Here is a 72,089-nt window from a genome sequence, read left to right as displayed (position 1 = left end):
ATTAGGACTTCCCTGGTGGCTCAGATGGTAAAGCGTCTGTCTACAATGAGGGAAACCTGGGTTTGATCCCTGGGTTGGGAAGATTCCCTGGAGAAGGAAATGGCAACCCACTCCAGTATTCTTGCCTAGAAAATCCTGTGGATGGAGGAGCCTGGTACAGGTTACTGTCCATGGGGTTGCAAAGAGTTGGATATGATTGAGCCATTTCACTTTAACATAAATAAGTTACTATATCTGTTACAAATTTGTCAGCCAAAATATACCTCAATGTGGAAAAAACTTTAAGAAAACGAAGACACATGTTTTCAGTAGAAGGTGTGAGAAATAAAAAAAAAAAAATACTTAAGAGTTATGCATAGTGAAAGTGAAGTCGCTCAGTCCTGTCCTACTCTTTGCAACCCTGTGGACTGTAGCCCAACATGCTCCTCTGTCCATGGGATTTTCCAGGCAAGAGTACTGGAGTGGGTTGCCATTAAGAGTTATGCATGGATTCCTAAAACCAGATTGAATTTGGTTGGGTGAGTAAATCTTGGTGAATGGATCTTGTGTGGGAGTAAGCTAGGACATGGACTTGTCTTTTCTTTCTGTTCAGAGAAAAGCTCTCTTGGAATGTCATTTTGATGGTGGAGTAAATGAGCTTTTTTGCCTTTAAGTGATGTGTATTCGCTTTGAGATCTCTGGTTACTTTAGTTAAGAAATAAGTGTTATCCAAGCCCTTTGTCAACAGATCAGATGTTTAACCATGACTTTCCAGTCTTTTGTCATTTATAGATACTTTTGTATTCTGATGCTGAACAAAAAGGGCTTCATTATCAAGGAGATATACAGGAAGGCAGTGGAAGCAGTTCCACATCAACATGATGACTGTGTGAGAATTCCAGCCCACACAGATTAAAACAAGGCTGTCCTGCCCCTGGGCCCCTAGACCAGGTATCCTGAGATTTTTGCTCCTTGACATCAGGGTCGACACCCCACTCAGTCTTAAAGCAATTACAGAAGGCAGACCTTTACCCCTCTGCTTCCCGTAAGAATATAGGAGTAAAATCTGAGGAGGGAAATGAAACAGGAAATGGGGCAGGACACAAGCTCTGAAAGAATGATATTACCCAAGGACATTACACAGGCTGAATATAAGCAAATATGTCCAGGATGGTGGAGTGGTCAATTTCCACTAGACCTTAAGCCTCAATATACGCTGTTTGTAACATATCAGCAAGCTAAGTGATACACCCACAAGTGGGTGGAGGCCCAATTAAATGTAAAGAAACTTTTAGAAATACATGTTTTAGGATCTCTCCAGATAGTCTACAACTTAAAAGTTAAAATTATGTTAAATTAAGTGATAAAAGGGTTTTTGTACATGATCAGTTAGGATTAACTATGGTTTAAAACAAGTCTAATTGAATAAATGAAACTTTAAGCTAATGTAAAACATAAATTTGACTTTTCTCTCTCTCAAAACAGACACATTTTCTGAAGATGCTAAACTGCCTCTTGATACAGAGTTCAAGTGTATTTAATCTGTATTTGCCTTCAAAGTCTTTTATTGTCATTTTGGCTAAGTTTCACAGTGACCCATGGTAAAACATTACTTGGTGCTCCTTTGACAAGATTTCCCAAATCAAATTATAATAAAGTTCCTTTGACCTCCAGCTAACTTTGGAGTCTTTCAAAGGGGCCCCTAAGGTACCCCAAAGGGAGATATTAAACTAATCAGGTTCATTTGATATATTAAACTACAAGGGAAGAGATGTCAAATGAATAATAAACTTTATGTGGAAAATGGTACATATATTCTAGAGAGTATATGGAGTTCCTAAGAATCTAATGTGTCCTGATAGAATATTATCAGTCATAATTTTAGTTATGAAGGTTTTTTTTTCATTTATTTATTTATTTATTTTACTTTACAATATTGTATTGGTTTTGCCATACATTGACTTGAATCCACCATGAGTGTACAAGTGTTCCCCATTCTGAACCCCACTCCCGCCTCCCTCCCTATCCCATCCCTCTGGGTCATCCCAGTGCACCAGCCCTGAGCACCCTGTATTATGCATCGAATCTGGACTGGCGATTCGTTTCACATGTGATAATTTACATGTTTCAGTGCCATTCTCCCATATCATCCCACCCTTACCCTCTCCCACAGAGTCCAAAAGACTGTTCTATACATCCGTGTCTCTTGCTGTCTCGCATACAGGGTTATTGTTACCATCTTTCTAAATTCCATATATATGCGTTAGTATACTGTATTGGTGTTTTTCTCTCTGGCTTGAAGGTTTTGTATATTATAGCAGTAAGCAGATTTAAACTTGCCTTCTTTAAGTCTTTGTTAATATACACAGTTATGGTTTCACTTTGATACCTTTGTAAAAATGCTTCCTCTTCAAGAAAATTTATGAAAAAGACTTTCAGATACATACAAGTTTCTGACTTTTAGAAAATAACACTGAACTGAGTTTAAAAAAAAAAAAAACTGAATTCAAATGAGAAACCTCAAGATTTCATAAAGCTGTTAACAAAAGGGATTAGTTACATAGAACTGAGGAAACTGGTAAATATGGTTGTAATTTTTATGGTCTCTATTTCAAAGGATTACTGGTTTAAATCTGTGTTTTCTAGATGTAAGAAAAAAACTTCTTCAATTAATTATGACTTGCAATAAATTGGTAGATTATGCCTTTTGGAATATTAATCTTTTTCTCTCTACCTGGTTGATTCTGCCAGTAACATATGGTTGTCTCAAAGATTAAGCTGTGCATGGCCAGTACAATGAAACTGCAGATAGCTCATTAAATCAGTTATGGTTCCTTTGGTCACTCGATTATTAAAACTTGGCTATAACTAGTTATACTAATCATTAGCTAAATTTGTTCTTTGTTTACAAACTGGCTTTGTAGCTCTGCATTGCATTATGTCATTGTCTGTGTTACTTATATACTGTTTAATTTGTAAGATTGTTGTTCTTACAGTAACCAGTGTGTCAATCAGGCCTCCAACAATACTTCTATGATTAAACATTCAGAGGAAATAATTGTAATAGTGTGATTCTAGATATGGGAAGAAGCAACAAAGGAAACTGTCTGATGGATTCAAGTTATAAAGAATCCAGAGAATTTTAATTATTGATGAGGCCTGGTCCCAAACTTAACAGCTGTAGTGACATATCAATAATTTTTTAACTGAACTGGGATGAGCCTCCCAGTGGATTGGGACAAATGTTGATCATGAAATGTTTCCCAGTAATGGTCATTCATGACCGGGAGCAGAAGACCAGAGAAATGGAATCAGCGAATGGAGCCCTTCAGTGTGAGCCAGTGAACCCCGAGAAAGGAAATGCCTGCCACCTAGCAGTCCTTAGACTTCAGCCACTCCAACCACTCCCTATGGTTAACCTTGAGGAAACTGAGAAGCAGGATTACAGGCCCCAGTTAGATAAGATAAATAAATTGGATTTAATGAACCCTGACTCTTGCATCTTCCCATGCATAGAAAAGTGCTAAAATTTTAAACTTGAGATGCTTGCTGCCTCTTATATTTGAAGTTCAATATTTCTAAATCTACAGGTGTAAAGTAGGCACTTTCCCAAGAGTAAAACAAGGAAGAGAAGTACTCCTTCCTAAGGCCCACTTGACTTCACACTCCAAAATGTCTGGCTCTAGGTGAGTGACCATACATGGTTGTCTAGTTGTTAAGACATTTCTGTTCAATTCTTCTGTGTATTCTTGCCACCTCTTCTTAATATCTTCTGCTTCTGTTAGGTCGATACCATTTTGGTTCTTTATTGTGCCCATCTTTGCATGAAATACTCCCTTGTTATCTCTAATTTTCTTCAAGAGACATATTTAAATGCATATTTATTTACCTACTTATTCTGCCTTAAAATTGTTTTATATTTAATACTTTGTTTACATGTATTGAGCTGTGTTAGTCCGTTGGTTCATGAGTTCACAAAGGGTACCACACATCTTTTTATTTCACTTAATCTCCATCACAACTATGTTACCTCCTATGAGTCTCAGAATAGTTAAATAACACAAGTACTAAAGAGCTCTGCTCTAATCTATGAGCTTCTAGAACATGACAGAACATAGGGAAGTGCTGAGGAAAGGACACATGATGGGCATAAGTTTCACGTAATTTTTTTAAATTGGTTTATCTTACAGAATTAAGTAATTAATTTTAAATAAATAAATGTATTAACCATTTTCTTAGTATATTTTAAATACATTTCAGTTTTTAAATGGTTTTTACAAAAAAATTGCAAAGACAGTACAGAAAGTTCCCAAATGTTCAAAAACCAGTTTCCCCTTTTATTAACATACTATATAAGTATGGTATATTGGATACAATTAATGAATCTATGCAGATAGATTATTATTAATGAAAGTGTATTTTATTCACATTTCCTTAGTATTTACTTACTGTCCCTTTTCTGTTCCAGGATCCTGTGCAGCATAATGCATTACATTTATTCTTTGTCTTTCCCTGAAATTCTGAAAGAGATGGGAATACCAGACCACCTGACCTGTCTCTTGAGAAATGTGTATGCAGATCAGGAAGCAACAGTTAGAACTGGACGTGGAACAACAGACTGGTTCCAAATAGGAAAAGGAGTGTGTCAAGGCTGTATATTGTCACCCTGCTTATTTAACTTATATGCAGAGTACATCATGAGAAATGCTGGGCTGGAAGAAGCACACGCTGGAATCAAGATTGCTGGGAGAAATATCAATAACCTCAGATATGCAGATGACACCACCCTTATGGCAGAAAGTGAAGAGGAACTCAAAAGCCTCTTGATGAAGGTGAAAGAAGAGAGTGAAAAAGTTGGCTTAAAACTCAACATTTGGAAAACAAAGACCATGGCATCTGGTCCCATCACTTCATGGGAAATAGATGGGGAAACAGTGGAAACAGTATCAGACTTTATTTTTTGGGCTCAAAAATCACTGCAGATGGGGACTGCAGCCATGAAATTAAAAGACGCTTACTCCTTGGAAGGAAAGTTATGACCAACCTAGATGGCATATTGAAAAGCAGAGACATTACTTTGCCAACAAAGTTTCATCTAGTCAAGGCTATGGTTTTTCCAGTGGTCATGTATGGATGTGAGAGTTGGACTGTGAAAAAAGCTGAACGCTGAAGAATTGATGCTTTTGAACTGTGGTGTTGGAGAAGACTCTTGAGAGTCCTTGGACTGCAAGGAGATCCAACCAGTCCATTCTGAAGGAGATCAGCCCTGGGATTTCTTTGGAAGGAATGATGCTAAAGCTGAAACTCCAGTACTTTGGCCACCTCATGCAAAGAGTTGACTCACTGGAAAAGACTCTGATGCTGGGAGGGATTGGGGTCAGGAGGAGAAGGGGATGACAGAGGATGAGATGGCTGGATGGCATCACCGACTCGATGGATGTGAGTCTGAATGAACTCTGGGAGTTGGTGATGGACAGGGAGGCCTGGCGTGCTGCAGTTCATGGGGTTGCAAAGAGCCGGACATGACTGAGCGACTGAACTGAAGCTGAATATCAGCTTAGGGATGATCAAGTCCATCCCCAAAAAAAAGAAATGCAAAAAGGCAAAGTGGTTTTCTAAAGAGGTCTTACAAATAGTTGAGAAAAGAAGAGAAGCTGAAGACAAAGGAGAAAGGGAAAGATATACCCATTTGAATGCAGAGCTCCAAAGAACAGCAAGGGAAGATAAGAAAGCCTTCCTCAGTGATCGATACAAAGAAATAGAGGAAAACAATAGAAAGGGAAAGACTAGAGATCTCTTTGAGAAAATTAGAGATACCAAGGTAATATTTCATGCAAAGATGGGCACAATAAAGGACAGAAATGGTATGGACCTAACAGAAGCAGAAGATATTAAGAAGAGGTGGCAAGAATACATAGAAGAACTATACAAAAAAGATTTTCATGACCCAGATAACCATGATGGTGTGATCACTCACCTAGAACCAGACATCCTGGAATGCAAAGTTAAGTGGGTCTTAGGAAGCATCACTATGAAGAAAGCTAGTGAAGGTGATGGAACTCCAGTGAGCTATTTCAGCCTTAAAATGATGCTGTTCAAGTGCTGCATTCAGTATGCCAGCAAATTTGGAAAACTCAGCAATGGCTACAGGACTGGAAAAGGTCAGTTTTCATTCCAATCTCAAAGAAAGGCAATGCCAAAGAATGCTCAAACCACTTTTGAGAATTGAGAATGTGTTGGGAATGCTCAAACACAATTGCACTCATCTCACATGCCAGCAAAGTAATGCTCAAAATTCTCCAAGACAGATTTCAACAGGATGTGAACCATGAACTTCCAGGTGTTCAAGCTGGAAGGCAGAAAATGCAGAGGAACCATAGGTCAAATTGCCAACATGTGTTGGATCATCAAAAAAGCAAGAGAGTTCCAGAAAAACATCTACTTCTGCTTTATTGACTACGCCAAAACCTTTGACTGTGTGGATCACAACAAACTCTGGACAATTCTTAAAGAGGTGGGAATACCACACCACTTGACCTGACTCCTGAGAAATCTGTATGCAGGTCAAGAAGCAAAAGTTAGAACTGGATATGGAACAACAGACTGGTTCCAAATTGGGAAAGGAGTATGTCACAGCTGTATATTGTTACCCTGCTTATTTAACTTATATGCCGAGTACATAATGAGAAATGCTGGAGTGGATAAAGAACATGCTGAAATCAAGATTGCTGGGAAAAGTGTCAGTAACCTCAGATATGCAGATGACACCACCTTTATGGCAGAAAGCAAAGAACTAAAGAGTCTCTTGATGAAAGTGAAAGTGGAGAGTGAAAAAGTTGGCTTACAACTCAGCATTCAGAAAACTTTTAAGATCATGGCATCTAGTCCCATCACTTCATGGCAAATACATGGGGAAACAATGGAAACAGTGACAGACTTTATTTTTCTGGGCTCCCAAATCACTGCAGATGATAGGTGCAGCCATGAAATTAAAGGATGTTTGCTCCTTGGAAGCAAAGCTATGAACAACCTAGATACCATATTAAAAGGCAGAGACATTACTTTGCCAACAAAGGTTCATCTAGTCAAAGCTATTGTATTTCCAGCTGTGATGTATGTATGTATGTGAGAGTTGGACTATAAAGAAAGCTAAGTGCCAAAGAATTGATGCTTTTGAACTGTGGTATTGTAGAAGACTCTTGAGAATCCCTTGGACTGCAAGGAGATCCAACCAGTCCATCCTAAAGGAAATCAGTCCTGAATAGTCACTGAAAAGACTTATGCTGAAGCTGAAACTACAATACCATGGCCACCTGATGCGAAGAACTAACTCATTGGAAAAGACCCTGATGCTAGGAGAGATTGAAGGCGGGAGGAGATGGAGACAACAGAGGATGACTCAATGGGTATGAGTTTGAGTAAGTTCCCTGAGTTGGTGATGGACAGGGAAGCCTGGCATGTTGCAGTCCATGGGATCACAGACAACTGAGCTGGACAGCTGAGCAACTGAACTGAACTGATCCCTAAGCTGCTCTTGGCTGTGACTAATTCTCAGATTTTCTATGTTTTTGATGACTCTGGTAGTTTTAAGGGATACTAGTCAGATGGGGCATTTGTAGAATGCCCCTCTATTGTCATGTCTGATATTTTCTCATGATAAAACTGAGTTCAGAAGTTTTGGGGAGAAAGATCACAGAGATAAAAATGCAATTCTTATTACATAATACATCATTTTTATTACACACATACTATGGACATGATTTATGTCTGTTGATGCAGACCTTGATATTGTGTGGCTGAAAGAGTTATTGTCAGGTTTTCATTGCAAAATTACCATTTATCCCCTTTTCTGTGTTGTACTTTTTGGAAAGAAGTCTTTCTTATACACAGTCCATATAGAAGGGGAAAAAATCACCTCTCTGAGGGAAGAGCATCTACATGAATTATTTGAAGTTCTTTCACTTAGGAGATTTGTCTTTCCTCTGTCATTTATTTATTTATTCATTTAGTTAATTACAGTTCTTTGAGAATAAACTCTCTTTTTCCCCCTCTAGTCCTGGGAATGCAGGCTGTTATTTTCACAACTACCACTGAGCAGGGGATGGGAATGAAACTGGAGTTAGTTGAAATTTCACAAAATTCTGTTCTTACTGAAAATTGGTCTGAATATGATCAAACTGGCACCAAGAAAGCAAGTGATGGAAGTATGAAATCAGTGTCATTACTATATCTGGAAATGTGTGTAGTATTCTGAAAAGATATAAAGAAGGTTTCTTGATTGGATAATATTTTTTTCCTTCACAATTAAGCTTTACACCTTATTTTATTGTTCATGTGAAAATATATCTAAACAATAAGTATGAATTGTATTCTTAAAAGTACCACAGAATCCTCGCAGTACATTTAAATTCAGGGATTATAACAGCAAATGATATAAGATACAGCAGAAGTAAAAGATAACAATGAAAAACAATTTGGACAAGAAATGCAGATTGAAAAGCAATAGAACAATGTTACTAGAACACCTCAATGCCAAACTATTTTCTTCCTTCCCTTGTCACTCACTAGCTTAGACTTAAACTGAGCTTTAAAGGCCATGACTGTTGAACCTGCTTAATGGGACAAAGGCTCTTTGCCAATTTTCAAATTTGTCAGGAATGCTAAAGTCATGTTAGGGTATAAATGTCCTATCCAGGAGCTAGAAGGCATCCAAGTGCAAATTACATTCTGCTTGGCACCTGCAGGCTTGGAGAAAGGACTTTTTGCATTTTTCTCTCCTCTGCCAAAAATCTGTTGGGAGAGAATTTTCCAAGAATTCTCAATAGATGCACCTGAAGTCATTATAGATCAGTGATTCTCAACCTGTGCCATGCATTTTAATCACTGTTGAGCTATAAATATTCTCATGCCAAAGTCTCATCTCCAGAGATGCTGATTTAATTGAGCTGGAGTGTATTCTGGGAAGTGATTTTAAAAGCCCCTAGGTATTCTAATTTACAGCCAACATTGTGAATAATGGATATCCTCAGCCTGGGAATTAAAGGAGACTCTAAAAATAAGCATATTTATTTTTCCCATTTTCCTGTCACTAGGTAGGATCATCTCTTACTGAGCCCAGATATCAGTTATAAGATAGCTTGTTTTCTGATCATCTGCTTGCTATTAGCTAGTCCTTCCACTCCTTCTAGGATCTACCCTTTAATTAACTCTTTTCTCCACATGCTATCTATTTAAACATATGAATTTAAATTTATATCTTTCCAAGATATGAGCAAGATAATTTTGAGGGTGATGGTGAATGCATAGGAACAAAAACTTCTGCAAGGTTATTATTTATAAATCTATATATTTGTTTATCTTTGGTAGGCCTTGATGTCTTACACACCTACATCTAAGTAGATATAGCATTTTAGAGACAACAAACATTTTTAATCCTAAATTTCTTTATTTTTCACATCAATATGTGTACATTAATATGCGCATAATTTTTTAAAGTTTTCAGTTTTTCAGGTTTTTTTTTTTTTTTTTGGTTGTAAGAAACATTTTTGTGTTTAAGTCCTAATATCATTGAACTAGTAAATATCAATACATTGACTGAAGCTAAACTTTATGACCTTTTAATCACTTTTCACTTTCATGCATTGGAGAAGGAAATGGCAACCCACTCCAGTGTTCTTGCCTGGAGAATCCCAGGGACGGGGGAGCCTGGTGGGCTGCCGTCTATGGGGACGCACAGAGACGGACACAAATGAAGCGACTTAGCAGCAGCAGCAGCAGCAGCAGCAACACTGTTGGATTTTCCTAGGTGGCGCTAGTGGTAAAGAACTCACCTGCCAAATGCAGAAGATACAAGAATCGCAGGTTCAATGGTTAGGAAGATCCACTAAAGAAGAAAATGGCAATCCACTCCAGTATTCTTGCCTGGAGAATCCCATGGACGGAGGAGCCATGTCCATGGTGTCACAGAGTTGGAAATGACGGAAGCAACTTAGCACATACCACTATTGTATTGCTTGGTGTCCGAGAATGGTTTGACAGCATATGCTAGTAAGTTTTCACTGTTTCGTCTACCTTCAGTTCAGTTCAGTTCAGTTGCTCAGTCGGGTCCGACTCTTTGCAACCCTATGAATCGCAGCATGCCAGGCCTCCCTGTCCATCACCAAATCCCGGAGTTCACTCAGACTCACATCCATTGGGTCAATGAAGCCATCCAGCCATCTCATCCTCTGTCGTCCCCTTCTCCTCCTGTCCCCAATCCCTCTCAGCATCAGAGTCTTTTCCAATGAGTCAACTCTTTGCATGAGGTGGCCAAAGTACTGAAGTTTCAGCTTTAGCATCATTCCTTCCAAAGAAATCCCAGGGCTGATCTCCTTCAGAATGGATCTCCTTGCAGTGCAGGGGACTCTCAAGAGTCTTCTCCAACACTGCAGTTCAAAAGCATCAATTCTTCGGCGCTCAGCCTTCTTCACAGTCCAACTCTCACATCCATACATGACCACTGGAAAAACCATAGTCTTGACTAGATGGACCTTTATTGGCAAAGTAAGTCTCTGCTTTTGAATATGCTATCTAGGTTGGTCATAACTTTCCTTCCAGGAAACTATCAAATAAGAACATTACTCATTGAACTAGATTCCTTGGGATATAAGCTTTGAACTGTTTTCAAAGGCATTTGTAGCAATCTGAAGAGAAAATTAACTAGTCTTCTACCAAATTAAAAAAGTATAGAGAGAAATAAACAATATTTTTGCTGGAGATTTTACTGTATATAATTCCAATAAGTAATATTTATGTTCAGATAAATAGCACTATTGAATTCTTATGACTGTCATATAATACCTATCTGGTTCCAATTTCTTTAAAATATTGTCATTATAATTGTTACAGAATCCCTCCCAGGAGTAAAGGCTTGCTTGGTGTCCCTATAGTAGCAGATACCAACTAATAAAGCTGTTTCAGATTCAGATTATTTTTGTATACCAATTACCTAGGCATAAATCAGAACTACTTCCCCTTATGTTCTCATTGATAATGAAGCAAGCCATAGTCTTATTAAACCTAAGGGCATATTTTGCTTTGGAGATAAAAATTGTTGACCTACTTTCCTTCTGCTTCTTTTTCTCCTATAACAATCACTAAGCATAAAATGCCAAGTATAAAATTTTATTTCCTTATAGCATGTGGTAAGAATATTTTGTATGATTTATGTTTTCCTCTCCAGGGCTTATCTATCAATCTATTATTTAGGCCATAAGAGGAAGCCACTAGAAAGTCAATAAAAGAACTTAAGCAGAGGGAAACACTGACAAGATTAAAGTTTTAGAAAGATACCTCAAGTGGTTAAACAGAGGACAAGATCAAGGGACATGAAGCTGGAAGCAGGGAAAGTAAAAAGATTGCTATAATGGGTGATCAATAGAGGGGCAGTGGTAACTAAAAAGAGAAAAGGAGTTGGATTTGAGAAATTCAAGTGTGATAATGTTGGTAAGAATTTGCTAGGATATGGAAGCAGTAAAAAAAAAAAAAAAGGATCATTCTTCTAAGAAATTTGGTAGTGAAGATAAGGGCAGACAGATCAAAGGAAGCTCCAACTTTTTAGGTCATTGGTGTGACCACATTTTTAATTAGAAAGGAAGAAGAGGAAGGAGATATTGAAATCCTATGTGAGAGAAATTAGTGCAAGTTCCATAGGAAGCTATAACGAATATGGCCATGAGACCAAATACAGCAGCTAGACAATGAAATTGGCACTTACAAAGAGAGATAATTTGATAAGGAAGAGTAAAGAACATGTAACTTTTGATGTAAAAGTCAATCAAAGAAACAAACAACTGAGATGCCAATAACCTGTATTTTCTCAGGGAAAAAAATGTACATTTGGAGGAGCCTTTGACTTTGATGGAAAAAACACTAAAGATCTCCATATTAAATCCTGACCCCATACCAGTGCTCTAACTCTATTAATTCAAATCTTTCCTAGAGAATTTCTCACTTCTGCTAAGGTGTCCAGCTTCTACTTTGTTTTCAAATGCTGAAAAACACAAGTATGAGGAAGCACACTTGCTCTCCAAGAGTGAAATGTAGGACATTAGAATAGATAAGGAGTTATATAATGAAAAGTGCCTTTGAACAGGTAGACAAAAAAAAAAGTAAACGTGATACCAAAACGTGATGCACACTAAACTTAAACATTTAATTCAGTATAAGTTTAGTAAGTTAAAAATATGAATGCCTTAAATTCTAACAGATTACTCTATAAGATTAAACACACTTGGAATTCACTACCTTCTTGAGTGTTCAAGCCTCTTCTAAAGACAGGCACTGTTTCTAATCGGATGTCTGTAAGTAATTTTGTATGCAGGTAGAGAGAAGCTAGCGCTGCTCTGAGTTTTGGCTGATGCTGACTTTCTGCTGTGCTGCAAGTCATTTGCAAGCTGCATTGATGAGGACACTCTCACTACTCTCTCTTATGCAACCCTGGAGAATGGCTTTGGAATTTATTATCAAATGCCTTTTCTGCTATGATATTAAAGAACTCAACATCAGTGTAAGAAATTTAGTGCCAAGCAACATGTGTGAGTGCAGACTGTGGAGTTTGACAGATTATTGACATCCTGTTTTCTTCTCCTTCATTTCTTCTCCTTCATTACTGACACTTTGCACAGTTTACTTGAAGTTTTGAATCATTAACTATTAATGTGATGATTCAAAAACATTGAGTATAATTCAGTGGGATTATATGTTAACATTTCTAGCACACTTTCTGGAATGGAGCATTACCAATAGTGTGTATGCTAATTTGCTTCAGTCACATCTGATTCTGCGACCCCATGGACAGTAGCCCGCCAGGCTCCTCTGTCCATGGGATTCTCCAGGCAAGAACAGTGGAGTGGGTTGCCATATTCTCCTCCAGAGGATCTTCCCAACTCAGGGATCAAGCCTAAGTCTCTTACATTGGCAGGCGGGATCTTTACCACTACACCACCAGGGAAACCCACAGGGAAGCTAGGAATGGAGCATGCCTAGCTGTTAAGAGCAAACTCTGAAGCTATACTACCTGGGTTGAATCTTGGTTCTGCCATTTACTAGCTGCATGTAAAAAGACTATATCTTAAAATGAAAGTTAAAGGGAATTTTTGTGCTTTTATAGCAAGACAAATCCTTTTATTTTTACATTTTTCAAATAAATCCTAAGCAAAAAGTCCAGTATTTGAACTTAAGTAAGGTGGCTCAATGGAGAAGGCAATGGCACCCCACTCCAGTACTCTTGCCTGGAAAATCCCATGGATGGAGGAGCCTGGTGGGCTGCAGTCCATGGGGTCGCTGAGGGTCGGACACAACTGAGCGACTTCACTTTCACTTCTCACTTTCATGCATTGGAGAAGGAAGTGGCAACCCACTCCAGTGTTCTTGCCTGGAGAACCCCAGGGATGGGGGAGCCTGGTGGGCTACCGTCTATGGGGTCGCAAAGAGATGGACACAACTGAAGCGACTTAGCAGCAGCAGCAGCAAGGTGGCTCAGATGGTAAAGAAGCTGCCTGCCAATGCAGGAGACCCGGGTTTGATCCCTGAGTCAGGAAGATCCCCTGGAGTTGGGCATGGCAACCCACTCCAGTATTCTTGCCTGGAGAGCCCCAGGAACAGAGGAGCCTGGTGGACTACAGTCCATGGGGTCATACACGACTGAGCAACTAAGCACACAGCACAAAAAGAGCAGGACTCGCTCCTTTCTTGCAGGTGCTAAGTGGCCGCATAGTCCCTCTGTACTCAACCTCCTCTTCCCTCTTGGGGGATCACTGTATAAATCCTGTATAAATCCAGAAATTCAAAGAATTAATTTGAAAAACATCCTTATAGACCAATATTCTCATTTTATAACTCAGTGCTATCGTTAAAATTATTATTTGTTTCAAACCTCTCGGTCTGAACAGAATGTTACATAACCATCCATGTGAGAGTATCCACTGTAGAAGTCTAAATGGAGTTTGAACAATTAAAATTAAAACAAATATAAATCAAAATAACTCCAACTTTCACCAAAAGGACTTCTCAAAACCACAGGAAAACAAGAGCTTTTTGTATGTGTTGAAATTAGTTTTTTGGATCATGCTGATTAAATGGGGCTTCCAAGATGGTTCAGCCAGTAAAGAACTTGCCTACAATACAGAACACCCAAGAAGACTTGGGTTCAATCCCTGGGTTGGGAAGATCCCCTGGAGGAGGGCATGGCAACCCACTCCAGTACCCTTACCTGGAAACTCCCATAGACAGAGGAGCCTGGCTAGCTACAGTCCATAGGTTTGCAAAGAGTCAGACTGAAGTGACCTAAAATGCATGCACGCTGATTAAACTTTAGGGAACTTGCATTACTGTTTCATCCCCATGACAGTTAAATCTTAATGATTTCAAAGAAAATTTGAACCTTGTTCTCATGATGATGGTTGAATTATTCAAGATTTTATGAAATCATGGCAGAGTTTTGGGAGTCTTCCATGGTGCTAGCTTTAGGGCATCATATTCTATAGGTAGCCATCTTTGATCTTCCATTTATAAAAGCAAAAACATTTTGAGTCTTGAAAAATTCTTAAAATCAAATGGATGTGTTCCCTATACTAAGAAGTTATGTCCATCAGTTATAATCTTATCAGCAACTCTGCCCATTTGGAAGCATTTACATTATTTTTTGTGCAATTATAAATTTGATGTCTTCTGTACCTAGTGCAGGTTAAGAGATGATACCACTGTGCATGTATCAATAAACTACATATAATTTTCCTTAAGGGAACCTCAATTATTACAAGATAGTAGCAAGTTTATTTTTGAACATGATCAATATTATTGCAGATTTTACCAGATAGCATAATATATTTAATAGATTGGGCAACTGATTTATTTGCAATTTTTCAGACATATAAACTGCATAGTAATCTTTTCTTTTTGTTCATGTTGGGAAATAATTTTTAAAAACTTTTCTTTATCACTAATAATATTACACAGATAATGAAATTCTTTGTGTAGTTCTAACCACCTAAACTTTTAAAGTAGAAAACTGGGTTCTTTTTCATCTTTATATATCTAGGACCTGGAATGTGGCAGACATTGAGATGGGGGAGTAGACAAAAGGGAGGGACAGTGGAAAGGAAAATTAATAGCAGATACATTTCTAAAATTATAAGTTAAATATGCTTTGGAATTAGAGGTCTCATTTTACCTGTAAACTTAACTCCAGCGTATAAAATTTATTGGGATATTTGAAGACCATCACTACTAGATCTCAAATGAATAACTTGTCAGTTTAACTGAAACCTGTATTCTTAGAGTTTTTATTGCCATGTTTTGCATTTTTAATGTCATTTAAAAAAAATCTTTTGGTCAACAAAGAACCTATACCAATAATAATAACAACAACAACAAATATGCCATCCACAATAACAGCAACAATAGAAACAGTAGCAGTAAGAAAAATGGTTCAGACAGTAAAGAATCTGCCTGCAATGCAGGAGACCCAGGTTCAATCCCTGGGTCAGGAAGATCCACTGAAGAAGGGAATGGCTACACACTCTATTATCCTTGCCTGGAGATTCCCATGAAGAGAGGAGCCTGGCAGGCTACAGAGCATGGGTCACAAAGAGCTGGGCCCAACTGAGCAACTAACACTTTCATGACCTTTCTAGTTAAAATATTTCACAATGCATACATTTTAATGTTATCAAAACAAAACAGAGTATCTCTTATTATGCATATTTTAAACAACAACAAAAAAATGAAACCCTAAATCCAGTCTTTTGAACCAAGTCTAGGCATTTTTCCTCATAGTCTTATGTACACACCTTTAATGCATTATAGACATTCTAACAAAAACAAGGGTGAAAACTAAGTGTATTTGTTGCTTCACATGCTCTCACAGCTAGTATTTATTGAGCACTCTTGTAACTGAGAAAGCTTTGCTTCAGGAAAGAGCTCATTACACTCTAAGAACTGAAGTAAGACTCTTCTGGGGAAAGGAAGGCAGGGGACAGGACCTTAGCCATAGAAACTACTGGTGCTTTTAAAAGAGACATTTCTCCAAAGAAGACATACAGATGGCTAACAAACACATGAAAAGATGCTCAACATCACTCATTATCAGAGAAATGCAAATCAAAACTACAATGAGGTACCATTTCACGCCAGTCAGAATGGCTGCGATCCAAAAGTCTACAAGCAATAAATGCTGGAGAGGGTGTGGAGAAAAGGGAACCCTCTTACACTGTTGGTGGGAATGCAAACTAGTACAGTCACTATGGAGAACAGTGTGGAGATTCCTTAAAAAACTGGAAATAGAACTGCCTTATGATCCAGCAATCCCACTGCTGGGCATACACACTGAGGAAACCAGAAGGGAAAGAGACACGTGTACCCCAATGTTCATTGCAGCACTGTTTATAATAGCCAGGACATGGAAGCAACCTAGATGTCCATCAGCAGATGAATGGATAAGAAAGTGGTGGTACATATACACAATGGAGTATTACTCAGCCATTAAAAAGAATACATTTGAATCAGTTCTAATGAGGTGGATGAAACTGGAGCCTATTATACACAGTGAAGTAAGCCAGAAAGAAAAACACCAATACAGTATACTAACGCATATATATGGAATTTAGAAAGATGGTAACAATAACCCTGTATACGAGACAGCAAAAGAGACACTGATGTATAGAACAGTCTTTTGGACTCTGTGGGAGAGGGAGAGGGTGGGATGATTTGGGAGAATGGCATTGAAATATGTATAATATCATATAAGAAACGAGTCGCCAGTCCAGGTTTGATGCACGATACTGGATGCTTGGGGCTGGTGCACTGGGACGACCCAGAGGGATGGTATGGGGAGGGAGGAGGGAGGAAGGTTCAGGATGGGGAACACATGTATACCTGTGACAGATTCATTTTGATATATGGCAAAACCAATACAATATTGTAAAGTTAAATAAAAAAAAAAAGAATACGATGTCAGAGGAAATATTTTTTAAGCTTTCCTATAAATTGTGAGTCACCTGTTTAATAAGAAGTATAAGATAAGATATGAAATTAACAAAATCATGGTCTTTTAATAACAAGTGCTACAGATGATCAGTTTCCTAAAGGAAATATTGATATGTATAATATATGAAAAAAGATGTGTCTATTTTTAGAGCCAAGTTTTCTTGAGGAAATGCTTTTGAGTTAGTACTTGACAAAGTATGCCTCTTCCTAGATATTCTTTAAGCATACATACTAAGTTTTTATTTTTTAACATCTGTAAAATACTGATAAGCATTCATAATACCAGCATTTAAAGAGAGATGACTAATTTGAAGTATGCACATTTGAAATAATCTTAACATATGTTTATATTTTAAAACTAAAAAGAACACAGTATTTAATGTCTAGAAATAACTAAAATATGTTTCCATGCCATTGAAGAGTTCTCAATCATCCACTTAATGACTACATTGAATTCCATCACTTTTCTCTAATTTTCACATTGTGTTTTACCTCTAACTTTGTCACAGAGCGCATTTATAAATCATTGTCTTGAAAGTTTCCTGTTGATGAGAAAATTATAGTAGATACTGAGGCAAAAGAGCAAGTGTGACATTCTTAATAAGAAGACCAGGAAACAGCTGAACTATGTGTAGGCTCAGAATATGCTATTGAAAGTGAAAGTCACTCAGTTGTGTCTGACTCTTTGCAACCCCATGGACTATACCGTCCATGGAATTCTCCAGGCCAGAATACTGGAGTGGGTAGCTTTTCCCTTCTCCAGGGGAATCTTCCCAACCCAGGGATACAACCCAGGTCTCCCGCATTGCAGGCCGATTCTTTACCAGCTGAGCCACAAGGGAAGCCCAGAATATTCTATTACTAGCTTTTAAAATATGGAAATGCTAACATATCAGAGTAAGTGAAGTACACTAACATTTGTTTGCCAAACTATTTATAACAACATTATTTATGCTGGTGAAAGCTCACTTATTTAAAAGAATGCAGATTAAATTAAAATTTATATTCATACAGTGCATCATTAAACAGCCATTAAATGTGTCGAAAACAAAATGTTGGAGAGCTTGGAAAATGCTCCAATATATTAATTACTCAACATCTTTCTAAGGTATGTATGAATGATAGCAAATCATATGTACCATCAAACCCAAATTTGAGAAGAGAAACAACTGATTAAAAAATATATATCTGGATTGAAGTACAGCTAATTAAAAAATATACCTGGATTGAAGTTTTATGTGTGATTTTATCTTTTAAATATATTTTTTAAATTCTGTTATTTGAAACACATATTGTTAATAAAAATATTCACTCTTAAATGGAATCTTATAATAGGTGAGTTTTAAATGACATCCTGTAAGACTTTATAGGAAATCAAGACATAGTGTTAAATGATGTGTCTGTACGTTCTTTCTCCTTTTTGTAACTCCTAAAATCAAATCACTGCCCCTCCAAATTTTGTCACATATGCATGGTAACACAGAATGCATCATTTCCCTATAGCATTACTCACAAATAACACTTTTGTTCTAACAGAATTTGTTTTCCCTCACACACTATCCAGTTATCATGGAAACTTGTATCTCAGAAAGCACCTTTGAAATGATTTCATTTTCTTTCCCAATACTAAAAGAGTGGCACATTTTCATTAGGCAGTAGAAAATATTTAAACAGTTATCACTGATTTGAAAGCCAAAGCTAGTTTCACAAAAGTTTGATAAGTATTCTTACATTTCTAGTAAGAAAATAGTTTTGAGATTCATTTTAAATTCTATTAGATACAACTGAAATTGGAATACCTAAAAATAAACAGTATTACACTTTAAAAGCAAAAGATATTTTTATTGATGTTACAATAACAGGAAAACCTCTAACTGTAATTCAAAGTCAAGCTTTGTCTTGTGTTCTTATCTTTACTACTACTTGTCAGTTTTTGAAATTAGTTTTATATCCTCATGTTCAACTTCATTAAAATAAGGCTCTGACTATAAAAACTTTTACCTAAAGTGCAGTTCTATTCAGTTATTGGTAAAATATTACAGCTGTTCTAATAAAGTGGGAAACAGAATATTATAAACATAATTGAGGGCAAAAATTCTTCCACAGAATATTAACTATACCTCTGGTTTCTTCTTGTTTAGTCACCAAGTCATGTCTGACTCCTTGCAACCCCATGGACTGTAGCCTGCCAGGTTGCTCCGTCTATGGGATTTTTCCAGGCAAGAATACTAGAGTGGGTTGTCATTTTCTCTTCCAGGGGATCTTCCCGACCCAGGGACCAAACCTGCATCTCCTGAATTGGCAGGCAGATTATCATTGAGCCACTAGGAAAGTTAATTTATGTCATCATCTAATTACTCAGTTTCACATAATTCCATATAATGTCCTAAAAAGACAATTCATTGTTTTCTGTGCAGATAACATGCCAGGTTACATGATTGTTTTTCATTAATTATTATTTTATTCAATAAATAAGGCCATATTTCAAGAATGTTAGGGGTCTGCTTGCCATGGTTAAGACACTCTCCCTTATTCTGCTTCACTGTTAAGTAACAATGTCAGGTCCACTGAGGAGAACCAGGCTGATCAACTATGGGCAGTGTGGAATTCTGAAGTCTGATTACTAATAGCAATATCCATAATAACAATTAATATCTTGGCATTTGACAGTAATTGGGCTGGGCTTCCCTGGTGACTCAGATGATAAGGAATTCGCCTGCAATGTAGGAGACTTGGATGTGATTCCTGAGTCAAGAAGATCCCCTGGAGCAGCAAATGTCAACCCACTCCAGTATTCTTGCCTGGAGAATTCCAAGGACAGAGAAGCCTGGTGAGCTACAGTCTGTGGGGTCACAAAGAGTCATACACGACTGAGCAACTAACAACAGCAACACTATGCTAAATATACACAGGCTGGGATGGTGGATCCTCAAAACAATGTTTTTACAGATGTTATCAAACTCATTTAATGAGTTAAAAGAAATCTGAAACATAGAGAAAATATATGATTTATTGGGAGTACAGATGGGGCAAACAGTAGAGGCAAGACTTAAATCTTTGTCTATTTGTCTCCAGAATTATCAACAGCTATTACTTTTCCAGAGAAATAGGAGTAAGTACAGAAAAGGAAAACTGCAAAGCTTTGGTTTAGAAGAGTTAGGGAGATTCACTTTTCCAGGGGATCTTCCTGACCTAGGGATTGAACCCAGGTCTCCTTCATTGCAGGCATATGCTTTACTTTCTGAACCACCCGTGAAGCCCCACAAGAAAGGAAAATTGCAACGCATTGATTTAGAAGAGTTAGGGAGACTCTTAACAAGATCAGTATATAAAAATTTATGAACAGAAGCCCAACAGAATTAGAAAGCAGTGGAGCAAATTCTTGAATGAAGAAATTAGAAACAAAATTAAAGATCCAAAACTATTGCCATAAATATATTTGATACAAATATGTATTAATTATGGATTCTGGTTAGACATAAATCACCATCAAAGCTTTTACTTTCTAGGAAATTAACCCTGAATATTCATTGGAAGAACTGGTGCTGAAGCTCCAATACTTTGACCACCTGATACAAAGGACCGACTCATTTGAAAAGACCCTGATGCTGGGAAAGAACGAGGGCAAGAAGAGACAGGGATAGCTGAAGATGAAATGGTAAGATAACATCACTGATTCAATGGACATGAATTTGAGCAAACTCCAAGAGATAGTGAGAGACAGGGAGGCCTGGCATGCTGCAGTCCATGGGGTCACAAAGAGGTGGACACAACTGAGTGACCAAACAACAACAACTTGAGGTGATGGGAAGTCCCTCTCCTTAAATGTGGGATACACATGCCAACTTCCTTTGCAAGGAAAAATATATGGAAAGAGCAACGTTACCATGGAGAAACCACCCTTCCTGTCACGTGATTAGCATTTACAAGCACTCCATGCTGAGAGTACTTGCTCTTGGTATGATTTGGCAATAATAGCACTTTACTTCTGTGTTCTTCCTCCTCCATATCCATAACTTCAGTCTCATCATGGGAAAATAAAAAGTCAACATTCAACTGAGGGGTATTCTACAAAATTCTTGACCAATGTACCTCAAAATTATCAAGGTCATCAAAAACATGAAAGTTGTTAAAAGCCTAAGAAGACAGGACTATGAAATGTATTATTCTGGATAAGAGAAAAGAAAAAGAAAAAAAAAAAAGATTAATTCAAGATGAAGCCTATATCATAATGCATGTTGTTAGTTGCACAGTGGTGTCTGACTCTTTGTGACCCCATGAACTGTAGCCTGTTAGGTGCCTCTGTCCATCGGATTCTCCAGGCAAGAGTACTGGAGTGGGTTGCCATTCCATTCTCCAGGGGATCTTCCCAACCCAGGGATTGAACCCAGATCTCCCACATTGCAGGCAGATTCTTTACCTTCTGAGCCACAGGGAAGACACTTCACTATGTGCTGCTGCCACTGCTGCTGAGTCACTTCAGTTGTGTCTGACTCTGTGCGACCCCAGAGACGGCAGCCCACCAGGCTCCCCCGTCCCTGGGATTCTCCAGGCAAGAACATTGGAGTGGGTTGCCATTTCCTTCTCCAATGCAGGAAAGTGAAAAGTGAAAGTGAAGTCGCTCAGTCATGTCTGACTCTCAGCGACCCCATGGACTGCAGCCTACCAGGCTCCTCCGTCCATGGGATTTTCCAGGCAAAAGTACTGAAGTGGGGTGCCATTGCCTTCTCTGGACATATGTGCTATTCTACCCGAAAACCCATAACTTTAGTATAATCGTGAGAAAACATCACAGCATCCCAATGTGGGGACATTGTTTAAAATACTGCACTGGTATTCTTCACAATTCTCAAAGATATGAAAAGCAAGGTACTTGAAAAATGGTCACACATGGAGTATTCCTAGTCATGACTTTTTTTTTTTAATGCAATGTAGGGACTTCCCTGGTGGTCCAGTGGTTGGGTGTTTGCCTTGCAATGCAGGGGACATGGTTTCCTGGTCAGGAAACTGGGATCCCAAGTGCAGCAGAGCAACTAGGCCAGCATGTCACAAACTGAGCCTGTATGCCACAACTAGAGAGTCTGTGCACCACAACGAAAGGTCCCACATGATGCAAACAAGATCCTGGGTGCTGCAATTAAGACCTGACACAGCCAAAGAAATAAATTTGAAAAAATCCAACATGGATTCCTGGACTGGATCCAGGAACAGGAAAAAGATGTGAGGGGAAAACTTGTGAAATCTGAATAAAACCTTGCATATAGACAATAATAATAATGTATCAATATTGATTATTGGTTCTCTAATCCAAACATTTAAAGAAACTGGGTGTGTGTGTGTATATATATATATGTGAAGTTGAAAATGTATGTGTATATATTTCATGTTTTTAAAATGCACTGAAAACTAGCATGTAAAGAAAATTTATAAATTTGCATGCATATGGATGTGGCCAAGACTAGGTGTCACCACCAAGAACTGAAAGCAGCTATTGCTACAATAATAGATGAGTTTAGTTTTCAATTTACTTTAATGCTATTCCAATACTGCAAGAAAACAAAAACTTATACAGGAGAATCGAGATTGTTTTTTCAGGTTTCTCACACAAAAAACCCAAAATACAATAGAATTGTTCTTTTGTCACAAATGAACAAAAGAATCCTATGTTTTAATTTAATCCTATTCTTTAATTTACCCTTTGGGTAACTATAATTTTTGGTCTGAATGCCTCAGAAGATTGTTAAAGCTAGTGTTTATTTAATTCTCCTGAGTTTTTATTGGTTTTGTTCTCTGGGAGCACCTGTACTTTGGGGCTATGAGGGGAAAATGTGTTGGATATACATTTTAGCCAAAGTAAATGAATGCTTTTGACTCTTTCTAAGGTTTTGGTTTTTGCAGCTCTTCCATAGTTTATCTCTATCCAGGCATTCCCAAGTTTTAAGCTGTTTTTACCCAAACTGAAATCAAACCTTTTCTAAGTCATTCCTTTCCCTTATGTTCTGTACTTCCTGTTGAATTCTCTAAATGATGCAATTTCTAACCTCTTTTAATTTCCCAATTTAAGATGAATTCTCAGTTTCCATAGATTCTACCTCACTTCCATTGCTATTTTAGTTCATTTCCTTGTTACCCCAAAGGTTTCTTGTTAGTTTGTCTAACAGCCTTTGGTTTTACAGCAGTTTTAAATTTATATAAAAATTGAGCTGAGAATGTTTCCATATACGCTGTCCCAACATATGCACAAACTCCTCCACTACCAACACCTCACACCACAGTAGTATATTTGTTACAATTGATCAACATACATAGACTCACTGCTATTAACAGAGGTCAGTGGTTTACCTTGCAGTTCTTTCTTGATTCTGTGCAGTCTGTGGGTTTTGACAAATATATAACAGCATGATGTATATCTACCACTGTGGTATCATACAGAATAGTTTCATTGCCCTAAAAATCCTCTGTGCTCTGCCAATTCATCCTCTTTCAACTAACTCTTGGCAAACACTGATCTTTTTACTGTCTTCATAGTTTTGCATTTTTTCAGAATGTAACATAGTTAGGATCATCCACTATGCAGACTGTTCAGACTGGTTTATGCTACTTACTAATATGCATTTAAAATTCCTCCATGTCTTTTCATGGCTTAATAGCTCACTTTCATTTTAGCACTGAATAATATTCCATCATGTGGACCTATAAGGGTTTATTTATTCATTCATCTACTGTGCTTCCCTAGTAGCTCGGCTGGCAAAAAATCCACCTGCAATGCAGGAGACCTAGGTTCAATCCCCTGGAGGAGGGCATGGCAACCCACTCCAGTATTCTTGCCTGGAGAATCCCCACAGACAGAGGAGCCTGGTGGGCTACAGTCCATGGGGTCACAGAGAGTCAGACATGACTGAGTGTTGAGTTGATATTCACCTTTGAACATCTACCAACGGGCATGATTGCTGAGCAATCATATTGTAAGTATATGTTTAGCTATGCAACAAATTGCCAAACTATCTTCCAAAGTGGTTTTACCACTTTGCATTCCCACCAGCAATTAATAAGAATTCCTGTCGCTCCACATCCTTTTCCGCACTGGTATTCTTTTAGATAATTCTAATAGATATGTAGTAGTGTGTCACTATTATTTTAATTTGCAATCCCCTAATGATATATAGGGAAGAAGAATGATATATATAGGAAGAATGATATATGAAGAACTAAAGAGCCTCTTGATGAAAGTGAAAGAGGAGAGTGAAAAAGTTGGCTTAAAGCTCAACATTCAGAAAACTAAGATCATGGCATCTGGTCCCATCATTTCATGGCAAATAGATGGGGAAACAGTGTAAACAGTGGCTGACTTTATTTTTCTGGGCTCCAAAAATCACTGCAGATGATGACTGCAGCCATGAAGTTAAAAGGCGCTTACTCCTTGGAAGGAAAGTTATGACCAACCTAGACAGCATATTAAACAGCAGAGACATTACTTTGTCAACAAAGGTCTGTCTAGTCAAGGCTATGGTTTTTTCAGTGGTCATGTATGGATGTGAGAGTTAGACTATAAAGAAAGCTGAGTGCCGAAGAATTGATGCTTTTCAACTGTGGTGTTGTAGAAAACTCTTGAGAGTCCCTTGGACTGCAAGGAGATCCAACCAGTCTATCCTAAAGGAAATCAGTCCTGGGTGTTCATTGGAAGGACTGATGATGAAGCTGAAACTCCAATACTTTGGCCAACTGATACAAAGAGATGACTCATTTGAAAAGACCCTAATGCTGGGAAAGATTGAAGGTAGGAGGAGAAGGGGACAACAGAGGATGAGATTGTTGGATAGCATCACTGACTTAATGGACATGAGTTTGGGTAAACTCCGGGAGTTGGTGATGGACAGGGAGGCCTGGCGTGCTGAAGTTCATGGGGTCGCAAGGAGTCAGACACGACTGAGTGACTGAACTGAACTGAATGACATATATTGAACATCTTTTCATATGCCTATTTGCCTATTTGTATGTCTTCGGTGTGATGTCTGTTCAAGACTTTTGCTGACTTTTGAAATCAAGTTTTTCATCGTTTTATTGTTAAATTTTAAAATTTTATTGTGTATGTTGGATAACAGTCCTTTATCAGACGTGTCTTCTGCAAATACTGACTCTCGGTCTGTGTGGCCTATCTTCTCATTCTCTTGACACTACGTTTCTCACAGCAGGATGAAGTCCAGCCCATTGATTATTTATGTCATGGACCATGACTTTAGTATTGCATCTTAAAAGTCATCACTATACCTAGGTCATCTAGGTTTGCTCCTGTGTTATATTCTAGAACGTTCACAGTGTTGAATTTTACACTTAGGTCTATGATTCATTTTGGTTTAATTTTATGAAGGTTGTAATTTTTTTTTTTTGGGTGTAGTCTTTGTCTAGATTTTTTTTTTTCATATGGATGTTCAGTTTTTCCTGTACTATTAGTTGAAAAGACTTTATTTTTCTCATTGTATTGCTTTTGATTTTTTGTCAAAGATTAGTTGATCTGGAATATAGTTGACTATATTTACATGGGTCTGTATCTAGGCTATTTTGTTCCACTGGTCTATTCTTTAGCTAATACCATACTGCCTAGATGGCTGTAGCTTTATTCTAAGCCTTGAAGTCAGAAGTTAGGCCATAACAACTTTATTTTTTTAAAGTAAACTTTCTTTGCTTTCCTCACCCTGAATTGGTTTATGTTCCAATTTTGCTCACACATCACTACCACATCATTTTGACAAGGGCTCTAATCATTACTCACCCCAGCTTTGAAAACTATAAGAAATCCTATGGATTGGTTTTTCAGTTAAGTACACACTATGTAGTTCAATTTCTGAACTCCCTATTTACCCTTGTAGCATCATCTTCCAGGACTACCCTATTTTCCCTATAGTGAATCAAAACTGGTCAACCTTCTTGTTCCTGGATCCTTCTGATTAAACAGCTTATCTTTGCTTATGCTGTTTTCTTTACTAAAACGTTTTCCTTTATTCTTTACATAACATTCAAAATCCCCTCTCTCAGATCAGATCAGATCAGATCAGTCGCTCAGTCATGTCCGACTCTTTGAGACCCCATGAATTGCAGCACACCAGGCCTCCCTGTCCATCACCGACTCCCGGAGTTCACTCAGACTCACGTCCATCGACTCAGTGATGCCATCCAGCCATCTCATCCTCTGTCGTCCCCTTCTCCTCTTGCCCCCAATCCCTCCCAGCATCAGAGTCTTTTCCAATGAGTCAACTCTTCACATGAGGTGGCCAAAGTACTGGAGTTTCAGCTTTAGCATCATTCCTTCCAAAGAAATCCCAGGGCTGATCTCCTTCAGAATGGACTGGTTGGATCTCCTTGCAGTCCAAGGGACTCTCAACAGTCTTCTCCAACACCACTGTTCAAAAGCATCAATTCTTTGGCACTCAGCCTTCTTCACAGTCCAAATCTCACATCCATACATGACCACAGGAAAAACCATAGCCTTGACTAGACGGACCTTTGTTGGCAAAGTAATGTCTCTGCTTTTGAATATGCTATCTATGTTGGTCATAACTTTCCTTCCAAGGAGTAAGCGTCTTTTAATTTCATGGCTGCAGTCACCATCTGTAGTGATTTTGGAGCCCAGAAAAATAAAGTCTGACACTGTTTCCACTGTTTCCCCATCTATTTGCCATGAAGTGATGGGACCAGATGCCATGATCTTCGTTTTCTAAATGTTGAGCTTTAAGCCAACTTTTTCACTCTCCACTTTCATTTTCATCAAGAGGCTTTTTAGTTCCTCTTCACTTTCTGCCATAAGGGTAGTGTCATCTGCATATCTGAGGTTATTGATATTTCTCCCAGCAATCTTGATTCCAGTTTGTGTTTCTTCCAGTCCAGTGTTTCTTATGATGTACTCTGCATAGAAGTTAAATAAACAGGGTGACAATATACAGCCTTGACGAACTCCTTTTCCTATTTGGAACCAGTCTGTTGTTCCATGTCCAGTTATAACTGTTGCTTCCTGACCTGCATACAAATTTCTCAAGAGGCAGATCAGGTGGTCTGGTATTCCCATCTCTTGAAGAATTTTCCACAGTTTATTGTGATCCACACAATCAAAGGCTTTGGAATAGTCAATAAAGCAGAAATAGATGTTTTTCTGGAACTCTCTTGCTTTTTCCATGATCCAGCGGATGTTGGCAATTTGATCTCTGGTTCCTCTGCCTTTTCTAAAACCAGCTTGAACATCAGGAAGTTCACGGTTCACATATTGCTGAAGCCTGGCTTGGAGAATTTTGAGCATTACTTTACTAGCGTGTGAGATGAGTGCAATTGTGCGGTAGTTTGAGCATTCTTTGGCATTGCCTTTCTTTGGGATTGGAATGAAAACTGACCTTTTCCAGTCCTGTGGCCACTGCTGAGTCTTCCAAATTTGCTGGCATATTGAGTGCAGCACTTTCACAGCATCATCTTTCAGGATTTGGAATAGCTCAACTGGAATTCCATCACCTCCACTAGCTTTGTTCGTAGTGATGCTTTCTAAGGCCCACTTGACTTCACATTCCAGGATGTCTGGCTCTAGGTCAGTGATCACACCTCTCTCAAATAAGCATAAAATATTAATATATTTTTTGTTACTATCCAAAATGAATGTTGTATCTATTTCTTCATTCTAAATATAAATGTGCTTATATCCTCTTTTATCATCTGAATCCCCTTTGCAGTATAGTTATATCTGTACATAGAGTGTGTACACTGAGTACAAAGACACCCCTTACTTACTTTTGTATCCCCAGCAGCCTTATCTCAGTGCCCTGATCTGTCTGTTGTTTTTAATTAAAAGTGGACTCCAAAAATGTTGAAAATTTTAATGTGATTAGAGAGAAAAAAACTTTTATTTTCAACTTAATTTTCTATAAATTTTGAGGTAATATACATGTATATGAGATGTAAAAAGCAGGGGCCCTCTAGAACTAAGAAAATAATCAAAAAAGGAAATAAGAAGGGCAGATTTCGTGCCTTTTTAAGAGTCCATGATTAAGTTACCTTGAAAAACATTAGTATCAATAAGAGTAATATCTTTTATTTAGTTATTTTTTAACCACAAGCCAAGAAGTTTGGGTGACCTGATTTATAATCTTTTAGTAAAATAATAGACTTTAGTTTCTCTTGTTTCTCTGAGGTTTTGCCAGGAATTATTTTTCTTAGGTTTCTTTTTTTTAATAATGGCCCTTGATTTTAATTTATTAGCAGTATTATTTTTATAGGAATGTTTACATACTAACATATCTTGTTTGTTAAAGCAAAAGTTACACCAGACAAAGTTAAATAGGCAAGAAAGACTTTATTCAAGGTTATAACAGTAGAGGACACAGGCCAGAAGTAAAATCTGAACTCAACTCAGCTGAAACAAAGGCAAGAGGGCTGAGCTGGTGGAAAAGTACTGGAGGACTTGGGGAGAGGTCTACCAATGAAATGCTTGGAGTGTAGTTACTCTTGAGTTTGCTAATGTTCTTCTCTGTGATTAAGCCATGTGTATTTGCTAATAGGTGCCTATCAAAGTAAGACTCCTAATATCCCACTGGGCCTCTGAGATGGGGTGATATTTTCCTTATGCTTGTAATTCAAAGCAATGGTTCTCAGGTCCTTAAGAAAGACATCCATGGGAATTAAAACTGACAAGAGATTTGTTTTAAAAGTTTTTTACGTGTCTCAAAGGGGCAGGAAAATGACTCACAAGTTTTCTAAAGTAAGTGCTCTTAGAAAAAGGAAGTCAGGGGATACAGTCAGAAAGAAGACTGTCTAAAGTTTATTCAAGTTAGAGGGACATTAAGGTCTTCTTGTTCTTTTTAAAAAGTGTGGGTACACCCTCTGAGTCTTAGAATGTACTTTTTTTTCCCCCACATCTAATGTTATTTAGTAGTTGTTTTTCACATTACATAGACATTCTTTATTTTTGTTTTTTTTGTTTTTAGTTTTCCAGTTGTACCACGTGGCATGTAGGATCCTAATTGTCTGACCAGGGATCAAACTCATGGCCCTGCATCTGAAGCATGGAGTCTTAACCGCTGGATCATCAGGGAAGTCCCTAGAAGTTACTATTGAAAATATTAAAAGCTAAAATAATATGATCCCTAATATATTGTAGGGTTTGTTTTAACTTCATTTTGTCTTTACAATTAATCCAGACTATGTGTACTATAATCCCAACTTCTTAAAGGAGTTCTGTCATATGTTATAACATAGATGAAACTTGAAGACATTATGGTAGTGAAATAAGCCAGTCACAGAGAGACAAATACCATGTGATTTTGCTTGTCTGAGGTATCTAATATAGTCAAACTCAGAAGAGCAGAAAGTAGAATGGTGGCTTTCAGGGGCTTTAGAGAATGGGAAATGGAGAGTTGTTGTTCAATGGGTATAGAGATTCAATCATGCCAGATGAATTCCTAGAAACCTGCTGTATAACATGTGCATTTAATTAACAATACTGTACTATAAACATTTAAGATTCTGTTAAGAGGGTAGATTTTATATATTGTGTGTGTGTGTTTTATCACAATTATAAAAATAAAAAGAAATTAATTAGGAGAGAGGTTAAAAATATGGATATTTGCCTGTCAACTTAGTGAGTCATGGACCCAGATTCAGACCCAGAAGCCTATTTCAAAGCCTGGACACTCAGTCATCAGTTTTAGCTGACTTCCACTGTGGTTGAGTGCTTCCCAGGTGGCTCAGGAGTAAAGAGTGTACCTGCCAACTCAGGAGACACCGGAGAGGTGGGTTCGATCTCTGAGTTAGGAAGATCTCCTGGAGGAGGAAATTGCAACCCACTCTAGTATTCTTGTCTGGGAAATTCCATGGACAGAGGAGCCTGGTGGGCTGCAGCTAAAGAGTCGGACACGACTGAGCACTCTACATTGTAGTTGGGGATTATTGTGGTGTACTCAGAATAAGTAGAGTTGTAAAGATGTGCAGTCACTCTAACAATCAAATGTGAGGTAGAACCTAGGGTCTCTATGTTGGATTCTATAACATTGCTTGGGACTAGCATTTCTGAGACTCATCCTTCTCATCTAGACACAGGATAGAGTGACATTTTCTCCCCATTGTGCTCAATTAAGGACAAGATTAAATCATCCAAAGGAAATCATTCCTAAACTTTGTGAATATTGATAATTGATCTTTTAACTGTGGAATCTTAAATCAATGTTGATGCCAACCTTCATCCTCTCCAACACTGCAAACCCCCACCATGAGGAAATACATAAGGAAAATAAGAAAACTAAGAACAAATGCATCTTCAAAGTTAGCCACCAAATCCAAACCTCTTTAGAACCGGATATACATGTATTATCTACATTTGCCTTTCCTTGGAACAGTACTATTCAAGAGAAAGATGAGAGCCACAGCTGTAACTTCAAATTGACTATTCAATTGCTTCACTGGTTACTCAGTGGTAAGGGATCCACTTGCCAATGCAGGAGACTCAGGTTCAATCCTGGGTCAGGGAAGATCCCCTGGAGAAGGGAATGGCTACCCACTGCAGTATTCTTACCTGGAAAACCCCATAGACAGAGTAGGCTGGTGGGCTGCAGTCCATGGGGTCACAAAGAGTCAGACACGACTTAGCAACTGACGACAATGTGTTAAAAAAAAAAAAAGATGACAACAGCAGCAACCCTAAAACTAAGCTGACTGAAATTAATTTTAATGCTATACTTTAACCCAATAGCCAAAATAATGCCATGTCAGAATATAGTCAATATGAAAATTATTAATGAGATAGTTTTGTTGAGTCCTCAAAATCTGCTGTTTATGTCAGATTAACAGAACATCTCAATTCCAATATTAAATGTTTATCTATGTAATTGATCAGTATTTAGATTTCATGAAATTCAAAAGTTGACAAAGGCAACTCAGATATCCAAGTTGCTCCAAAGATGCTTAAGCTTTCTACCAAATGAACTTAGTAGCAGTTTTAAATTCACTAAAATTAAATAAAATTTACAATTCATTCCTCGGTTGCACTAGCAAAACTAAAAAATAATCGTATGTAACTGGCTGCCAGACTGGAAAGCCCAACACTGAAACCTCTGGAGCTTGTGTCCTCATCCCTACTGATACTTACTTTTGAGATATTCAGTGTGTGTGAGGGGAGGAATAACACAGACAAAAGCCAAAGCTATACATTACACAGTCTTGGGCATTCTGATCAGGAAGAGACATGAGAGAGGTCAAATGCAACCTAGATGATGCTACAGTAAATTTTGGACTTCATTAGTACAAACAGTCTATTTTATAAATGAGGAAACAGACCACTGGCAGAGAAAGCAACTTGTCTGATGGCACACAGTGAATGACTAGAAGAACCCCAGACCATTGCCTACAGGACACAGGGCTACCAACATCTTTGGAAGAGTAGCCCCAGACAGAGTGCCAGTGGAAAAGAAGTTTCAAAGCATTTAGACAGATACAAGTCCCAAGATTAGATTTTATAGGAAAACCTCTTTATTAGGCTAAGTATTGAGAGTGGGCCCATATCCTACTTTGACTTGACTCTTCCAAGCCTGACACTGGTGAGACAAGAAATGAAAGAGATCTTTATGAAAAAAATACAATCTGGCCCTGCAGTATCAGTGCCAGTCCTGGACTTTATAACTCTTGAGGAGACAAGGCTTCAGTGGATAATAAATTGCAGTAGGCAAGTCGATATTTTATCTATCTTCAGAAAGACAATGAAGACCCAGAATCTGAAACTTCTAAAGTAGCATTTATTATGACTCCGAATCCTACCTTCCAACTTTTACTTTAAGTCCTGAATGTTGAGATCAACTAATCACACATAATAAGGTCTAGAAAGGGTCTAAGGAATTTCGCAATGTTCTTTTCATTAAATAAAAGGATGTTCCACCAAGACAGAATGCATGATACTCTTCTGGAGTAGATCCATTTATTTCAAATAAATTTATATTAATAATCTATGTTATCTGTTGTTTCACAAATCCAGGGAGGAGAGATCTAGATGCTTAATTCTGCCAAAATCCTAACACTGAGATTTTATCACATTTTCTTGGTGGAAATGGAGAAAGCAACTTCCTGGGGTGTTCATGAATTTCTTCTAATTGTGTATTTGTGCACGTATATTTGCTGGAGATAAAGTTCACTTCTATTTTTAATTTAAAAATATTCAAACAATAGACCACTTGAGGAAAATAGCACATTGTTAATTTATACTTGACAATTAACTGTACATGAACCAAACAGCTGTACAAACTAATGCATTCTTTCTTTTGATTTTCTCCTATTATTATAGAAAGGTTGCTTTCATCCATGGAGTGAGCTAGCGATCTGAGGAAATCTCAATGTATTATGTCAGTCTGTACAAGTGTTATATAAATATGTTCACCATAAGACTAAACCTGCCAAGACAATAAGAATGTTTCTATCCATTAGTCATAGCATATTCTTACTTAGAAAATTGAAAAATTTTGCAGTGTTTTTCTTAAGATTCATTAAAAGGAATCTGCTGTAAATCACAGATTGGTTTGTTAGTGAAGCAAAAGCATGCGTGTGATCCTCTATGTATATCTCCATGAAATAGTACAAACTTTTCTATCCTTACTTTAAATACATATATTTGAACACTTACTATGTCTTAAGCATTTAAGAGGATACAAAAAACCAAAGAACAGGCTTCACTTGTGGCTCAGCTGGTAAAGAATCCACCTGCAATGCAGGAGACCTGAGTTCAGTCCCTGGGTTGGGAAGATCCCCTGGAGAAGGGAAAGACTACCAACTCCAGTATTCTGGCCTAGAGAATTCCATGGACTACAGTCCATGGGGTCAGAAAGAGTTGGACACAACTGAGCAACTTTCACTTTCAAAATGTAGAAGAACAGAAGACTTTGAGCTCAAATAAATTTATGAAAATAATGTGATAATCTCATTTGGGATATAATTCCATTGAACACCAGCAGTTCAAATTTCAATGAAATTATAGAGTTTCAAAGTTAAGAACTGTATAATGTGCATCGTTTGATGTCTTTGATATATAAAAATATACTTTAGCTTCAAAGTTCATTTGCACTGTTGCAATTATGTCATATTTTACATCAACCATATATATCTAGATGTTGAAACTACATCCATTTTTTTGTTTCATATTTTTCTAATTTTCTTTTCTCAAGTCTTTACCGTGTGATGTTAGAAGTCATGATACCTTTCAGGGTGAATCCAGCATAGGGAGAAAACTCAACATCATCATGTATGACTCTAAACATGTAAAATTAATGTTATAAAGGGCTTCATGGCACTTAACATGAAACAGTGACATACACATTTTCATAATGCTAATACACACCACCATGAAACTTTCTCTTCATATATCATATATACTATATTTCACCCCCAAGTATGAGAAACATGCTTTGGGGATGTGAAGTACGCAGGTGACCCCTTAGAAGGTATAGCAGGTTTTAAGTCGTTCGTGGACCCGAGCTCTTAGAGATGAGAGCAGGATAAGCAGACTTAGCCACCTGCTCATTTCTATATCCACTGTATGCAAGCTATTGAAATACACAGAAAACAGGATGGGATTTTGCAGTATTCTCCCCAGAAATTAAATTTAACTTGTACGATGTGTGCGTGCTAAATTGCTTCAGTCGTGTCTGACTCTGTGACCCCATGGACCATAGCCTGCCAGGCTTCTCTGTCTATGGGACTCTCCAGGTAAGAATACTGGAGTGGGTTGCCATGCCCTTCTCCAGGGGATCTTTCCAACCCAAGAATCGAACCTGTGTCTCTTATGTGTCCTACATTGGTAGGCGGGTTCTTTACCACTAATGCCACCTGGGAAGCCCCAATAGAGGCATCTTACTACATCATACTAGAAGAAGAGAGGTTTTTGTTTTTGTTTTTTTTAACCTTAAAATGATAAAAAAAAGAATATTTTTTAAAATGTGAAGTTGAACTCTATTTTTTTCTAGACATAGTAGGTATAGTAGTTTTGGTTCTAGGATTTTGGTAGATTCAGTCCAATTTGGACTTGAGAAAGAAGGAATAATGATACCATAGAAAAAGATTTGGAACCAGAGCTTCAGTGGTGTGAATTCACAAACCTGAACTAGTCTGCTGAAACTCTTGATACTTGGAAAGAAGTGAGGTTGAATCTAAGGAAATGAGGCAGATAACAAAAATAAATTTTCAGCCTCTATTTCTCAAGCCAGTTGCCGAATATTTTCATTTTTTAATGAATGGATTCGGGTATTTACTTAAATACACCAATGATACAAGATAGAACATAACAGAGTTAATAAAAAGTAGACATAAAGTGCTCTGCAGTTCAATAAAAGTGTAATTTACTTTAATGGGGCAAAAGGAAAGGAAATCCAAGAGGACTTTGAACAAGAGTGGGCACTGATGCTGTACATTGAAAGGTGGGTATATCTTTAAGAGTGTGAGCAAATGTGCAGACAGGAAATATCAGATTGCATTCAGTATAGCCAGGGTATAGCATGCATGAGGTGGCTGTGAGCACAGGAAAAGAGAGTTTGACTAGCTTGGAGAGGGCCTTGCAATGCAACGTAAGGTATCTAAACTAATTAGATAGTAGCAGAGGTTTGTCAGCGTTTGTGTGTAATTGAGTACAATGGTCAGAACTTGATTTTTGGGGACAAAAAATAGCTTTGCATGCTTGCGACCTGTGCCTTTGCACAGGACTCTTATTCAGAAGGGTGCCACACTTATGCAGTCACTGTCTTAAACGCTGTATTGACTTTATCTTTCTAAGTGAAATCTGATGAGTAACATGTATGGCAGGAGAAAACATGCTTTAATATGTACCATTTCTGTCATCCCATTTGTGACGCCTCATGACAACAAAACTCTGGCTGACCCAGGCTGTGTGGAAGGTTAGCCAGAAATAAAGTGAGTACAAAAAGTATATTTTGTCTATGATTAAGAGGGGGCACAGACAGCCCCAAGAGGCCACATTACCATTTTATCTAGAGCAAATATCAAGCACAAAATGAAAATAAATATCTTCTGAGAGATACAAACAACCAGGAAATCCTGTCGTAATCTTTCTAATTGGTTATACTCTGTATTAGCCAATCATTTAGGCTGAAAATGATGATATAGAATGAAAGCAACATATAGGACCTTTTCCCTTCAATCTTTCCTTCCCTATCAGTAAATCAAAAGTAGAGTATGTTAGTAGAAAGTGCATATACCAATAATTAAGTGAAAGAAAAAAAAGTTAGTTTTGTCCAGCATTTCATTCTGATCATAAGACACACATGCATATTATGCAAGCTATATGCACACATATGCAAGCCACAAAATACCAAATGTGTAATGTTGGTGATTTGCATACAGGTTTGGTATTTATTTGTAACACTGGTATGAATAAAACTAAACAATTTATGCTAATAATTTAAATTTTAACTTTAATTAGACCAACTTTAAATAGTCACTAAAAACAAGCAAACATGGGAAGTAGGAAGAAGGAGTACAGGAATAGATATGCTTTTCCTTATTCCCCCACTGAGTGCAACTGAAGTCCTTAAACATTATGTATAAAGCAAATATAAGAAGATGGAAATCTTAGAGAAAAGGCAGAAGAGCTGGAGTCTACTGGACTCAAGAAATGAATTCCCAAGGGATTTCTTTATGGTCTACATATCAAAGACTTGGAACTGAAAAAAGCCAGCAATCTGGAAATGCCAAAGAGTGAAAGAGAGAAAAGGAGCGTGCTGCAGGCCATGGGCTTGTGACGAGTCGGACACGAGTTAGCAGCTGAACAACAGCAACAGCTGACCAGACTGTCCTCCACTTTCAGATGCTAATCAGAAACCCAAGTTTTACCTGCATTTCTGACCAACTAGCTATAAAACAGAGGTTTCCATGCCTCCCTCATTAGGTTTGATTAATTTGAGAGAGGGGCTTACAGGACTCAAGAACAGAGTTTACTCACTAGCTTACCAGTTTATTACACAGCAACCAGATAAAGAGATACACAGGGTGAGATCCCAAACAAAGCAGCTTAGATCCTAGTTTGGAGTCCAGCATGGTGGCATGTGGAAGAGCTGTGGTTCACCAACTTGGAAGCTCTCCAAACCCCATCCTCCTAGGTTTTTGTGGAAGCTTGGTTACAAAGGCATGACTGATTAACTCACTGGTCACAGGCTATTGATTCAACTTCAAGCCTTTCGTACCTCTTCGGAGATCAGGATGGGACCAGAAGTTTCAATCCTCTGATCACACGGTTTGCTTCCCTGCCAACCAATGCCCATCCTCAGATCGTTTCCAAAAGTCACTTTATTAACAGAAACTCAAGTGTGCTTAAAGGGGTTTGTTAGAAATATCAAGATAACTTTCTCTCTCATTACGAAAGTCCAGAGGTTTTAAGAGCTCTAGGCCGACTGAGCGACTTCACTTTCACTTTCATGCACTGGAGAAGGAAATGGCAACCCACTCCAGTGTTCTTGCCTGGAGAATCCCAGGGACGGAGGAGCCTGGTGGGCTGCCGTCTATGGGGTCACACAAAGTCGGACACAACTGAAGCGACTTAGCAGCAGCAGCAGGCCGGAATTAGAAGAGACCAAATATTTCTTTCTTATGATAAATATCAATATCATACCAACTCTTTCTATTCAAAGCACCAGGAGTAGTTTAACATGACAGAAAGTTTTAGACAATTGTCTCTATTCCAGCCAAACACCGCAGGAAATAATTGAGTCCCCACCTTCAGTCATATCAACAAAGGACTTCCATCCCACCTGGGAGTAATGGAGTCTTCTTCCTCTCCCAGTTGGGGTGAAGTCAGAAATAACTTAGTGCAGATTCAGGACTTTCAAACCTCATCATGATGACAAGTCCGCCTCCTCTGTGGTGCCACATGGGGAGTTGTATCTAGGTGTTCCTACAACTCCCAGTTAGGGTAGTGTCATCAGAGGCCTCACAAAGAGCTGAACTGTCACTCCCACCTCTCATATCAAGAAACCCCTTCTCCATATCAGGTATCAAAGACCAAGAAGAGAATCTGGATGTTTTTTGTTTGTTTTCATTGAAATTTAGTTGATTTACAATACTATGTAAATCTTGTTTCAGTTGTACAGCATAGTGATTCAGTTATTAATATTTTGCAGATTATATTCCATTACAGTTATTACAAATTTTGGGCATTATCCCTGTGCTATAAAATAAGCAACAGTAAATCCTCATTGCTTAGTTTATGTATAGTAATTTGTATGTGTTAAAAATCACATACTTCTGCTTTGTCCTTCCCCCACTCCCAGAACCTGGACTTCTACTCCCACCTGGAAACGAGGAAATGATGAATGTAGGAAGAAGCCCACTGAAACAGGAGGTTTAAATAAGATCTGGAATCTCATAATCACCAAAAGTTACACTCTTCAAAAAGAATAATTCATTATAATAAAAAAATCACCCATTATAATAAAAACCATAAAAATATTTTTGGGATACCAGATATTCAAATTCCATATGCTTGACACCTAAAGTATAGTGCATAAAAAGAAAAATTGATGAATTGAACTTTATCCAAATTAAAACCTTTTGCTCTCTGAAAACCTTGTTGAGAGAGGATGAAAAGACAAACTAAGTCTAAAAGAAAATATTTTCAAACTACAATATTTGCAAACTCAAAACATGTGCTTACTACTAACTAGATTATACATAGAACTCTCAAAACTGAACTGTAAAAGTATAAACCACCCAATTTGAAAATGGATATAAGGGCAGCTCTTTCACTAAAGAGGATACGGAAGTGTCAGATAAACATATAAAATGATGTTTAACATTTTAGCCACTGATGAAATATAAATTAAAACCACAATGATACATGACTCCATGCCTATTGAAATGTTTAAGATAAAAATAAAAATTAAATAAAAACAAATAAAATAACTGCATAGGGACACACCAAATTCTTGCAAGGATATAGAGAAACTGATGATATATATAATGTTGGTGGGAATGTAAAATAACACAGCCACTTTGGGAAACAGTCTATCATTTCTTCAAGAAATATTCATGGAATTACCATAAAATCAATCCATCACACTCCTGGGCATTTATCTAGAGAAATGAAGACTTACGCTTACACAAAATCCTGTCCATTGATGTTCCTAGCAACACTATTCAAAATTGCCCCAAGCTGGAAAAAGTCCAGGTGTCCTTCAACAAATAAACAGTTAAGAAACTGATTTATCTATAACATGGATCTCCATTCAGCACTAAGTAAGAATGAGCTATTGATATCCAACATGAATGGACTGCCAGGGAGTTATGCTGAGTTGTGGGGTGGCGGGGGGGAGAAACCCTCCCCAAAGATTATTTACTTTGTGATTATATATTTCACTTATATAATATTCTTGAAATGATAAGATTATAAAATGGGGCAGTAGTTAATCATTGCCAGGGGTTAAGTACTAGGAAGTGTGAGTTTGGGAAGAAAGTGCAACTGACTGTAAAAGGCCAACATGAGAGATCCTTATCACTGTAACTTTGCAAGATGTCATCAATGGGGATCACTGGGTAAAGGAACATGGGGTCTTTCTGGATTGTTTCCTAGAAACTGCATGTAGATCTATAATTATTTCTACATTAAAAAAGTTTATAAAATCATCAAACTAAAACACACACACACACACACACACACAATAAAAGTCACCATGCCAGGTTGAGAGAGAGAGATCATAGAAATAAGGAGAACTTTCATTTCAGAAAAAGCTAAAGTTTATGTTCAGTACCTTTAATAGCACTTCTTTCCTGCTTTTTAGACAAGGAGGGTCCATATTTTAATTTAGCACTAGGTCCCCCAAATTATGTAGTTGATTTTATATAGGGAAAATGTGTCTGTGCTTTGTCCCATTTTTATGAAACTTTGAAAAATGTGTGAACTCATTAAGTGGGATTTTGATAAGGGACACCTTAGAATCTGTTTGCTATCTGCTGTCTTGAAAGACTTTCAATTTCTGCTTCATGTGACAAGGAGAGAGTCTACTCAAACTTGCAATTTTCCCCTCAATTCATTCACTTTTCCTCTCTGTCAGTTGTCCACTCCTCTCTAATCTCTCTTCCCATCACCAAGTTCCACAGTCCTCCTCTGGCTCATTTCAGAAATCTTGACTCCATGGTACCAATCGGAGGTGCTCTCTCTAACCCTGCCTCAGTATGCTTTGCATCTCTACTTCCAAAAACCTACATGTTCTAGTGCAGGAAACGTTCAAACTTCAGATATTTAAAGATCAAATACAGTTAAGGGCCAAGTGAGCAATGAAATTGGGTGAAATGAGTTGTTATAACAACTATAAGAACAACTTATAAGAAGGAAGCCATTTGTTAGGATTGAGTATGTTTGCAAGCCTGAGTCACTAGTCCTTATCTCTGGCTGTATAGTAATATCACCTGGATTTGTTTTTGTTTTGTTTTGTTTTTTTAACAATATACTGATGTCCAGGAGCCATCCCTGAACAACTAAATCTGAATCTCTGATCAAAGTGTCAGGGCATATTGTTTATATTTTTAAGTTTTCTCAGAGAACAGATGTATAGACAAGGCTAAAGAATCAATTGTTCTTAAATGTAAATAAGCATAAGAATCACTTGAAAAGTTTCAAAAATTCAGATTACAGGTAATTTCTCAGCAAATTCTAAATGAAAGCAATAAATGATACTCAGAAATAGTCATTTTAGTGCAACTGACCCCCATCCCCTGCCCCACAAACATCCTAGGACTGATTTTGATGTAGAGGGCTTGTTGACCAATATATAAGACAATTTTAGATAGAAACATCTTTCCTAGAAATGTGTCAATATTCAGTTACTGGTGCCCCAAATTCCCCTGATATATATTCATTTTTTTTTTAACAGCTCACACTATTTTATTTCTCTGTTATGACATAGTCTTCATGGTATTGTGGTTTAATCAAAGTTGAATGTATTTTTTTTTAATTTTTATTTTATTTTTAAACTTTACATAATTGTATTAGTTTTGCCAAATATCAAAATGAATCCGCCACAGGTATACATGTGTTCCCCATCCTGAACCCTCCTCCCTCCTCCCTCCCCATACCATCCCTCTGGGTCGTCCCAGTGCACTAGCCCCAAGCATCCAGTATCGAGCATCGAACCTGGACTGGCAACTCGTTTCTTACATGATATTTTACATGTTTCAATGTCATTCTCCCAAATCTTCCCACCCTCTCCCTCTCCCACAGAGTCCATAAGACTGTTCTGTACATCAGTGTCTCTTTTGCTGTCTCGTACACCGGGTTATTGTTACCATCTTTCTAAATTCCATATATATGCATTAGTATACTGTATTTATGTTTTTCCTTCTGGCTTACTTCACTCTATATAATAGGCTCCAGTTTCATCCACCTCATTAGAACTGATTCAAATGTATTCTTTTTAATGGCTGAGTAATACTCCATTGTGTATATGTACCATAGCTTTCGTGTACCCCAATGTTCATCGCAGCACTGTTTACAATAGCCAGGACATGGAAGCAACCTAGATGTCCGTCAGCAGATGAATGGATAAGAAAGCTATGGTACATATATATTCATTTTTAAAAGGCCAAAACCTTAATAAACCTCCTAAATTGTGAGTTTGTTGGTAGAAATGGTAGACTATGATCTTTGAGACTATGGATTTTAGACTTGATAGTGGGTAAGTGGGACTGATCCAAGACTCATGTTTTATGTAACAACATGTCTGTTATGTTCTATTGTGAGGCTGCAAGACTGATCAAAAAGTTGATGTGAGATACAAATCTTATATAATCTCACCAGAAGAATCACCCTTTTTGCACTTAAAGAACGAAAGTCAAGTTGAGGTGAATACAGTGTCTCCTGGGCAGGGTCTTAGCTAACCTACTAGTTTTGTATTGAGCACAAAACAGCAACATACTCAGCTCAGCCCTTACATTAAAAAAAAACAAAACAAAACATAATGGGGTAGGAAGAGGATGGCTCCACAACCAAGTAGAACGCAGCAGAAGGGTAGCATTTATTGTCTATTCTTTTCCTGGTCTTTTCTAGACATCTTATTATGTAAGTCATCCAATTTAATTCCCCTTTACAAGTGTGAAAGAACTGTTATTTTATTTTTCGAAGATTCAAGAAAACTCAAGCTAAGAGGAGTGAAGCAATGTGCCCAAGGTCACTTGTTTGATGCATAGTGTAATACCAACTATAGTACTAACGATATAGCACCACATGCTGAGGCATTATTCTATTCAGTATTTTTTTCTACACAAACTGTCTCCTCTGCACCTTAAAACAACCCCAGGATGTGTATGGGGAAATGGATGCTTAGAGAGATTGAGTAATGTGCCTAAAGCCTTGTATCGCAAACGATAGTGCTGGCAGTTAAGCACAGGGAGTCTGTCTCTGCAGTCTTTTCACTGTTTGCTGCAGTGATCACAAACCCTAGCATGCATGTCTCTACAAGGGATCTGCAGCTCTGCTCAAGACAAAGTAACAGGGACCAAGAGAGACCAGGCAGGCAGACCCAGAGTATGAATAAAAGAGGTTTCCTTATAATTCTACTAACTCTGTGTTAACTCATAGTAGTGAAGCTATAAAAATACGCGATGGAAATCATATAGTGGAGAAATAAGGGTTTGGAAAGAAGAAAAAAAAAATCTGAGTTCAAATGCAGCTTGTTTTTGCTAGATGACCAAGGCCTTGGTTTCTTTAAGCGTGTCTGGCTATAAGTCCAATAGGTCAATGAAGAGTGAAAAGTTACATGAATGTGTTCAGGCCCAGTCACGTGGTAGATATTTGGTAAATGTTAGGACACGACTGAGCGACTTCACTTTCACTTTTCACTTTCATGCACGGGAGAAGGAAATGGCAACCCACTCCAGTGTTGTTGCCTGGAGAATCCCAGGGACGGGGGAGCCTGGTGGGCTGCTGTCTCGCACAGAGTCGGACACGACTGAAGCGACTTAACAGCAGCAGCAGCAGCAGTTTATACATTATTGTTTTCGATCAGAATTTTGTACTATGATCTTAAATGACTATTTAGAGTGGATATATCAGCTAACAGTTTACTTATTTTATTTTCTTATATTTCTTGTTATTCCTTTGAGGGTACACCACAACTCTGAAATAAGAGAATGTATTCTATCTATTGATACACACATACACACACACACACACACACGCACACACACATATATATGACACTAAGGGATGTTTTTAAACACTGAGGCATTGTTGATAGGTGACAGAATCAGGTAGTGTTAAAGAGACCATTCTCAACTCCAAGATTCTACAGCCATCAGAAATCTCAGTGAAAGTTGACAGGGGCGCATCTCATCTCTCAGTGGAAAAATGACTGTTGAATGGCAGAAAGCGAAGAGGGACTAAAGAGCCTCTTGGTGAAGGTGAAAGAGGAGAATGAAAAAGCTGGCTTAAAACTCAACATTCAAAAAGCAAAGATCATGGCATCTGGTCCTATCACTTCATGGCAAATAGAAGGAGAGAAAGTGGAAACAGTGTCAGATTTTATTTTCTTGGGCTCCCAAATCACTGCAGATGGTAACTGCAGCCATGAAATTAAAAAACACTTGCTCCTTGAAAGAAAAGTTATGACAAACCTAGACAGTGTATTAAAGTAAATATCACTTTGCAGACAAAGATACATATAGTTAAAGCTATGGTTTTTTCCAGTAACATGTACAGATGTGAGAACTGGACCATCAAGAAGGCTGAGTGCCAAAGAATTGATGCTTTTGAAATGCGGTGTTGGAGAAGACCCTTGAGAGTCCCTTGGACTGCATGGAGATCAATCATTCAGTCCTAAAGGAAATTAAACTTGAATATTCATCGGAAGGACTAGTGCTGAAGCTGAAGCTCCATATTTTGGCCACCTGATGTGAAGAGCCAACTCATTGGAAAAGACACTAATGTTGGGAAAGACTGAGGGCAAGAGAAGAAGTGGGAGACAGAGGACGAGACGGTTGAATGACATCACCGACTCAATGAACATGAGTTTGAGCAAACTCCAGGAGATAGTGAAAAAGAGGGAAACCTGGGGAGCTGCAGTCCATAGTGTCGCAGTGTCCAACATGACTGAGTGACTAAACAACAACAGCAGCAGTTCAAATCTAGTTCCAGTTCCAAATAGTAACAATCACAGTTATCTTTATTCAAGATCACTCAGTTATCTTGTTCACTCTAATTTTGGAAAACAAAACCAAATGAAAATTCACATACCTTTATTGAGGTTCAATAGGAGGAAATGGAGAAGGCAATGGCAACCCACTCCAGTACTCTTGCTTGGAAAATCCCATGGATGGAGGAGCCTGGTAGGCTGCAATCCATGGGGTCGCTAAGAGTCAGACATGACCGAGGGACTTCACTTTCACTTTTCATTTTCATGCATTGGAGAAGGAAATGGCAACCCACTCCAGTGTTCTTGCCTGGAGAATCCCAGGGACAGAGGAGCCTGGTGGGCTGCCATCTATGGGGTCGCACAGAGTCAGACACGACTGAAGCGACTTAGCAGCAGCAGCAGCAGCAGCAGCAGCAGGAGGAGGAGGAGGAAAATGTCTTTGACTAAGGGAAAAAAATGAAATCATGAAACAAAAGGCCCTCCAAGCTGTCTATGGGCTGGTGACTACACTATGTCCTTTCTCATGGACCTGAGTTCTCTGTGAGTAAAAAGCAAAGTGAGCCATCTAACCACTATCGGTCACATCCGACTCTGAACCCATACAAGGGAGAACACTCGGCCTTGAACTCAAGAGAAAATAGATTTTAATCCTGCTTTTATTGATTCTTAATTGCAACACTTTGAGGAAGTGGCTTCAATATTCTGAATTTCTCTTTGTCTATATAATGTAAAAACAGTAGATCTCAAACTCTGTGGTAGTTAAACATCTCCTGTCAAGACTTTTTTTTAAAAAGTGCATACACAGGTAGCATTTTTTTTTTCTTATTAGAATGTAGTAGGTCAGGGGTTGGGCTCAGGAATCTAAAAAAATTTACAAAATAGAATTAGGTTAATCTTTGATTAATGTATGCTCATGCTTTAAGAAATGTTGACACTCATGCCTGTCATGTTTACTATAACCATATCTATATATATCTTATGTACATATGATATATATATGTATATATATCAGTTCAGTTCAGTTTTATATATATATATATTTTTTTTTTTTTCTCACAGTTAGTTCTCACAAAAATCTTGCTCTGGAATTTAATTGAAGATTTGTGAACCAGGGACAGGCTGGCCAGGGATGGTGTCAGGGATCATATTCTCAGATATCTTTCCAGATTCCATATGCTGCCTGTACTCTTCAAGGAATATAGGAATTAGCTTTGATCCTTTGATTCTCTTTAATAGACTCAGAAAATTTGAAATGCATCATCAAGAGCTTAGGGAAATATTACATTTTCAGTTTGAGGTATATTTAAATTACTTTCAAATGAGTTGTTATTCTCAGTAGTTTTGCTTAAATGATAATATTGAAATCAAATGAAGGGAGAAAAGAATATACCTTGCCCCATCCCATTTCCTACAGCTCGTAAATGTGCCTCACATTGTTTCATAGCATATCTACAATTAAACAAAGTGTGCATTTTTATTTTAACTTAGGGAATATGACTTAATGCTCAATTTAAATGGGTCTGGTAATGCCTCCATCTCCTAGAGGTAAAATACGTTTAAATTTTCTCAATAAACTGGGAAATGAAAAGCATCAATGGCTTTTGCTTAGCCCTGGGAGCCCTGTTTAGTTTTCTGTTGTTACACTTGCTTGCCCATCCCTGACCAGGGGGAGTTTATTCAACAGGATGGTGTTGTTTAGGGACAATGAGAAGAGAGAGTCTGTCAAAAGTAATAAATCCTACAACAGAGAACAGAAACTTGTGTCAGGCTTTTCAAGTTAAAACTGAGTTTTGGCAGAGATTTGCAAAATTCTTGTTTGCTTACAGGCCACGTTTATTATGTGCCGTTTGCTGGCTCAAATAAGTTGTTGGCAGACACTTGGTTTAAAAAAAAAAGAAATTATATATGACTTTCACAACTTCTGGTATTGGCCAGAGATCACATACTCTCACTACTTTGGGCAACAATTCTTCAGACCATCTGAATAGTTTGATTTTATTTATTTATTTATTTTATTTTATTTTATTTTGTTTTTAAACTTTACATAATTGTATTAGTTTTGCCAAATATCAAAATGAATCCACCACAGGTATACATGTGTTCCCCATCCTGAACCCTCCTCCCTCCTCCCTCCCCATACCATCCCTCTGGGTCGTCCCAGTGCACTAGCCCCAAGCATCCAGTATCGTGCATCGAACCTGGACTGGCAACTCGTTTCTTACATGATAGTTTGATTTTATACATAGAATTCTGACAACTGTGGAATTTTTTAAGAAACAGTCTTGACTCTCAGTATTGCAGAGCTGATGTATAACTTTCAAGGTCTTTGGATCAATTGGCTGCTTTCTCATCGTCTATCTGTCATGCAACACCTAAATTCAGAGTGTGCCATAATGCTACTCTAATTTTTTTTTATTAGAAATGAGGGATTACTTATTAATTAAAGGGAATACAATTTAAAATATATAAGCTATGCTAAAATGTATGATAGAGAGATGGTTTAGTCCCTAAGTCACAGCTGACTTTTTGTGACCCCATGGACTGCATGTAGCCTTCCAGGCTCCTCTGTACATAGGATTTCCCAGGTGAGAACACTGGAGTGGCTTGCCATTTCCTTCTCCAGGAAATCTTCCCAACCCAGGGATCAAACCCAGGTCTCCTGCATTGCATGCAATCTTCTACATTGCAGGTAGATTCTTTATTGACTGAGCCACCAGGGAAGTACAGAGAGATGGTCAAGTTAATTATGTACAAATACAGTACAGTCTAATAAATTGCGTACTTATGCTTTTAATTATTCTGAGTTATTTAAATGTAGTTGAGAAAACTCATGAGATTAAATTGGCCTTTTTTGCAATGTAGAACAATAATGAATACATCAAATGGGATTAGAACAATAGGCAGAAAGTGCAGAATCAAAACAAAAATTCACAATGAAAGAAATTGACAAATCACTCTGTCAGAAATAAGTTCTGTATACCAGAAATAAATTTTAAAATTATCGGACTTTATTTTTTGAGGTAGAAAAAAAATAGTTAAAAATAAATGAAAACCAAAAGAACCAAATTAAGGATCCTTTGGGACAGACCACTCTAAAAAACAGAAGCAAAATGGGAAGAAAAAAGCACACACTAGGAGAACACTTCTTAAAAAAACAAGGTAGTTATTGACAAGATACTTTCTCTGTTAAACATAAAAGGAAAAACAATAAGAAAACAAAACAAAATAAAAAGTAAACCATGCGCTTATAAGAAAAGTAATAGGAAACCCAAGGAAATGGCAACCCACTTCAGTACTCTTCCCTGGAAAATCCCATGGATGGAGGAGCCTGGTAGGCTACAGTCCATGGGATCGCAAAGAGTCAGACACGACTGAGAGACTTTACTTTTCACTTTTGACAATTCCAGGACACTTGGAGATAGTAGTTAATATGGTGATATCTGGGGTTATAAAAAGTAAAATAATTGCACGTTGTCATTGCCACTCTCAAACATTTATTATTATAAAAGAGACTTTGATGGAAGGCTGAGGAAGTCATAGGAAAAATACTAAACATAAATGCTCAGTTGAGTTTAATTTTGCTCCATCTTCTATGTGCAGAAATCTTCATATAAGGAAACACATATTTTTATTTAACCTTATAATAATCTTTTATGAGCAATAATAATCACTACGAACAAAGCTAGTGGAGAGGTGTAATTCCAGTTGAGCTATTTCAAATCCTAAAAGATGATGCTGTCAAAGTGCTGCACTCAATATGCCAGCAAATTTGGAAAACTCAGCAGTGGCCACAGGACTGGAAAAGGTCAGTTCTCACTCCAATCCCAAAGAAAGGTGATGCCAAAGAATGCTCAAACTACTGCACAATTATACTCACATCACACACTAGTAATGCTCAAAATTCTCCAAGCCAGGTTTCAGCGATACCTGCACCGTGAACTTCCAGATGTTCAAGATTTTAGAAAAGGCAGAGGAACCAGAGATCAAATTGCCAACATCCTCTGGATCATCAAAAAAACAAGATAGTTCCAGAAAAACATCTATTTCTGCTGTATTGACTATGCCAAAGCTTTTGACTGTGTGGATCACAATAAACTGTGGAAAATTCTGAAAGAGATGGGAATACCAGACCACCTGACTTGCCTCTTGAGAAATCTATATGCAGGTCAGGAAGCAACAGTTAGAACTGGACATGGAACAACAGACTGGTTACAAATTGGGAAAGGAGTACGTCAAGGCTGTATACTGTCACCCTGCTTTTTTAACTTATATGCAGAGTACATCATTAAAAATGCTGGGCTGGATGAAGCACAAGTAGGAATCAAGATTGCTGTGAGAAATATCAATAACCTCAGATATGCAGATGACACCACTCTTATGGCAGAAAGTGAAGAACTAAAGACCTCTTGATGAAAGTGAAAGAGGAGAGTGAAAAAGTTGGCTTAAAGCTCAACATTCAGAAAACTAAGAACAAGGCATCTGGTCCCATTACATCATGGCAAATAGATGGGGAAACAGCGGAAAGAAGGCTGACTATTTTTTGGGCTCCAAAATCACTGCAGATGGTGATTGCAGCCATGAAATAAAAAGACGCATACTCCTTGGAAGGAAAGTTATGACCAACCTAGACAGCGTATTAAAAAGCAGAGACATTACTGTGCCAACAAAGGTCCATCTAGTCAAGGCCATGGTTTTTCCAGTAGTCATGTATGGATGTGAGAGTTGGACTATAAAGAAAGCTGAGTGCCGAAGAACTGGTGCTTTTGAACTGTGGTGTTGGCGAAGACTCTTGAGAGTCCTTTGGATTGCAAAGAGGTCCAACCAGTCCATCCTAAAGGAGATCAGTCCTGAGTGTTCATTGGAAGAACTGATATTGAAGCTGAAACTCCAATACTTTGGCCACCTGATATGAAGAGCTGGTTCATTTGAAAAGCCCCTGATGGTGGGAAAGATTGAGGGCAGGAGGAGAAGGGGATGACAGAGGATAAGATGGTTGGATGGCATCACCGGCTCATTGGACATGAATTTGGGTAAACTTCAGGAGTTGGTGATGGACAGGGAGGCCTCACGTGCTGTGGTCCATCGGTTCACAAAGGGTCGAACACAACTGAGCAACTAAACTGAGCTGAATAATCATTTGTATTATTATTTTGCTTGCTTTTCAGTTGAGAAGGCAGAACATCAAAGGAATGATGTAACTTTCTCAGGTTCATACAATTAATAAGTATGAAAGGAACTATAATCTGAGAGAGTCTAACACAGTTCTTTCCATTACACCGAATTGCCTTGTGGAAGGGGCCAGTCGTTAATTCACATTTTTGAGCAATTTTCATTTGCTTCTTGAGTTAAGTTGTATGTATCATCTCATTTTACTAGGAGGTCAACATTGAGAATACGTATCATTTTTTTTCTAACTTATAAGTAAGGTAGGGAGATTAGTAGATGCAAAATTTGTTTCTCAAACACTGAACCATGTATAAATGTTGCTTGTGTTGAAATCTTCCACATTCCTACATGTAGAACAAACAACCAAAAAAATGAGAAACATGATAAAGTGATTTTTCTATGAAATTCTCTCTCCCTGTTTTGAGAATTGACACTTTCTTTTCATTTCTGAAATACTGGTGAAAAGATAGCAGTAGTAGTGTTGTGTACACCTATTGGTTTAGTATGAAGTTTCAAAGTAGCAATTACAATATTTTTATTTAATTTTACTCTGTGTTCATTAACATATAATTCAAAAAAACTGTAAAGGTTTTAATTGTTTTGGAAAAATAATAAAATTTTAAAATTACAACTTTTACTTGACATTTAATAGAAAAAAATAGGAGAGTTTTAAAACATTGATAAATGAAAAGAACCATATTTTAAATTTTATGGTGGAAATGATTCTAGTAGCTTCTACATCTATTTTTCATATGAGATTTTTATTCTCATTTGGGAAATTGAGCATTTCAATGTTTTCAATATTTCTTTAACCCTGCTTCAAACCTTCAAGGCCTAATGGACATATTTAATTCTTCTCCCTCTAGTACCTCTTTTTAAAGGATTGCTTGAGCAGAGAACCCTCCCTGATACACATTAAAATTTCTTTGAAAAAAGTTAATAAGCCAGGGTCTCTGTAGAACTGAACAATTCATGAAAGATTTGGAGCTCACAAAGATTTAGAGCTCAAAGCTTGTAAAATTAAACCTTTAAATTTTCTTGAATGACTATACTTGTCTCTTAAATTATCATTCCATTTCACCTCTTTTCCTTTCTTTACAGCACAAAAAGTCATAATATTATAACTCTTTTAAACGTAAGTCAAATCATACCATCCTTCCCCTTAAGACTATTCAATGGTCTCCCATTAAATTAATAAAATATCCTTATCTTTTGCTACTCTACCTATGGCTCACTTGACTCCACTCACCCTTGTCTCTATGGTATGCATAGAACTTCCAAACACATCTTGCCTCTAGGTCTTTGCTCCTTTTTTCTTCCACGGCTGCTATTCTTCCAGTATCACATGTTTTACTCCGTCTCAGATTCTAGTCAAATACCACCTTATCTGAGATGTGTACGATGATATCCTATGTAAAATAGTATCCTCCACTCTACCACCCCAATCTTATCACTTTCTACCTCCAAGTTTGTCCTGAGAATATTTATTATACTTAACATTACACTTAATATTGATTTGTTAGCTGTCCAAAATACACTCTCCTTTAAAGGACAGACTTTATCTCTTTTGTTTCTGGCTGTTTTCTTAGTTGACACAAAGTAGTGCTCACTGAATAATGATGGAAAAATGAATGGAAAGCTCACTTTCTTAGTGCTCCCATTGCTTCTTTGTCATTGGTATTATAGTGAGAATCACTCTGAAATTAATATATTCTCAGTCCAAATCCTGGTTCTGCCCCTTGCAGGTTAATTAGCCTTGTTAAACTGAGGCAAGTCTTGCATCCTCACTGAAATTACCCTTGCCTGTAAACTATAAGATCCACAACCACCCTCCTTTCCTTACAGGACTGCTAGGATGGCCAAATGAGATAAAGATAAAACTTCTAAGTATGGTTCTAAAAGGATTATATTTAAGGTGACTGATGGCATAACAAGTATATCTAGTTTAGTTTTAGATTGAGTTTAATATCTTGTTGGTTAGAAATACATGGAATGATACACTGAACAATTTTATTTTAGGGGTGCAACTTTCTTCCATTATTCAACATCATATAACAACATTTTTTGGGGGACAACTGACAGTATATCTTTCCTGGTATAATTAACAGCCTGTTTTGATGTAAGTGGTATTCCAAGTAGATTTTACTCTACACATGTATGTGCACCAACAACTATTCTTCAGATTTTAAAAGATGGTTAGATGCATCCACTATAATAATAAACTGACACATTTAAAGGACTCAAATTTGCATGCCAGTGGCAACAGAGGGTAAATCTGGGGTTTGTTTTGAATATTGAAAAAGGTTCATAAAAGCAGTGGATGCTTGTGATAAACATGTAACATTTTATGGACATGTGAGTGTTGTCGCTTTAATCTTCCTCTCAAAGTCACTAGAATATCCCAGACAAAATATTAAAGAAATAAGACAAGATTAAAGAGTCTGAACACACAGAAAATTAAAGAAGAGGTATAAATCGCACGTCTTCATATTGGCAACTTAATGGGCTTTATTTTTCTTTCTGCTTGAATCTGTAATAGTGTTAAAGGTGTTAACTGATCACTGAAAATAATAATCATTCTAATAATCATCTAATCATCCTCCATGCAGGATATCTGTGATGAGGTCTCCCTAGCAGTGGCTCCTTCTGGAAGCTATGAGTTTCATGGGGTTTTGCTATGTGCTTGTAAATCACCATGAACTGTAATTACCGCCTTAAAAATAGAAGATCTTAAATTTGACATTGTATTCAAAGTACTACAGAAACCTGAGGATATCTGTTGGAGTGGGGATAAGAAGGAACTAGAGACTTGATCTTGAAAAAGGAAATCTGATGAATGTTAAAGTATAATTTTCAAAAAGAAAAAAATCACTCCACATACATGTAGAATACATATTCAAAGATTCTATACAATTATTAATTAAGAATAAAAGTTGTAAGATGTTATGACTAGTTCAAATAGTACTTGGGAAGCTTAGTGTACATAGAAAATTTGACAAAGAAATACCAAGTCAAGAGTGCTTTATATAGAAATCTAATAAATGCCTAGTGGGGCCATAAACCATAATCCCTGGGATTATTTGTTCTGCTAGGGAGAAATTATTTGCCTCTCTACCTGACAAAAATCTACAGGTTAATATCTATGCTTACGAAATTATGAAGCAGCCCAATCAATGTAAATGTTGTCAAAGTTGCAAGTTCAGAACTGCACTAAAAAAAAAGCACTCAGAAACCTGTTTGCTCATTTCCAAGTTTCAGATAATTATTCTGACAGAAAGGAATAAGCTTCAGGAGCAGAAAGTTTGTCTTTATCTAATCCATAATGCATTTTGAGTAACAATTAGGCCAGTATCAATGGTTGTGAAAGGGATTATATAGTGACAATTTGTGATAAGCTAGCCATTTGGTAGATCATTAAAGTACCCGAAACTGGACAGTTTCTTGAATATAGTGTTTGCTTCAGGCCCTTCTGTGACTACAAGGAAGGTTAAAAAGTACGGCCAGACTGAAATTCAGTGAAGCTCTATTTTGTACTCCTTAAGAAAAAGCAACATGCTCACACTGCTATATTAAAAATGGATAACCAACAAGGACTTATTGTATAGCTCAGGGAACACTGCTCAGTAATAAGTAACAACCTAAATGGGGAAAGAGCTTGAAAATGAATAGATACATGTACTTGTCTAACTGCATGACTTTGCTGTACACCTGAAACTAACAAAACATTATTAATCAACTGTGCCCCAATATAAAATAAAAAGTTAAAGAAAAAAAAATCAGATACTATAGTGATTTTAATTTCAATATTAGAAACTGGTTTCTGAGGGACCATATACTGGCACAACTCTGAGCTGAATCACTAAATTAAATCTTAAGTAAAAGAATAGAGAACTCAAGAGAATAAAGTGAAAAATCAAATCACATAACTTTATTCTTACACTTCTATAGGTTCCCAGTCACTGAAGATTCAAACATCCCCCCAAGACCAACATAAGGCACTAGGGATCTGGCTTCTGGCTATTTCTCTGACCTCATGTCCCGCCACCACTCACTGCCCGCAGTATTCTTTAGCCAGAGCAGCCCCATGGTAAAAATAACTCAAAAAATTAATATAAAAGGGTATATCTCAATATAATAAAGATCATATAATAATCAGTGGGCTTCCCTGGTGGCTCAGACAGTAAAGAATCTGGCTGCAACACAGGAGACCTGGGTTCCACCCCTGGGCTGGGAAGATCCCCTGGAGGAGGGCATGGCAACCCACTCGAGTATTCTTGCCTGGAGAATTCCCCATGGACAGAAGGACCCTGGCCGACTACAATCCATGGGGCCACAAAGAGTTGGACATGACTGAGAGACTAAGCACATATCATAATCAATAATATTAACTCATTAACCAACCCAGTTATGGTTGAAAGTGAAAGTGACGTCGCTCAGTCAGGTCCGACGCTTTGCAACCCCACAGACTGACTGTAGCCTACCAGGCTCCTCTGTCCATGGGATTTTCCAGGCAAGAGTACTGGAGTGGGTTGCCGTTTCCTTCTCCAGAGGATCTTCCTGACCCAGGGATTGAATCCAGGTCTTCCACATTGTAGGCAGACGCTTTACCGCCTGAGCTACCAGGGAAGTCCTGGTTATGGTTGAGTAACGGTTAACTCATTAACCAACCTAGGGGTTGAACCCAGGTCTCCTGCATTACAGGTGGATTCTTTACCAACTGAGCCACAAGTGAAGCCCAAGAATACTACAGTGTGTAGCCTATCCCTTCTCCAGTGGATCTTTCCAACCCAGGAATCTAACCGGGGTCTCCTGCATTGCAGGCAGATTCTTTACCAACTGAACTATCAGGGAAGCCCAATATTAACTAATTATATATTAACATATATAATGTTTTATGTGTGTGTGTGTATACATATATACATATACATACACACACACACACACACACACACACACACATATATATATGAATGACATGCCCACAGCTAACATCACAGAAATGGAAAAAGCTGAAAACTTTTCTTCCAAGATGAGGCATAAGACAACACTTCCAACTCTCACCACTTCTATTCAATATAGAACTAGAGGCCCTAGCAAAGCAATTAGGCAAGTAAAGAAAAATAAAAGGCATCCATATTAGACAGTAAGAAGTAAAACTCTGTTTCCAGATTGCATATTATATACAGAAAACCCTAAAGACTCCAAAAATTCTATTTAATAGAACTAATAAATTAATTCAGTAAAGTTTTAGAATACAATGTTAATATACAAAGATCAGTTGCATTTCTATACACTAAAAATGAACTATCAGAAAGAGAAATGAAGATCACAACCTTATTTATAATAGAATCTACAAGAATACTTTAACCACGGAGATGAAAGAACAGTACAATGAAAATTATAAGACACTGACGAAAAAGACTGAAGACCCAAATAAATGGAATGATATTCTAAATTCATGGATTATAAGAATGACTATTATTAAATATCCACACTACCCAAAGCAATATACAGATTCAAGACAAGAGCTATCAAAATTCCAGTGGCATTTTCACAGAAACAGAAAAAGCAACTCTAAAATTTGTATTGAATCAGAAAGACCTCAAAGAGTCAAGCAATCTTGAGAATGCTCCAAGCCATCACACTTTCTGATTTTAAACTATATTACAAGGTTATAGAATTAAAACAGTATTGTATAGCTATAAAAATAGAAACAGAGGCCAATGGGTGAGGAGTTTTAGTTACGATAGATGAAGAATTCTGGAAATGGATAGTTATGATGGTTAAACAACTCCATGAATGTACTTAATACCACTGAACCATATATTTTCAAACAGTTAATATAGAAAGCTTTATGTTATACATATTTTACCAAAATAAAAAAAGTTAAAAAACTTAAAAATAGCTCAGAAATAATCCTACACATATACAGTCAATTAATCTTTGACAAGAGTGATAAGAATACAAAATGGGGAAAGGATAATCTCTTCAATAAATGGTTTTGGGAAAACTAGATATCCACATGCAAACAAGTGAAATTGGACCATACCTAATACTATACACAAAAATCAACTTGAAATGGATTAAAGGCTAAAAAAACCTAGACTGAAATAATAAAACACTTTGAATAATACCTAGGAAGGAAAGTCCTTGATACTTGTCTTACAATAATTTTTTGGATGTAACAGATAAGGCACAGCAAGACAAACAAATTAGTAAATAAACAAACAAATGAGATTATATCAAACTAAAAATCTTCAACATAGCAAAAGAAACAATAGAGTAAAAAGACAACAGAATGGTAGAAAATATTTGCAAATAATACACTGATGGGGTTAATATCAAATTCAAATGCATATAAAAACTCATACACATCATAGACACTCACATACAATTAAAAATTGGGCAAAATATCCAGGTAGATGTTTCTCCAAAGAAAACACACAAATAGCCAACAGGTATATGAAAAGGTATCCAACCTTTCCATTCATCAGGAAAATGCAAATGAAACCAACAATGAAATATCACTTCACATCTGTTAGAATGTCTATCATGGGAAAAAAAAAAAAAATGTAGACAACAAGAGTGGGTGGGGAGTGGGTGGGGACACAGGGACAAGGAACCCAGGTTAGTGAAAATGAAATTTGGTATAGTCATTATGGGAAACAGTGTAGAGTTTCATCAAAAAATTTAAAATAGACCTGCCATATGATCCAGCACTACCACATTTGGTAATTTTTCCACAGGAGTTGAAATTAGGATCTCAAAAACATACCTGCACTCTCAGGCTCATTGTAGCATTATTCACAATAGCCAAGATATGGAAACAGCCTAAATGTCTATCAACAGCTGACTGGATAAAGAAGATGTTGCATATACATACAATGGAATACTATTCAACTTTTAAAATGAAGGGAATCCTGCCAGTTGCGACATTCAGTTCAGTTTAGTTCAGTCACTCAGTTGCGTCCAACTCTTTGCGACCCCATGAATTGCAGCATGCCAGGCCTCCCTGTCTATCACCATCTCCCGGAGTTCACTCAAACTCAACATCCATCAAGTTGGTGATGACATCCAACCATCTCATCCTCTGTCGTCCCCTCTTCCTCCTGCCCCCAATCCCTCCCAGCATCAGAGTCTTTTCCAATGAGTCAACTCTTCGCAGAAGGTGGCCAGAATACTGGAGTTTCAGCTTTAGCATCATTCCTTCCAAAGAAATCCCAGGGCTGATCTCCTTCAGAATGGACTGGTTGGATCTCCTTGCAGTCCAAGAGACTCTGAAGAGTCTTCTCCAACACCACAGTTCAAAAGCATCAATTCTTTGGCGCTCAGCTTTCTTCACAGTCCAACTTTCACATCCATACATGACCACAGGAAAAACCATAACCTTGACTAGACGGACCTCTGTTGGCAAAGTAATGTCTCTGCTCTTCAATATGCTATCTAGGTTTGTCATAACTTTTCTTCCGACATTACGCTAACTGAAATAAACCAAAGAAACAAAGACAAAAATATATTATGATCTAATCATGTGGACTCTGAAATACTCAAATTTAAAACAGAGAAGAGATGATGCTAGACAAGAACTGAGAGGAAGAGGGAATGGGAGGTGATGGTCAAATGATACAAAGTTTCAGTTACACAAAATAAATCTGAAGATCCACTGCACAGCATGGTGCCTACAGTTAACAATACTGTATTATGTACTTAAGTTATTTTTTAATGATGATAGATCTTGTTTAGAGTTCTTTCAACACACATAATGACAACAACAATAATAATGGAGGCAAGAGGAAACTTTGAAGGGTGATGGATATGTGTTTGGTTTTGATGGTGGTGATGATTATAAACTTATCTCCAAACTTATCAAGTTATATACATTAGTATATATAGCTTTTTGTTTTCAAATTACAACTCAATAAAGTGATTTTAAAACAAAGGTGAAAATATTAAAGAAAATAAAGTTTTAAAAAACACGTAATTCAATTATCCTATTACCTTTTCCAATTATGTATTGCATATGCCCAGTACTTGCTAAGAATTTGGTAGAAATATGGGTACTGATTTGAACAAGTAGTTTTCTGGTTAAATGTAAGGAAAATATTTTATTTAGTGTTTCAAGTATGACTACATTGCTGAGTGAGTAAGAAGAAACATTCTCAAGGTCTTTAGAAGATATATTTCAAGTGAAAGGAAAGGGTTGTCAAAACTTTTTTGAAAATAAGTGAGTGGGAGATAAAATTATTCCATGTCTATCTTGTCTTCAAGATAAGATCGCAAAGAATCCAGATCAAAAACAGTCAAATAGGACTGATGGACTGAACTGACTGATCTTGTCTTCAAATCAATATAGTATATGGAGGTGGATTAATGTGTTTACTAAGACAAGGAACACACAAGATCAAGTTATCTTTGTGTAGAATGAGCACTTAGTAAGATTACCTGTGTGACACTCTTCAAGGAATGGGTCTGCCATATATATATATTTTTTCTTTCTACCCCCTTTTATGTTTACCTGTATCTCAAAAGTAAAAGTGAAAGTTGCTCAACTCTTTGCAACCCCATAGACATAGCCCATGGAATTTGAGACCAGAATATTGGAGTGGGTAGCCTTTCCCTTCTCCAGGGGATCTTCCCAACCCAGGGATCGAACCCAGGTCTTGCGCATAGAAGGCAGATTTTTTACCAGCTGAGCCACAAGAGAAGCCCAACGTGTATCTTATCTTTGTCCTTTTCCTGTCTCCCTCCATTCTATCTCCATCCTTTATTGTTTTATATAATGAGAGGTTCTCAAGGCAAGAATACTGAAGTGGTTTGTCATCTCCTTCTTCAGTGGACCATGTTTTGTCAGCCATGAAATTAAAAGACACTTGCTCCTTGGAAGAAAACTATGACAAACCTAGACAGCATATTAAAAAGCAGAGACATTACTTTGCCAACAAAGGTCTGTATATCAAAGCTATGGATTTCCAGTAGTCATGTATGGATGTGAGAGTTGGACCATAAAGAAAGCTGAATGCCGAAGAATTGATGCTTTTGAACTGAGGTGTTGGAGTAGACTCTTGAGAGTCCCTTAGACTACAAGTCCATCCTAAAGGAAATCAGTCCTGAATATTCACTGGAAGGACTGATGCTGAAGCTGAAACTCCAATATTTTGGTCATCTAATGCAAAGAACTGACTGCTTAGAAAAGCATAAAAGACTGAAGTCAGGAGGAGAAGGGGATGACAGAGGATGAGATGGTTGGATGGACATGAGTTTGAGCAAGCTCTGGGAGTTGGTGATGGACAGGGAAGCCAGGCATGCTGCAATCCATGGGGTCACAAAGAGTCGGACATGACTGAGAGACTGAACTGAATTGAAAAATGTGAGGCGTTTTACTTGGTAAATTAGATGAGTCAGTGGATAAACATCAAACAACAAATGCAGTTCAGTGGATGCGGGTCAAAAAGATTGGTTAAATAAGTTTAGTATATTTCAATTCACAAGTCTGTTCCAGCTGGAGAGAGGGACGAGTTTATTAGACTGCTCCATACTCTCATGTGCTTGTGTTCAATGGCACTGTTTTTGCCTGGTATATCATGAACTGTCAATCAGCATAGCTTCCTCCTGGAGACCATCTCTGGTTCCATCAATCTTTGTTAAGCTCCTTTATCATAATTTCCTGATTTCATGTGTTTACTTATTATTAATAACTTCTTGGTTTTGATTTACTTTCATATTCTATGAGAAAAAAAAAAAAAAAACTTTATACGTTGCTATCTTACTTGGGACTGCATTGTTAGCAGTGTCCCAGAGCAGATTATTTTCCTGAACTTAGAATTATTTGAGATACAACTCTTTTTTAATATTTCTGTGAATCTGTCCATGGAAATTTTCACCATAGCCACCAGAATTCATTTATTTGAGATTAGGAAACCATTGTCTTTGGTTCTATATATATAACGATGGTCTCTAAATCACAACTTTATTTATACTGCATTAAAGAAATACTTAGACTACTTCTACAGAATTTTTAAATTGTGAAGAATGACACTGTTATTTATAATAAGAAACACATATTTGGTCCATCCAGTTTCTAGTGCAGAGTTTCTAAAAACCTTGCAATCTCTTAAGTGTGTCTTTTATTATGTTAATAACCTGACTTTTGGAATGCCCTTAGATCACTTAAGGCAGGAGGCTGGTTGCCAGGGGGACCAGCCTAGTGTTAGAGGGTTGAAACTTTCTGTCCCATCCCTTGACCTCAAAAGAGGGGAGAGAAGCTGGGAGTTGAATCAATTGCCAATGGCCAATGGTTTATTCAATCATGCCTACACATGGAAGCCTCCATAAAAATCCAAAAGGACAGGGTCCAGAGAGCTTCTGTGTTGATGAAAAGTGGAGATGCCAGAGGAGTTACACCCTGAAGAGGTCATGGAAGCTCCATGTTTTGCTCTTACATTTTCCTATGCATCTCATCCATCTGGCTGTTCCTAAGTTACATTCTTATATAATAAACGGCAATCTAATAAATAAAATGTTTTTCTGAGTTCTGTGAGCTGCTCTAGAAAATTAATTGAACCCAAGGAGGAGGTTGTGGGAACATCTAATCTGCTGCCAGGACTGATCTCCTTTAGGATGGGCTGGTTGGACCTCCTTGCAGTCCAAGGGACTCTCAAGAGTCTTCTCTTTGTCTTCTTCTTCTAGGACTCCTATGATTCGAATGTTTTGGCATTTAATATTGTTCTGGAGGTCTCTGAGATTGTCCTCATTTCTTTTAATTCGTTTTTCTTTTTCCCTCTCTGATTCATTTATTTCTACCATTCTATCTTCTATTTCACTAATCCTATCTTCTGCCTCCATTATTCTACTATTTGTTGCCTCCAGAGTGTTTTTTTATCTCATTTATTGCATTATTCGTTATATATTGACTCTTTTTTATTTCTTCTAAGTTCTTGTTAAAACTTTCTTGCATTTTCTCAAAAGGGGGGGTCAGGATGGGGAACACGTGTACACCTGTGGCAGATGCATGTTGATGTATGGCAAAACCAATACAATATTGTAAAGTAAAATAATAATAATAAATTAATTAAAAAAAAAGAAATGTAAAAAAAAAAAAAAGAATCTTCTCCAAAACCACAGTTCAAAAGCATCAATTCTTTGGTGCTTAGCTTACTTTATGATCCAACTCTCACATCCATACGTGACTACTGGAAAAACCATAGCTTTGACTAGATGGGCCTTTGTCAGCAAAGTGATGTCGCTGCTTTTTAATATGCTGTCTAGGTTGGTCATAGCTTTTCTTCCAAGGAGCAAGCATCTTTTAATTTCATGGCTGCAGTCACCATTTGTAGTGATTTTGGAGACCAAGAAAATAAAGTCATCACTGTTTCCCCATCTATTTGCCATGAAGTGATGGGACTGGATGCCATGATCTTAGTTTTCTGAATGTTGAGCTTTAAGCCAACTTTTTCACTCTCCTCTTTCTCTTTCATCAAGGGGCTCTTTAGTTCTTCTTCACTTTCTGCCATAAAGGTGGTGTCATCTGCATATCTGAGCTTATTGATATTTCTCCCAGCAATCTTGATTCCAGCTTGTGCTTCCTCCAGCCTAGCATTTCTCAAGATGTACTCTGCAGATAAGTTATATAAGCAGGGTGACAATATACAGACTTAACGTACTCCTTTTCCTATTTGGAACCAGTCTGTTGTTCCATGACCAGTTCTAACTTTGCTTCCTGACCTGCATGCAGGTTTCTCAAGAGGCAAGTCAGGTGGTCTGGTATTCCAATCTCTTTCAGAATTTTCCACAGTTTATTGTGATCCACACAGTCAAAGGCTTTGGCATAGTCAATAAAGCAGAAATAGATGTGAGAAATAGCGTGTGAGATGAGTGCAATTTTATGGTAGTTTGAGCATTGCTTGCCATTGTCCTTCTTTGGGATTGGAATGAAATCTGACCTGAACATTGTTTGCCATTGTCCTTTGGGATTGGAATGAAATCTGACCTTTCCCAGTCCTGTGGCCACTACTGAGTTTTCCACATTTGCTGGCATATTGAGTGCAGCACTTTCACAGCATCATCTTTTAGGATTTGAAATAGCTCAAGTGGAATTCCATCACCTCCACTACCTTTGTTCGTAGTGATGCTTTCTAAGGCCCACTTGACTTCACATGCCAGGATGTCTGGCTCTAGGTGAGTAATCACATCATCATGGTTGTCTGGGTCATGAAGATCTTTTTCGTGTAGTTCTTCTGTGTATTCTTGCCTCCTCTTCTTAGTACCTTCTGCTTCTGTTAGACCCATACCATTTTTGTCCTTTATTGTGCCCATCTTTGCATGAAGTGTTCCCTTGATATCTTTAGTTTTCTTGAAGAGATCTCTAGTCTTTCCCATTCTATTGTTTCCCTCTATTTCTTTGCACTGATCACCGAGGAAAGCTTTCTTATCTCTCCTTGCTATTCTTTGGAACTCTGCATTCAAATGGGTATATCTTTCCTTTTCTTCTTTGCCTTTAGCTTCTCTTATTTTATCAGCTATTTTTAAGGCATCCTGAGACAACCATTTTGCCTTTCTGCATTTTATTTTTCTTGGGATTGGTCTTGATCACTGCCTCCTGTACAATGTCATGAACCTCCATCCATAGTTCTTCAGGCACTCCATTAGATCTAATCCCTGGAATATATTTGTCACTTCCACTGTATAAGTGTAAGGGATTTGATCTAGGTCATACATGAATGGTCTAGTGGTTTTCCCTACTTTGTTCAATTTAAGTCTGAATTTGGCAATAAGGAGTTCATGATCTGAGCCACAGTCAGCTCCTGGTCTTGTTTTTGCTGACTGTATAGAGCTTCTTTATCTTTGGCTGCAAAGAAAATAATCAATCTGATTTTAGTATTGACCATCTGCTAATGTCCATGTGTAGAGTCTTCTCTTGTGTTGTTGGAAGAAGGTGCTTGCTATGATCAGTGTGTTCTGTTGGCAAACCTCTGTTAGCCTATGCCCTGTTTCATTTTGTACTCCAAGGCCAAACTTGCCTGTTACTTCAGGTATCTCTTGACCTCCTACTTTTTGCATTCCAGTCCCCTATTATGGGCACCTGAAAAGGACACCTTTTCAGGTGTTAGTTCTAGAAGGTCTTGTAGGTCTTCATAGGACTGTTCAACTTCGTGTTCTTCAGCATTACTGGTTGAGGCATAGACTTGGATTACTGTGATATTGAATGGTTTGCCTTGGAAATGAACAGAGATTATTCTGTCATTTTTGAGACTGCATCCAAGTACTGCATTTCTGCTCTTTTGTCGACTATGAGGGCTACTCCACTTCTTCTAAGGGATTCTTGCCCACAGTAGTAGATATAATGGTCATCTGAATTAAATTTGCCCATTCCAGTCCACTTTAGTTCACTGATTCCTAAAATGTCCATGTTTACTCTTTCCATCTGTTTGACCACTTCTAATTTATCTTGATTCATGGACTTAACATTCCAGGTTCCTATGCAATATTGCTCTTTACAGCATCGGACTTTACTTCCATCACCAGTCACATCCAAAACTGGATGTTGTTTTTGCTTCATCATAGCTTCCTTTTTTCTATCATTCATTTGATATTACCCTTACCCCTTCTAACACCTCAGCAGGTTGATTTCCCTATGTTTCTATAAGAGCTATTTCTCACAGAAATAACTTCATCATTGAAATGAATGAGTCATTATAATAATTAGTGAAATAATCTCTATCAATTATTTTCCAATGAAAACTGACTGTTATTATTTAGAAATAATGTATTGTGATATATCTTGTTTCCAGACAAAGTTCTCCATGCCACCACTGTAGAATGGCAACCTCGTATCTCTTTGGTAGTCAGAATCTAGTGTCCCAGCCAATACAGTAACCCCTTCTATGTTGTTGGCTTAGCCACATGAAGGGACTAAAATAGTTTATATCCACCCCATATTAGTCAGGAGTCTATTTAAATCTTAGTGCTTTTTGCCTCAATTTTATATTATTGTTATTATAATGTAATTATATTATATAATATTATAATATTATTAATATTATATTATAATAATATTATTATTATCCTCCCTCTTCAGTGTAAATATCTATACCTACCCTGCTAGGCATTTCTTTTCTAGCTCTTATGGAATGAGATTTCCATCTTTTATAATCGTTTCTAATAATAACTTAAAATTGCATCTTAGATCCCTAATAGTATGAAGACATTATCTGAGCTTACTATATTAACAATTCACTGAGCATCATTTTATGAATTAAAATGAATGTTTTGTCCATTGTTGACAGTGATGTCATTAATACATGCCAATAGGGATTTCCCTGGTGGTACAGTGGATGAGAATACGCTTGCCAATGCAGTGAATATGGCTTCAATCCCTGGTCTGGGAAGATTATACCTGCTATAGAGCAACTAAGCCCATGCACCACAACTACTGAGCCCAGGCTCTAGAGCCTGTGAGCCACACTACTGAGCCTGTATGCCACAACTGCTGAAACCCATGTGCCGAGAGCCTGTATTCCCTAGCAAGACAAGCCACTGCAATGAGATGCCTATGCATCACAACAAAGAGTAGTCACTGCTCACTGCAGCTTGAGAAAGACCACACAAAGCAATGCAGACCCAGTGCAATCAAAAATAAATAAATTAATTAATGAAAAAAAAAAACATGCTGGATGGATAAGTGGTATATACATAAAATGTAATCCTAAGCTGTAGAGGAAATAGAATATTATTAATATAGAATACTTATGTTTCAGGAGTATTTTTATTATTTGATTATAATTGTGTTGCATGGTTACCTTATTTTTTGCAAACTATTTATTATAATATTGATATACTTTTTGTTTATAAACAAAATTGAAATGCAAGACAGCAAGGTAATTCTTGTGGACTTCACATTTACAAATAGCAGTATAGTGATCTGAAGGTCGAATTTCTTAAGGGTCATGTTCCTTTTAGAACAATACAAAACTGTCCATCTCCAGAAGACTTGATTGTTGTTCTTCTAAGTTTAGCATATAATAAAACTTAATCATTTAGAGGAAACATTGTTCTAAAGACATTTTAATTCTCCTTGCAAAATAAAGAGAACTTGAGGCTAATGGACTTGAGTATTATGTCGGACTCAGGGTCCTGTAATCACTATAATTCCACACAAAGGAGCCTGAAATTGCATGAGAGTAGAAGTTTAATAGTTGAGGGTTGCTCTATAAAAAACTCTAAAGCTATAAATGGAAATTCAGATGTGAGCCAAAAAAGAGGCAGGTAATGATTTAACACTGTGTTTTAAATCCTGTATTTATGGTAATTTGTTAAGAATTACTGTTACTTTTTTTGGAATAACTTTTATATAACCAATTATTTTGAAAATTGCAACTGAGGAAATGGTATCTGATTCAGTTTTAAATGAAACTTGTAAAAAGAAACAACATTATTTGGGAGAAAAGGATATTATGTGAAATAATCCTAGCCTGCATTCAATAGGCTGCTGGTGGATAACCTGATATTTGAATGACTATCCATGCTGTATGAAACAATCATACCAAACAGAGCACATTAAAACAGAGCTATGACAATGATCCACCTTTTCAAGTAAGCTGTATTTCTTCATCTATTTTCATGGCTCTCAGCAATCAAGCTCTTGCAGAGTACCTGCATTACCTCACTGGCAGACTCACCAAGAGGTAAATGTGGATCAATCACAGTCACAGATGATAAATGAAAGAAAACTGATGGGAGGTGCTGCCATTTACCCTAAATTTGGGGTACGCAGGGAACCAGGGTCATGAGTAGCTGACTGATGTTTTATAGTTGGAAGACAATTTTCAATCAAGTGACTGATTTGTCACTGAACCCAGATTTCATAAAAAAGATTCTGCACTACTCAGTCAAGCAGGAGAACAAGTGTATTCAGTTCCACAGTGTATTCCATGCCTTTCCTGTAAGCAGTGCTGAGGAGTAAAAAGGACATATCTGAGCACACATACAGTAGTAATAACAATAATGGATAATTTATACGCATGTTTTCTATGCCCCTTTCACTGTCTAAGCATTCATAACAGCACTAAGAACAGAATCGTTGTTAGTATTATCACTAATTACATGCAAGGTAAAAGAGGTTTAGAGAGGTTAAATTACCTCCTAACATTGTACGTAGACAAATGAGCCTTTTTAAAATTAGAATTATATGTGTGTGTGTGTGTGTGTGTATCCAAATTCTCACAGATTGTGTCATTTGTTCATCACAACTACCCATTTTAAAGTAAAAGAAACTGTGGCTCCAAGAAGGTATTGGTCCTAGCACAGAAATGTAATTGCCCACTTTAGACGATTTTAATCAGTGATCTAATCTGAAATATGTTCGAGAGGGTTCACCATCCCTATGAATAACTGGTCTACTTCTTCAAAGATGATTTTATCTGTTGAAATAACTCATGTTTGGGGGAGAAAACCTTTTAATCTTCAGATATTGAGTGACTATGAGCTTCACAGAGAAACTGTCTAGGATTGAGGGCCATGAATAGATTTTTATCATAATTAGAGTATTTTAAAATGATCCAATTATTCATTACAGAACATCATTCAGAAATTATTTTAGTCTATGTATTTTGGCTAATTGGTTTCAGTTAGTATAATATATTATACTGAATGATATTATAATATGAATGTTAAGAGTGTTAGTTTTAAGCTTGTGGATGATGAAGGCTATAGATTACATAGTAGACTGAAATATTAATGGGCTTTCCTGGTTGCTCAGCAGTAACAAAATTCAGGAGACATGGGTTTGATCTCTGGATTGGGAAGATGCCCTGGAGAAAGAAATGGCAACCCACTCCAGTGTTCTTGTTTGGGAAATCCCATGGACAGAGGAGACTGGTGGGCTACAATCCATGGAATCTCAAAAGAGTCAGACACGACAAAATATAAATAGGATAGGGCAGGATGCAATCTGTGAGCCATGGAGAATTGGATGAACCATTCTCTACACATGTTATAGAAAGATGACTAATCTGCAGCTGTGAAAAAAGTAAAATGAAAGCTAGCCTAAATACAAGTGCCCTCTCTGGTAAGGAAGAGACTCCTTCTTGCAAGGATTTTCTCTTTAACAGGCAGGTTTTAATTTTACACATTGATTACCCAGGGAACACTCAGAAAACAGGTTTTGGGAGTCTGTGATTTCTATAAACATATAAATCAGGAAGGTGAGATAATGGACACAGTTTTAGTAATGATACAATAAAAGGGCATATCATTGCAAATACAGAACCCTATCACAGATATAAAATAACTCAATGTCCAAAGTGAATTTAGAAGAGAAGTAATCCTATTGTATTATTCAGATGAGAAATCTATGGCTTACACAAGGTTAAGCTGCCTCTCAGGGGTAAAATAAGACATCTGATGCTTTTTTGTACAGGTTATCAGAACACAGAACTGCTTCACAATTTGAATGGGAAAAAATAATATAAATCAGGAACAATTCTATAATTCCCAAGAGATAAAAAAGAACCACAAAGAATACAGGAATAATAGATATAGGGAACAGCCACTGTGTTCATGACTGAGAGAGAATGTCCAAAAAGAAAGAAACTTGGAAGGCAACCATCCTCAACTAAACAAATTAAGATTTTGTTGGACAGCCTGTGCTTTTGAATAATGGAAAGGTTTAAGGAGATGCCACAGGCTGTGGCCAGAGGAACTCTTTGAGATGCTGCCCACTAGGATGCCACTGATATTCATTGGACCAAAAGAGAAAAACATTTCTAAAATTGAACTCGCCTGGTGGTCCAATGGTGAAGAGTCTGGGCTCCCACTGCAGGGGCACAAGTTCCATCCGACTGGAGAAGTTGTGTGCACTGCACCATGCAGTCAAAGGGAAAGGAAAACAAAACCTAGAAGAAAGAAAGAAATTCACAGGAAGGGATGACCGCTAGATGCTCCACACACTGAATCGTGCAGGAGCTGGAAGAGAGGAGAACACCTGAATCAGTATGAGAAGACCCTTCCTCCTCCAGCGTTCACCCTGCACTCTCTAAAGGAAAAGCAGGATATCATCCCATTTGGCAAAGAAGAAAGTTTTATAGGCCCAGGTCTGGTATCATAAAGCAGGACAAAGGAGACTAAATTTGAATTAAAGAATGAACTGATAACCGGCAGTCCATCACATAAAGAAGCACAGGCTGGAATCAAGATAATCAGAGACATATCAGTCACCTCAGATGTGCAGATGACACCACCCTTATGGCAGAAAGCCAAGAGGAACTAAACAGCCTGTTGATGAAAGTGAAAGAGGAGAGTGAAAAAGTTGGCTTAAAACTTAACATTCAAAAAACTAAGATCATGGCATTTGGTCCCATCACTTCATGGCAAATAGATGGGGAAACAATGGAAACAATGAGAGACTTTATTTTCTTGGCCTCCAAAATCATTTTGGATGGTGACTGCAGCCATGAAATTAAAACACACTTGTTCCTTGGAAGAAAAGCTATGACAAACCTAGACAGCATATTAAAAAGCAGAGGCATTATTTTGCCAGCAAAGGTTGGAATAGTCAAAGCTATGGTTTTTCCAGGAGTCACATATGGATGTGAGAGTTGGACTATAAAGAAGGCTGAGCACCAAAGAATTGATGCTTCTGAACTGTGGTGTTGGAGAAGGCTCTTGAGAGTCTCTTGGACTGCGAGGAGATCAAACCAGCCAATCCTCAAGGAAATCAACCTTAAATATTTATTTGATGGACTGATGCTGAAATTGAAGCTTCAGTACTTTGGTCACCTGATGCAAAGAGCCAACTCACTGGAAAAGACCCTGATACTGGGAAAGACTGAGGACAGGAGGAGAAGGGGATGACAGAGGGTATGATGGTTGAAATGGCATCACTGACTCAACAGACATGAGTTTGAGCAAACTCTGGGAGATGGTGAAGGACAGGGAAGCCTGGTGTGCTGCAGTCCACGGGGTCTCAGAGAGTAAGACACAACTGAGCAATGAACAACAACATTCACATAAGGGTGTTTTATGAACTAAAGATATTAAGATATTTTGAAAATGACGAGGAGGGATATATATATACACATATAGGGTGGCATTGTTAGTCTTCTCTTCAACTGTAAAATCTACACTGCTTTTTGTTCAGTATGACCAGAGTGTACCAGATATTTATTTATCCATGTAATGGTTAATTTTCTGTCAATTTGACTTGCTTAATATCTGATAAAACATTATTCCTGGTGTGTCTGTGATAGTGTTGCTGGTAGAGATTACTAGCATCTGAATTAGTAGCCTGAAAGCAAAGAAGATTGCCATTTACCAATGTGGGTGGGCATTATTCAATCTGTTAAGATTCTAAATGAGGGGAGGGGGGAAGGGCTTAAAGACCCTTCTGGAAGGGGATTTGGGCCACAAGACCAAGCAATTTGTTGGAGCCAGCTCTCAATGGCAAGGGAAATTAAGAATGGAAAACAGAGGGGGAGAACAGGTACCAACTGTGATCCAGAAACCAACTGTAGTGAGTGGGTATAGTTCTGGCCACTACTTTATGTCTTCTAAGTATCTCTACAGGAAGAAAGACCTAGAAAGCTTGGTCAGAGTTGAGTCCTGAACATTTATAGACAAGTTGATTAATGCAGCACAAAGGGTAAACAGTAACATTCAAGGTCATCTGCTATTTTTATATCCCTTCAAGAAAAAAACAAATCTGTGATATTGCAAGAGTACAGTTGGTTGATAATCTCCAGCATTCTGCACCCACTTCCATTTTCAAACCAACGCCATGGTCATGCCAGGCAGCCTGAGTCAGTGACTGAGAAATGGCCTGTCCATTTCTGTCCCCTGCATAACCTCTCTCCCAGGCAGTCCTTGCTTTAAACATTCCTGTTGAACTGACCGAATATTGCAGATCAGCATTAACATGAAGCATCTCCCTATCAATTCCTGATTTCTCCTCCCTTTCTTTTCTCAGATCGCAAACCTGCATCATACTTTGAAGGCTTTCTTTGTTCAGTGCTGCTCGCTCTCACTTTTGTCTCTCATAGAAATCAATCCCTAACTTGGTTTCAGTGCCTGAGTTCTGGTGACCAAACTGACATAGAAAATGACTCTTAAATGCAAAAAGAAACTAATGATTCAGGAAGGACAGGAAAATTGCTACAGAAATGTCCATGAGTAAAAGAAGAAACAATAAGGCCCTATGTTTATTAGGTAAAAAATAAGGCACAAGGGTAACAGGAGGACAATTGTAAGAGCGGAGATAACTGTAAATGAACAGAAACCAGACCGAATACTATGAAATCATGACATTTTAAAATGAAATTTAAAATCTAAAACTAAAATATGCAGAGAAAATATTTATACCTTTGTTTAAAACTGTGCTTATGGTGCATGTACATGAAAAAGAAGGTAAAGAAAAACACGTCTATTTTATTCTGTCTGGAGGCTAATTACATGGATTAATTTCTCCCAATTAATTTGCATCCTGTGTTGGTTGTCTGTAATTACTCTCCAGAGAGCTTTTCATAAGCTATTTTAAGAATGAATGGTTGTGGGCATAACGATTATACAGTCTGTGGTGAGTCAAAGGACTACACTTCAGATGGTATTTTGAGGTCAGTCTGACTAGTTGGAGATACAGACAAGCAAATAGGCAATGCCAGTGCAGTGCTAAGTGTCTCATGAAATATTTCATACATATATAAATATATAGAAAATGCAGTAATGTAACAATGACAGTGTTATTTAGCAGACATTAACATTTGCCATACTTGTTTAGGAACAGACTAAAGAGAGAACAATGGCAATCATCTATGGTAATTTCATAACCTGGAATTGAGCCCTTACTGAGAGCTAGCTGCTGTGTTACACACAGGGACACAGCAAAGAACAGAAGAGAAATGATTCTTCCTTCAGGGATATGAAGTTCAGTATGTCTGGATCTATCCATATCTTTCCATTTCCATAGCTATTACTCCAGGAAAGCCACAATCTCATGTAGATGTTGATTACTTCCTACACTGCCTTCTACCCCAGGACTTTAATACAGTGTAGTAACTCTACCCAGTACACTCTTTTCCAGCTCACCTGTATGTCTTACCTTAATTTTCACTTCCTTTGGGAAGATTTCCCTCATCCCAGACAGATTAATCATCTTCATTCATAATTTCAAGGCTACGTGTATTTGTTAGAACACTTACCACAGTTATACTGAACTAGCTGATGATATATATAAGGCTCCAATGCCTACGCTTCCCCTCACCTGACAACCAGATGAAATGAGGATAGTCTCTTTCCTGCCCTCTGCTGCCATCCCATGTACATAACATAACAGGCAATTCTCAGTAAGTGCTGGGTTCCAGTGATAAAAGGATCACAAACAGCTGCCATATTGCCTTTGATTCTTAAATACAGCTAACCTTTGATTTCTCCCTTCTAACCCCTTCTTTGCATACAAATTGTTTAGTAAAAGTTCCCCTGTATGTGTGAAGGAATAAATGGGGTGATCTTTTGAGAAAAGCACCTGGTTTAAAACAAAAAGACACATTGTTAGAGTGCTTAGTAAATTTCCTATAGAAATATTTTCTTCTATGAATGCAGCATAAAATGTTAATAGAAATTATGGGTGAATGTCTTCCTTAGAGGTGGAAGATAATATGTGAGTTTATGAATAGATGCAGGGCAAGCAATTGTATATTTCAAATTTCTTGGGGATGAATTTCTAAGGTAAAATGTGTATGCTCTGAATACTCGTGTAAACATTTTATGTATTTTAACCACAGAGCTGTTACTTTTTTTAGAAATTTTCTGCTGCTATATATTGTTTCAGGATCTGTGGGTTCATATTAATCTTTCAGGCCATCGTTTATTTGAGGGGCCAAGGGAAGAGCTGAATAAATTTACATAAAGGCAATTGATTTCTAGCAGAAGAAGTAAACGCTTGTTCTCAAAGATCTATCTGACGTAACAAGTGGCTAAGTTTGGCTCAGAACAAAGAAGCTAATTCACTTGACTCTAGCTTCCATTTTACTTCCAGAAAGGATGGGAACGTCCAATAAGTCACTTATGTCACTTGTAGGAAGACCTCAGTGGATTGGTAGAAATACCTAGGTTGCTTTATTAAGTTAAAAAAAAACCTAGTCATTTGGCCATAAAATGCTCAGTTCTATTTCTTTTCTTCTCCCTCTTTCCTTCTCTTCCCACCTCCTTTCCCTGCACTCATCTTCCTCTTTCCCCTTTGAAATTTCTTTTTCATCTCTCATAGTCAATTTTCCTTTTTTTTCTGCTAAAATTGTCATCCCTACAACTCAGATTTTCTGTAGCAGGAACAGTTAAAATTATTTCTGAAATGGAGTAAGTAGGTTTTCAGTAACAGTTTTAATGAACTCACCATGATTATTCAAGGGCCTCATTTTTAGTGCATGAACCTCATGACATCTGCTGCTTAATCAGAAGACAACTTTACCACTTTCTAGACTTGATTTATATTTTAGATGACAAATGTAATTGGGAAACTTTTTTTTCCAACATACATGGCAATGTATATATATATAAAACGCACACATAAATTTCCTTGAATGGATATTTTTTTATCACAGCGACATAAAAATTACACAATGGAGTTCATCTTTGAACAAATGGCTCACGCTTTGATAGTTTAATTCTAAGTATTCAACTAATGGCTACTAGTTCATGATAATTTTCTTCAAACTGAGGAGTCATTTAATATAATTAATCATCAAATAGATTATCAAGAGTTAATCTATTTAATTCCACCTTCAAACACATTTTGCAAAATGACGGCTGTTTGTCCATGAAATAGTTTTCATTGAGAGTTTTTGTCTCTACTCTATTTCCAATTTTAGGCTAACACTAGCTGGAGTGATGAAAAGATAAAGATTCCATATTTTCTGGAGTTGTTCAAGGTTTGAAAGCGAAAAAAATTATATAGAGGAGTGAGTATTTTTTGTGTGAAATATGAAAGGACAAATGGAGACATGTATTTTGACAGTCATCTACTAATAAGATAGGCATCCTAGCAATAGGGACTCTACAGACCAAGACAGTCAAGTAAGATGTATACTTATTTGGATCCAATAAGAATATGCATTCCTCTTAAGACTCCTTATTAATTCTATTGATATGATATTTTAATGAAAAGCATTTGGAAGAGAGATAATCATTTATAATCATATAAATACATAAATTAATTATATATTATTATATTTATAATATAAATAAATAAAGTAAACATTTATTTATAAATAAAATCATAAATAATATAAATATTTATAAATATTATTATAAATAACATAAATATTTATAAGTATTATAAATACTATAAATATTATAAATAATATAAATATTTATAAATGTTATTATAAATAATATAAATATAATATTATTATATAATATGTAATAAATATAATACTATAATATTTATAATCAAATAATATAAATAAATAGTTATTGAAAGCTATACTTTACATTTTATGTATATATTCCAATTAATAAATTAGGTGGTTTTAGCCTTACACTGCAAATAAGAAAAAATAATTTTAAAGACTGCTATTTGTCCCAGATCTCAAAGTATTAAAAAAGAGTCCATATCTCTATGGCAGTACAATACGTATTGTCTCATAGTAGTAAATGAGCTCTGCCCTAGCTATAATAGGGAGTAGAATTTTATAAATGCTTCTAATCCATCTCTCTCTCCCTAGTTCAAAATGTTCCACTTTACAACATATCAAAGATTGGAAGACATTTTTAATGCCAACTAGGGAATGATGTTCGCAT

The sequence above is a fragment of the Bos javanicus genome, chromosome 29 (assembly GCF_032452875.1).
Source record: "Bos javanicus breed banteng chromosome 29, ARS-OSU_banteng_1.0, whole genome shotgun sequence".
NCBI classification, from domain to species: domain Eukaryota; kingdom Metazoa; phylum Chordata; class Mammalia; order Artiodactyla; family Bovidae; genus Bos; species Bos javanicus.
This window is presented reverse-complemented; position numbering follows the sequence as displayed.